The following is a 60,948-nucleotide window of genomic DNA, read 5'->3' on the forward strand; positions in this document are numbered from 1 at the left end:
TCTGAGATGTCATAGCTTTTAGGTAGGGTAAAGTGTATGTATGGATAGTTTCATTCAAGGCCTTAATCAGCCCATTTAAGAGTCATGTGACATTAAAAAAAAGGAGCAGGCCAAAAAGAACATAACAACAGAATTTTTATCTCAAGGATAGACAATCCTTATCTGAGTGAACCCAAACATTCCTTTAATACGAAGGTGATTATGTCATACTTCTGCAGTATTTCACAGAAGATATTAACAGGGCTCAGATGTTTAAGCTTCTAACTGGTCTTCAGTATGTGTGCGATGAATCGAATCAGTGTATGTTTACATGTTTCTATGTATTTCTCTTTTTATGATTAATAGAAGGTTAGCATTATGGTTTTGTTGTCATGAAGATTGGATCAACCTTTGCAATAAAAAACAGAAATTCTTGGATTTTGCAGTTTGGAGGATTCTGTCAGCAACATAATTTTGCTGTATCACTTCATGAGTTTCATTACCTTCATTTTAGGTGCCCTAAAATGGATTTTTACATCTTTTCCACATATGTGGTGCATAATGTCCTTTACATACTGTTTCTAAACCTATGACCTCAAACCTCTCTGAACACATATAATCCATCAAATGATAACTGTACATCTTTAAGTATTGTATTTGTACAGTATTTAAGCTCTTTACTTTGAAGATGGAACATAATCAAAAGGACACAAAACTTTAAAGACTATAAAGAGATGCAAATTCCATACATGAAATTTTTGTCTTCAGTGAGGCTGGTGAGTTCTTGGGTAGAAAGGCTACTCGTGACTCTTTGGAATTTAAGAATGAGAAACTATTTGCTCAGTGCAGTATAATGTAATAATATGGCTTTTGTGGTGCTGGTAAGTAAATTGGTACAAACATAGATACTAAAAAGTATTGTTGCACTTAGCATAATCTTAACATGCACTGTCTCAGTACTGTCTTGGTGCTAATTGCAACACGTAAACACGGTCTACAGTAGGCTGGATTACATCGACAAAGACTACTAGTTTATGCTGGATTTTTTTTCAGACGTTAGCTTATCATAAAGCCTTATACTTGTCATGTAAATCTGTGACTACTGTATAAAAATTTATGATGGACTTCAGCTGTATGCGTGTGTTTTTATTTGGAAAAGTAAATAAATTTTAAAAGTGTTTACTGGCCTAACCAAAGGACGACTTTGAAGTGTTTTTTGTTTATTTGTAATAAAAATGTGATAGACCAAAGCTATGTGGTAATGCTTAAAATAAGTGGAATAGCATCTCTGAAGTATAACATGGCTGTACAAATGTAGAAAAGGCGATTTTGAACTCCTCACTTTGCAAAAGGGTTTTGGTTGTAGACTAACACTGCAACACTGCACTCTTGTGGAAATGTGCAAAATAGTGCATCAGCTATCGATCGATCGATCGATCGAGAGAGAGAGATTCTTGGCCAAGCAAGCAATATTATGCTGGCCATGAAATATGTTGGTTATTTGTTAATCATTCTGGGTTCCAACACTGTGAGCATCAGAATTACTGGATTCATTGGGTGACATGAACAGACACTGAGAGAGCTATCTTCTCACAAAGAACTAGAAGCTATAATGAAAAATGTGTCACTGGGTCCTTATGTTGCTTACAATTGAAGTGTATCAAGAATAATAGCAACATTTTGCCAAATTGTGTAACAAATCCAATATCTAATGCAAGGATATGATCATATCTTAAACATTAGCACATTTCCAGACATGAAGATGATAAAACATCACGTAAAAAAAGGTTTGAACAATAAAACTGAAAAAAAAAAGCTTTTTGGACCTATTTTGGACACATAAGTAGTACATAGAAACTTTACATGCCATTTCTAAATCTCTGACCTCAAATCTCTCAGATTGACACAAACATGTATAATCCACTGTACACCTTCACATACACTGTACATCAGATGATAACTGTACATCTTCCTTTGAATTTCAGTATGTACTGCCACAGCATTTCATTCATCATGTTTTGCTAATGCACATCTGAGAGTGTCCAAACAATATGTCAATATGAGCATAAAGATAAATGTTAAATCCACTGTCACACAGGTTCGCGCTTCCAAAGAAAAGTGTGAGGAACAGGGCAAAATACTCTGTGTGTAGATATAGTTGAAACACAGTTATGTAATCCAGTCAGGTATCCTATTGTCCCAAATCAACTAATCATTCCATCTAGCTATCTATTGTCTGTCTATTTTTGGCAGTCTTTCCTTTTAAGAGCTAAAATGTTAGTTTATCTACCACATTGAGACTATTAAATAAACATTTCATATCACATTTAGAAAACTGGTTCTTTATTAAGGCACAAAAAAAAGTTATTTCCTGTTTTTCTAATTGCATAATGTTTTTGTACCACAAAGATATGTGATTACTGGTTACAAATGGAAACATATATACTGAGAACTCAGTATTACCCAGTGATGATAACTAGACCCTCTCCTTGATTAAAATGTGATGATTGTGCTAGGCAACTACTTTTTATTAAAAATACTTAAAAATAAAAAAATGAATAAAGCTGCACTTCTTTATTTCAGTCTTCAAAGATTTGTCACACTAACAAAAACAACTGCGGCCGGCTCACCTGACGAAGCCTTAGAGCGAAAGCTTGTTAATCAGTTTTGACCTTGCAAGTTGTTTTTGTAATGTGAAAAAATAAATATTTGAAGACTGCAATCTATGCGTGCTGGCTTTCTCGTTTTTACTATATTTATTCATTAAACATGCCTCATATCTCAAAAAAGATTTTTTTTAAATTTCATCTCGGAATATGTCTTATTTGTTGTTGTTTTGTGTGAGATAAAATTACCCTATACTATTGTAGCATGTTTAGAGACAATGTCTCGCAGCCAATCCATTTTGGCGAATGTTAATTCATATTCACATTTTACAGAGCCGGACCAATAACCTGCCAGTAGGCGTTGCAATGTTCCTACTTTGTAAATCATCGTTTGTGTAGGCGTGAACCGTAACCAGATCACGCTAGAATGGCGGCCGCCGCTTGCGGTCCGCAGGACGGCAGCAGTAATAACACAACCAAGGCGCATAAAGAACATCCACGGAAAAGTAGGGATTCACGTCGGAGAAAGGCAGCACTGTTGTTTTTGAACAATATCTCTTTAGACGGACGGCCGGTGTACGCTCTCAGCAATGGAATCCCTGGCCTCAGAGAAACCGGGCACCAGTGTCCTGAGGTTGGACCTCCGGTGGTTGGCAGCTACAGAGCCTTCACCCAACTGTCCCCTTCCTTCATCGGTGGGACTATTCCTTCACTGGGGACTGGTACCTGCCCACTGGCCCCGGTACCCACCGGATTAGCGGGGCACGGTCAAGGGTCGAATGAAGTGCTCTCGGAGGGGGGAAGAATGGATCCTTTGTCGTGCCAAGGATTTTCCCTCTCTCCGACCTCTGGACCCCAGAGTCCTAATTTAATCCCCAGTAAACCGGTCGTCGTGTGCTCTGGTTGTAACGCCGCGCCACTGGATCTCCGTCAAAGGTACATTTTGCTCGCAAACGTCGCGTCGGTATGTCGGTTAACACACTTCACACAGGCGGATTTATAACGGAGCCTTTTCGTGGCAGAAATTGAGTGAGTAAGGTTTCATGTCGACATGACATGTTCTGTGTGCGTGGCGAAATGAGTCTGCTCACAGCAGTGTGACACATACATGAACATTTTCGCTGAGGTTAATACTTAATGTTTCAGACTTCCTGACAGATTAGGTATTCTTAGGTGCAAGTGAGCTGTTCGTCAGATGGACTAGTTGTCTGAAGGTTTCAGGTGTAATTTCTAATTTATCCACTGAGTCTGTACTAACTTTAGATAAACGTAGTACATGTACACTGTTGTCATTTTAGTAAATGTGGGCTGCGTTTAACAGTGTAATTCTCGACTTCCGGGTTTATGGGTTTCGTTTTCATTTTTGGAGGATTACAGCGTATTGTTTTTACTAAAAGGGGTTTTTCTGCGTTAAAACATTTATTTTAAAATGTAACAAACTATATAACAGGCTAACGCCACAATGCAACTGGATGTGTTCTGACAGTAGGGAAGACCTCATGCTAGCACAGCAGTAATGAATTATTAAAAGAGCAGGTGATTTTTAAGAGCCTTGTATCTCACATCCTGGAGAAAGGTCTGGTTGCCAATCAGAGTTGCATAAAACAGTTTAAGTCTGGACTCATCCTCTCTATCTGTACTTCACTGAGATTATCATGTGCTTATGTAAGGTCTAAGAGAAGCTGTTGGTCTAGGTTTGTAATGACAACTAATCTGTGGAAGTGTGCTGACTTTTGATTACTTTTATCTGTTTATGGAATGGGTAACAAAAAAAAAACAACACAAAACCAAAAACTCATCTCGTCCAATGTTTGTATTTTCCCCCATTGACTCAGTCTGTGACATGGCTGTAGCTTGATGGTGCCCTTAGTCTCTGGCTTAGTTTTCCTATCATAAAGATAACTTCCACTGAGACAGAAAAACACCCCTGTAAATCCCTCTGGACAAGAAAATCTGCTAAATGCTGTAAAAGTAACTAACTGACAGGGCCAGAGTCTGACACAGACTAGTGATTTCCCTGCTTTTCTGCGCATGTATTCTAAGTGGTAATTAACTTAATGTTATCAGGTATGTTTGAACAAGGAAAACAGAATTCTTTCAGAACTGGAAATGAATCCCCTTAGATTATTGTCATGCTGGTCGAGGAAAAACATCCCAAGTCAGCATATACATTTTTAGATTATTTTAGAATACATAGTTGTTCTGTGAGAAACTAGGTGGCACCTTTTAATTTTAAGATCAAGAATTTTAAGTAACATTATATTCCACCCATTTGTTCACTGTATGCTGTACCCTTGCTGTTTCGTTGTAGAACACCTAACCAGTCAGGGTCTCCGGGACGCAGGGTGTCCAAGAAGGTGCACTTCATCAAGAACATGAGGCAGTATGACACTCGAGGCAGCCGGTGAGTCAGCAAGGCAAGGCAGCAGTTGGCAAGGGGGAAGAACTGGCCCAAAAGGACTGCATGCGTTTGCACATGACATGCACTATTTGAGTGGCTGTCACAAAGGAACCTGTATTGTCATCATCAGTAGACACTTAGAGTTGAGCAATAAATGGCATGTGGGCAACTACAGCACATTGTCAACCACAGAAGGACGTGAGTTAAGGAGTGGTCATAATCACTTCAGTAAGATTACATATAATGCAGCCGTAGCCAGGTTTGTTTGTGGTGACCTTATCTAAAGTGACTCCCAATGCACAGTTCTAAGTCAAATGATGCAGTGCAGGATTAGGCAGACTCTCCATAACCTTCTCTGATGTAATAACTGTGACATAAGTGACTATCTGACTGATAATACACTTGGGCATCTGCTTGTTTGGGGAACTTGAACAGTGAAGTAAGCCAGTTTTGAAATGAGCTCACGTGGCAGTGTCATTTCTCAAAATAGAACCCCACCCATGCAATGAAATGATTCTCAAGTGTGTGTTGATCTCATGCTGACCCACTCCAGTGTTCCCTTTTCTCACAGAGTTTATACTCGTTCTGCCATTCTGCCTCTGTTACCTTTTCAACCTCCTGTCATTTGGTCCCCTTGTGCTCTCTCTTCTCTTACCTTCTATTTGTTATTCTCATATCATTTCCTGGTGTCTTAATATTGTCAGATCCTTTAATCTACACTTTCTATTTTGTTTCTTTATTCTTTAAAAGAATTTAAAACGACTAAAGACTGTTTATAACTCCACTGTCACTAAGTAACACGGGGTGCATCGCCAAACGTGGGCTTGCTTTGAGTGTCTCTCATTTCATCAGCCCCATGACATCAGCAGAGTGCGATGTGCGCCCTTCATGTTCATCCAGCTCGGTCTGCCACAAGCTGCTGTCCCACTAGCTCTGCTATTGTTCAAACTCCTTAGCAACGTGAGAGAGAAGCACATATGCCACGCAACGTCTGTAACTAGAAACTTTGACTGCTGAGATTCCGTGCCTGTTGTTTTAACCTGTGCTCATAGCTGTGATCTTAAAGGTGGTCACAATTTGTACAGTTGGTACTGATATTTTATTAGAAAGCTGGGAATTGTTGCTGAATGAGGGTACTTGCATAACACTTACATAACTGCCAGTTCTCCCTCCAAAAGGTTTTGGTTTTGTAATATGAATGTTTTTAGATGGCATTGATGTTAAAGGGATTTAGATATATTATAATACAAGTGTGTGTGTGTTACTTGGTACTGATATTTGTTCTGCATGTACTGTCTGTTCTGCTATGTCTCTGTTTTCAGGATTGTTCTTATCTGTTCCAAGCGGTCTCTCTCTGCTGCTTTCTCTGTCTTGCCCTATGGAGAGAGCTTTCACATCAGGTATTGTGCTCCACAGAACATGTTTTATTACCATGTGATGAAAACGGACACCAAGAATGAACACATCAATATCCCCTGCCAGGCTAGTTTTAATTCTGAAAGTTTTTTAGAGCTTAGGATCTTAGGAAATTCATTTTTGATAGAGGAAATCCCCAACTAGGGAAATCTGCTCTTGTGACATTTTTTAACGGTGTAAATAACACACCAAACATTTATTTAAAATGGATCACTGGCTACATTAAGTTAAAATAACTTAATTTTTTATCACAAGTCATTAATAAGTGTCTTATTGCACCTCTAAATGTAGTGTACCTTCCAAATTATCCACACCAGGTCTCTGTTCAGTTTTTCTAGATCAGTCTGTTTGCAAATAGCAGCTTGAGGCATGTGTTGGTAAACAAGTCTGAGTTTGTCACCTGCAAGACACCAGCCTGAACAGCTGGTGCAGTAACAGGACTTACTCTTACCTCAAGCATCCAGCAACAGTGGCTTATTTAGCAAGCAGCTATATCAGCTTCCAGACAGCAGTGGGCACACACAGTTGGCCACCGTACACGTTTATGAAGTAGAAATGACTGATTAGATGTTCCTGTAACCCAGTGATTCAAAATTGGAGGCCCAGAGACAGAGGCACTCATCAGGGGGCACAGCTGATACAGTTCCTGTACTGGAGGGTGTGGAGTTAGGGGATTTTGGAAAGGTAAGAGGGGAGTTGTTGATGGATAATGTGTCTTATTTATGCCTCCAGTGTTCTATGTTTCCAGTAAACCCAAGCCTGTATCACGAAGCACATTAAACATAGCCGGGGTTGACTAAGTCACAACTTCAAAAAACCCATCAAATGTAACCGTGGTGAGGGTTGACGACTTTGTCAACTTTCTGTTAACCCAGATAAGAAGGATAATGGTCTGGGGCTATTTGTCAGGGTTGGCCTCTTTGGGCTGTGCCTCTTAGTTCCAGGCAACCATAATATTAGAAAGACATATTAGACAATTACATGCTTTCAACTTTCTGGCAACAGTTATGGGAAGGCCCTTTCCTGTTTAAGCATGACTGTGCTCCTCTGCGGTGAGGTCAATAAAAACAGTTTAATAAGTTTGTTGTTAATTCCAGTGACCTCAATCCTACTGAATACCTTTGGGATGAATTGGAACATCGATTGTGAGTCAGGAGTTGTTGTCCAACATCAGTGCCTGAAATCATAAATGCTCTTTTAACAGCATGGGCACAAACTCTCACAATCCCACCTCAAAAACCTATTGAAAGCCCTCCCAGAAGAGTGGTGAGTGTTATAGCCATAAAGGGATAGAGGTGGACACTCTAAATGAAAGCCTGTAGCTTTCAAATGGGATGTCCAACAAGCTCCTATAGGTGTGGTGATCACATGTGTGTACACTTATGGCCATATTGTATAGCTCTCTACGCAGTAATCCTGCTTCGTGATACAGACCCTTGGTTTCTGTTGTTTATTAATATGACACATGTGTTTTGAGAGAGTGGTTATTGATGGTATGCTGTTTTTCCTGCCTTCTGACACAAGCTATTGCATTTATACCCATGGTGTGTGCCTGTGCGTCTGCTGCAGACAGTATCCTATGCCAGATTCCTTCAACCTACCAATGCCCTGATCAGGCAAAAGAGCAGCACGCCCCTGGAAGCGAACGCAGTACAGACGCCTGTGGTCCGAAACTGGATGAGTGGCCCAAAGAGTTTCACCACCCCACGTCTTAACAGCAGTGTTGGCCAAGAGGCTGGTGTGTTAATAGTGTTTTGATATGGGGGGTCACAACCGTATCCAAATGAAACCATCCCAATGACTTGGCCCCTCTCTGCACTGCAGTATATCTGATACAGTTTTATTTTATGCCAACTCTTAACAGGGGCGGATGAGTTGTCAGAGTATGACCCCAACCTACTAAGTGACCCGAAGTGGCCTTGTGGAAAACACAAGAGGGTCTTAATCTTTGCATCCTATGTGGTGAGCTTCCTAATCCTGGAGCACTAGTTCCAGCATATTAATTGTGTTTCATAACATATTATGTAAATGTTCCACATTTTCAAGTAATGAGTTAATATGGCCCTCTTGGTTATTTATGTCTTCCAAGTTTTTAGCAAAATGTTAGTTTATGACCTCATCAAAGATCTTAAGATGTGAACTGGAGCTAAAATGCTAGAGGCTGGTCATAATATATTGCAGTGACTCAGACAGTACAATACAGTAATAATTTCACAGATATTGTGTGAAGCTTTGTAAACCTTAATCTTGATGGCAACTGCCTGTATTTTACCCTCCCACAAACCATAAAGGAGAGCATTGTGCTCTTTAAATGTAGTAATAAATATGTCATCTCTTTCAGACCACAGTTATTGAATATGTAAAACCATCTGACCTGAAGAAAGACATGAATGAGATGTTTAAGGAAAAGTTTCCCCACATTAAGTTGACCTTGAGCAAGATTAGAAGGTATAGTTGTTTATTTAAAAATTTTGTCAATATAGATCACCAGATATATCTATTGTGTCCATTGTAAATGTTTGCAGAATAATACAGACTAAATGACATTAAATGACATGAAATTTCTTGTAAATTCAGAGGATTTGCAATGTAAAACTTGGCACATCTCCTTTATCTTGGCTTTAACACGAACCTGTCTCTCAGTTTGAAAAGGGAGATGCGTGCAGTGAGCGAGGACTGTGGCCTACAGCCAGTTACCATAGCGATGGCATATGTGTACTTTGAGAAGCTGGTGCTGCAGGGTCGACTGAATAAGACCAACAGAAAACTTGTGTCTGCAGTCTGTGTACTGTTGGCTGCCAAGATCAGCAGTGATTTGAAGAAGTTGGAAGTCAAGCAACTGATTGATGTAAGTGGTATTTGTCCCAGCTGACAGCAAGACAAGTTAATACTGGCCCCTTCTTATGTCAGTCAGACATAATTCCTGCCAGCTTTATTTACTTGTCTTGCACACTAAACAAAATAAGTTACAACATACTTTTATTTACATGTTCTCTTTTAGCCCATCTGATTAGTTTCCCCGAACCCGTTCGATGGCCCTCAGGTGCAACTGTATTGTAGCAGTGATCTGATCTCACACTGCTATAACTACAATTCTCCTGTAATACCTTGTAATTAACACCTGTGTTTAATAAACGAACAGAATGTAACAGAAGCAAATAATGATGTCATTATACGCATGTAGTGATGGGTATACTATTAATAATTCTGAGCCCTTTGTATCAGTATTGTTACTAGAGACAAGATATACTTGATATACTTGTCTCTTAGTAGGTAAACAAAAAGGAATATTCATTCTAGAGGAGTATTCATTCAGCTACAGTATATCTGTTTTGGCTGTATGTCTATCTGTATTTAGCAGTGTATTTGTTTATTTGTTTTCTATTTGGTCTGTATAGTCATATCCTCCCTTTCTCTTTTGCTCACATTTGCTCCACCCCCATGGCTTCACTCTCCCTTCGTCTGTGACTGTCACTGTGTCATGCCGCTCTGTTCTTGAGCAGAAGCTAGAGGAGCGCTTTCGAATAAGTCGGCGGGAGCTGATTCCTCTGGAGTTCCCCGCGCTGGTTGCGTTGGAGATGACCCTTTACCTGCCAGACAGCAAGGTCATGCCCCACTATCGCAGGCTGGTGCAGCAGGTCTAGGAGCACAAAGAAGACCTTCCAGCAGTGCTCCTGAACCCAAGAGGCACTGTCCGACATCAGTGCTCACTACATACCGAGGGGCTTTTAGCTGTGTTCAGCAGTCCTGTTGGTCTAGAGTTCAAAACCACTTTTCGAGCTTCCTTATAACAACTCTCGCAACTCATAAATGTCTTGAAATTGTATTCTTAAAACTGAAATTGTTTTTAATTTGTTGATTAGATTGAAGGTGGTCAAACAATTGTAATAACGTGTTTAATTGTTGACAAATAGTACAGCTCATCAAATTGATCAGAATTCTATTTTTGAATTTTTTTATTTTTTATTTTTTTTTTAAATCCTGATTTTTACATTTTTCCTAATGTACCATTATGTTTATCAACATTGCTCCATATTTATTCATCGGTATATATAGATACAGTTTCTAGCTACAGGCATTATACATGAAGAATGATGTCTGTCTTTTTTAATGAGGGCAGGTGTGGGTGTTCTTTTCAGTTCAGGGCCTTACGGTAGGTTGTCTCTGCCATTCTGAAGTGCTCTATGTTAGAGATGATGTTTACCTGGCACATTATTTGTGCCATCCTGTTCCATGTGCTCCTCTTTCCTGTCACCACTTTCATTCAGCTGACTATAGATTGTAATTTTAGTGCACAAGGAGTCTGAGGAGCAAAATTAGTTTATGTATTTCTATCTCTCAAAATGTTCTGTAGGTTGAGTTTTGAGTGCCAATTCTTCAGGCTAGCCAGCAACAATTTGTCTGATCCAAGACAATTTAATTTGAATCACTGTATTGCACAAAGAAATCTTAAAAGCTGTTTGTGAGAAACTTTCATTATTTATTTCTTGAAGCTGTGAGTATTTGTTGCTAAAATGTTTTGGCTAGGGTACTAGTGCTACTGCACGTACCACTGAATAATAAGGTTGGGTGGTTAGTCAGACCAAATGCTGGATCCAGATTTACTACACTGAGGATTGTCCAGTACCAGTGAAACCAGTGACCTTCAGTGAGCCATCACCTGTCTTATGTGTTGTAAAGCGGTGTTTCTATCTTGTTCCTTGTACTGTATGCTGCACATGCATGTTTTTGTTTGGTTTGTTGTCTTTAAACAACCTCTCATTCAGAGTAAAACGCTGTAAATTAACAGCACAATGGTAGCTTAGCTGGCACCACAATACTGTGGATGGTTATGGTGTTGGGTTTCCTTTCATACGCATTCATCTTTGAAACTACAGCCATTGTAGAATATGAACTTACATGAAGTAACCTGTGTCTTATTACTTTGAGATTGCTTTAGTATTTTGAGATTACACAGCCAGCCTGTGGTCCTACACAATTTTTTCCTCAGGGAGTGTGAATGGTTTTGTTAGCACTCTTTGATGTGGTCTTTTATTTGAAAGAAAAGCATTTTCAGTATTAAGTTTAATATTGTTCTATTGTTAGTAAACTCACTTAATAGCTATTTATTTTCAATATAAACCTCAGACTATTCTCACTGTAGTGCAGCATGAAGTGCCTTATTACTTTGATCATTTTGCTGACATGATTTGCACCTTCACATCAGTGTCTAACAGACCGTTCGTTTGACAACAGCTTTAGACACTTCACAGTCCAACATCTTATATTCTATTGGCTGTCTCAGATCTGAGACTGTATAGACACAAGCAAATTTGATAGATGCAGCAGAATGAGAATAAGCAAACTACTTTTATTGTGAGCATATAGCTGTCTTGTGTACGAAACCTCTTTCCCCCCCCCACCCCCAAGAGATTCATTTCTGAAATGGTATGAAGTGATAGCTTAGACTGTGTATAAGCACAAAATGTAACGTATTGTGCAGTATGGACATGAGGTTTTGTAACTTTTCTTTTGCATAGAGATTCTTTTATAAATATATTTTTTTCTGTTGACCTTGTGTGGGTAGAAAGTCATTTCATGCACTGAACAATCATAATTTAGTTGCCTGTTCTCCACCTAATGCAGTATTCAACACATGCACATCAAAGAAAATGTTCTGTGCCATACTTTTGCAGGCATTTTTATTTGGACTAAGATCTGAATATGTATGAACAGAATTACCAGACTGGTTTAGCTATCACAAACATGGTTGCAGAGTTCTAAGTAACAAAAGAAAACCAAGTAAAACACATACACACTTAGGTGAGAGGTGATGAGCTAATCAAGACTCATATCCTCATCATCGTCATCCTTCTTGTCTTTAGGATCTTTCTCTTCCTGTGATTTTTCACCCTCCATAGCCTTGGCAAACGCTTCCACATCTGAAAAACAACAGCAATGTAAAGGTCTGCTTTAAAGTGCATAGATATGGATGTGCATACGGGGTGGGGGGGATATGAAGTTTACTTACCTCCTCTGTTGGCTGCATCCACAGCCTCTGTGGGTAAGCCAAACTGATTCATCAAGGGTCCTAACTGTCCTGACGCTAGAGCGCTGCTGAACAAACTCATAGCCTTTGAAGAAAAAGAAATCAGGTGTTAGCATTGTTCAACTGGTGTATTAGTGGAAACAATAAAATGGTCAATGTCCTATACCTATAACCTCAAAACAGTTCTTATTGTGGGCATACACATCCTAATGTGTATGTAATGATTTGTACTGTCAAATAGTGACAGCAGGCTGCTTTAAAATGACAAGAAATGTCTCAAAAGCTTCAGCACCTGTAGTCATAGCTTGCTTTTCTCAGCCAAAGCACAATTACAAGTCTTTCCTATTAAAACTCTGGTGCTACATTGAAAATGAACCCTACATATAGCCTAGCAACCAGACAAGAATCTGGGGCACTGTCTACATAGTATCACCAGACTTTTTACTTTGTAACTGAAATGAAGTAAACGTAAATGATCTCTGCCCTTATCCTTCACCTGTGGATGTGAAGAATTTATAGACTTGTGTTTCCTATAGCAGATTCTCACCAGTTATTAAGGGTAGTGCTTACCAGCACACCCCTCAGGGATGCCCAGTGTGTGCATGCTTGGGTTTCATCCCAGCTCCCAACACTACTGTACCAGGATTCAGCAAGTTTTGTTAGCTCGGTTGAGGTGGGTTTTGAGGTAGGCGGAGTAAAATGTGAACTGTCTGGGGGTCCCCGAGCAGCTTGTTAGGAAAAAAACTGGTCTAAAGCAATGGGAGGCAGACCTGCTGAAACTGTGGTGAGGAGAGGGTGTTGTGGAGTTCATCTGTGCTTTGCGGGAGGGACTCTCCAGACGGGAGGAAAGGAATCAGTCTCTGTTGCACCTCTGCATTCGCCAGGATTGGAGCCATGATTTCCGGTGTTAAAACACTGGCAAGATCAACTGCTCAAAGAAAAGGAAGTACAAGATGTGTACTCAAAGAAAAGAGGTGTACAGCAAACTAATCTCTCCATTTATTAGTTTACTTTAAATATTAAATATCTGATGTAGCCCTCACCTCCTTGCCCGGTTGCAGGAACATTCATGGTTGCCAAGATACTTTGTAGGTCACTAAGTTGGATAGGCTGAGTGGGGCTGGTAGGCCCAGCAGAGAGGGTGGGTCCAGCAGGGGTGGTGGGTGTGGCAGTGGGCGAGGCTGCTGTAGTGGCAGAGGGGGTAGTGGGTGTGGTTGGTACCTGGGAGGAGCCGAGGCGTGTAGCTGCTGATGTGGAGGAGGGCGTGACAGCTGTGGACTGACTACGAGAGCTTATGGAGAAGAGAAAATAAAAGTTTAAATTTCTGCTTGGAAAGAAATTTGGAAATGTCATCAATTATTATTACATCAATTATTTACCTGAGATATCATGTGAATATAATTCACATAATACATAGGATATTGGATATAGTTTCATCACAAGTGCACAGAAATACAGCAGAGACCAGTTCCTCTGGTTTTCAACTAGCAATCTGCAACGCTTGCTTACATTTGTGTAAAACCAGTCTAAGGATCAACTAAGAAATTGCTTAACACAGATTTAGAAAAAGATTACAAATTCCAAATACTTACACCCTTTTACAAGGGTGAGTGGCCACTTTATTAGGTACACCTATCTAGTATTGAGCAGGACCACTTTCAGAACAGCCAGTTTCTTGCTCCACTGTACAATGCATTATGAGTAAACAATCAATAATAAAACCATCATTGCCGCAAGGTAGGAAGCATCCGTGAGTTCTTTTTTCTTTTCTTTTTTTTAAACTCTACCGCCAGTTTTTTTCAAACTTCAATTGAACATTTTTAGAGATACCCTCCTGCAAACCACTGTTGTAAAGACCCGTTATTTGAGTATTTGTGGCCAATCTGTTAATTTGAATGGGTCGGGCTATTCGCTTCCCATTTGATTAACAAGGTCATTTTACTCCCACAGAACTGCCAATGAGCAGCTCTTCCTGACATACTGGAAACACTATTTCAGACACAAACAATCACAGCTTAGTCAGATCTGAGTTCTACCTTAAAAAACAAAGAAAAACAAAACAAAAAACAAACAAAAAAAAAGATCCAAATGCCTTTTATAGAGTTTTTGCTTTGTGATTCTCTTTTTGGCGGAGCAGGCTATGTGGGCGTACCAAAAAGAGCTGCTACTGAGGAGATTACTTAGATTCACAAAATATCCACATCTCATTAGTCATTTATACCTGGAGGATGAGCTGCTGGTTGCTGGAACACCACTTCCCAGCAGGCTGGCCAGCCCTGGTCCAGCTAGAGCCCCAAGACCCCCTGTAGAGGACACAGAGAAAGACAAATGTAAACCCCAGAAAAAAAACAAAAAACAAATAGAGAGGTTTATTTGCCATGATGGAAGTTGGTGTGCACACCAAGGAAATACTTCCTGACTTTAATTCCTGTTAAGATTCATGTACAAGAAATACTCATGCACTGTATTGCCAAAGGTATGTGGACACCTGACAATCACATCTATGAGCTTCCAGTATCAAGATGGAACAAGAAAGGGCCATCCCCAAACTATTACCACAAAGTTCGGAGCATAAAATTGTGTAACTGTGTAAATGCTGCAGCATTAACATTACCCTTCACTGGAAATAAGACGCCTAGCCCAAGCCTTGAATAAAAGCCCCAGACCATTATCCCTAATCCACCAAAATGTGTTGTTGGCTTTATGTTTCCTGGTATCTGCCAAAACCAGATCCATCATCAGTCCAGAAAACAGGTTTCAGTGTTCCAAAGTCCAGTGGCCGCATGCTTAACATCACTCCAGCAAACGCGTGCCATTGTACCTAGTGAACTTAGGCTTGTGGATAGTTGCTTGGCCAAAGAAACCCAATTCATTAATCTACAAACGCACAGTTCTTGTACTGATGTTACTTCCAGAGGCAGTTTTGAACTTTGCAGTGAGTGAAGTAAAAAGATATAGGTGATTATGTGATGCACACTTTAGCATTCAGTGACCTCACTATGTGCATTTGCTTGATCTGCAACTTTATGCCTGAGCTATTGTTGCTCCTAGATGCTTCCATTTTACAATAAGAGCACTCATAATTGACCAACATAGATCTAGCAAAACAGAAATTTTCATTGACTTGTGGAAAGGTGGCATTGGATGACAGTGTCACATTGAAAGTCACTGAGCTCCTCAAGTACGACCTATTCTACTGCCCATGTTTGTCTACAGAGAGAGCATTGCTAATGTGCTTGAATTTATACATCTGTTAACAATGGGTGTGTCAGAACTTAATAATTAGGAAAGGTGTCTACATTCTTAAGGCTTGTCCAAGTCTATATAGTCTTCTGTGAACAGGTGGACATATGTATAATAAAGGCAATTGCTCACCAAGTCCAGCTGGTCCAATAAGCTGCAACAGTTGATTATGACTCATATTACCCAGAAGACTCTGCAGGCCACCCTCACCTATTGGGAAGCAAACAAGGTTTAACTCACCCATTACAGATAGTGACTACACAGACAGTACACATAGAGCTGTGTAAAGATTTCATAAGTTTGTGTGATTGATTCTGAATGAATACCTCCAAGAGCAGAAAGCTCATGACTGCTGCCACTTCCACCCCCAAGGGCACCAGGCATGGGGGGATTGTTCAGGTACTCATTCACTTTCCTGCAGTACTCTTCATCTTTATCCGTTTTAGGTTCCTACATAAATATATGTGGGGGTGGGGAGGGGTCACAATCTTGCCTTTATTCATTTTTGACCACCTCATAAAAGTCAAGACTAAAACCAAAGCAGCTCTAAAGGCATGGAGTACAAACCTGCATCCAAAAAAAGAGCCTCTTGGAACCCGCCTTAAATTTGAGCACATACACACGACCTGTTGTACACTGATGAACCCTCTTGAACTCGCAGTCATCCGGGAAAATAATCAAGTCCTTTAAATTAAACAAACAAACGTTCTTGTACTTATTAAGACAAAAACAATCAAAGTGCACAACTGGAGCTTTATAGGCTTACATTTTGGAATAAGTCAGTAAGACCAATGAAAATACTAGTATAAGGAATATATATTCTGTCTAGGCACACATCCTGTCAAAATGGCTAGTGAAGACAAGATATAGCTATTATCTCTGTAAATAGATAGCCACTGGATAGACACCAGATAGTAACTGCTGTCCAGTGTTGCAGCATACTACAGAGCTTTATACTAACATCATCCACATTTCCAGTTGTCCTGTCCTTCCAGCAGAAGTGTATGAGAGAGTCATCAGTCTGCTGAATGTAGACTTGACCTTTACGTTTGTCAGGGGTCACAGTGCTTCCTTTCAGGGTCATCTTCCCCGCACGGAATTCCACTAGGTATTTGCTTGACGAACCACGTGACCCAGACACCAAGCTTGGAAATAAGGCCCCAGAAGACATCTGCGGAAAGATGGTAGAAAGATTACTCAATGGCCATTTTTAAAATGTGAGTAAGAAGTGAAAGAATGAGATAAACTAAGCAAACTGAACCGTTAAAAAATAAAAACACCAATAAAACAACTGATGTTCAGAGCCAGTAGGCAGAACTTAGCACTGAACTTCAGTTTTAAAACAAAATCCATTAAGAGCTAGTTTTTCTGCAAATATTCTTTTAATCACACTACCACACCCAACAAAAAAGATAACCTAATCAGTAAAACTAGTGTGTTCTGAGCTAGGGCTAAACACCTCAACAGCCTTAGATGAGCATGCACAGGTGACAGTAAGGGTATACTTCAGTCCTTTAAGGCCACCAGCACAGCGGTTTCCCCAATTGATTAAGTAATTACCAAACTGTCACATATTTGGTGTCATAGAGGGAAGGACCAGTAACGTGGTCCTCCAGGACCTTACATTTACACCAAAAGATCTAGAAAACTCTTCATTTCCAGTTACTAGACTCAATTATCCTAAAATCTCAGTTTTCAGTATTATATTTTCCTTGCACTAACATTGCTGGTCTAACCCAGCCATTAATTATCAAGCTCTACATATGTAGAGACTGTTGGAGGGTACTGTATCCTGATGGCCATGAAAACTACTGCCCTAGCACATATGGGAATATTTCAGAGAGCTGGATTTCTCACTTTACTCGCTATCTCCATCTATGTAACCTACGCCAGTTTCTAAGGCTGTCCAATCGTAGAAGAGGTAACGATCAATCTTATTAGACAATCTTTACTGCAGACAAGAGTTATATGGCTGGCTAACAAAGAGCTTTGTGAAATATCGACCAGGCTTCTCAAAACTCTACCAACACAAAGATAATCGTTAGGTAAGATAAATATTAAAGTATTAGGTTAGATAGGTTAATACTGCCATTCTTTTAGGAATCAGGCCCCATATCAGTTATCCCAGCTCTTCGTGAGAACCCCAGGTTTTAAATAGATATAACTTTCGACTATAACAAATAACATTTCTAGGTTTGCTAACTAGCTAGGTATATATGTCTTTTAAAGACTCGTTTCTATGGAAACCATGGGACGATACACGTGTCCTAAAATTAATTCGTTAAGAATATAGAACGCTCGTTGTACAGTTAAGACAGCTATCTTAGCTAACGCTAGCTAACAAACCTCGTCGAAGTGCCTTCTTTAGCTAGCTAGGTTAGTCACTGTTAAAACACGCAAACATTCAATATTTAATATTAGTATATTAGTCACTGTTAAAACACGCAAACATTCAACATTTTATGGGGTAATCAGGATAACCCACTAAACGTCCGCAGTTCGCTAGCTAGCATAAGTGCAGTAACATTAACTGGCGTAGCTGGCTTTTCAATCAGATAAGATAACGCGAATGTGCTACCCTAGTTAGGCTGCTAAAATCACTAGCGTTAGCTAACCAGCCTTGATGAGAAATATAACACGTTGTACGATAACATAACCGTATATTTTCTATCTTAGAAAGCGTACTACCTATTAAACCACCCAGCTAGCCGATACGTTTAGGTGAGTAGCAAGCTGGGAAAAGGCTAACCAGTTGTCCTAGCTAGCTAGGATAACGTCTCTGGCACAAGAGTACTCTTAAAACTGTTAATTTCCAAAAACCATATTTACTTTCATGGCATTACAAACACACATAGCAGGCGAAATGATGATGTATTAAATCTAAACAGATTATAGATAAGAACTTACATTTATTTAGCTAGATTCAAAATCTACCTCAAAAAATGCAGAATCGAGGAACGACAAACCGCACAAACACTAAAGAGGCGTTACTTTTATTCGATAGGCTTAGTCGCCTTTCTCTCATTGCTGTGGTTGGCTACTACACATGTCAATCAAAAGACATACAAGGGTGGTTGTCCAAACTTGCACTGTCACGATGTGAGAATTAATAATGGTGGAAGTTGTTAAAGCAAAAATATACAGTGATATTCGTTTTTTTATGTTTTATTGTACTAGCCATCTTATATATGATGTTGAATGAACAGATTTACACTTGAGTTGAACAGCATAAGGGTATTATGACTGACAATTTACATAATCTATACAAAAATAGTAAAAAGTTTAAGTGCAACTATATAAAACCAACATAGCCTATATGGCCTGTCCTAGTACTGTCTGTGATGCAGTGTGTTTCAGATATTAACGACCAATTCCATACCTAATATTCTCACTCTCATGCACACACCATATCTACAATGTCTGCTTTAAATAGCTGCACTTTGCGGAACCTGGCACACGTTCCCCGACATTTACTTGTATCACAGCCAGTAGATACAAATAAAGTTGACACTTTCTGAATTTTATATTATTTCAGTTGCTTTATGACTGTTTTCCTCAGATTGGCCATTTTTGGATTAAAAAAGCTAAGTCATTTCTTTCCAGAGTTATCACAACTCTGTTACTTAAAGTATATGACACTACAATATTAAGTGATGCAATATGAACATACTGTCTACTTCCTTCAGATTAAGTTGATTATGGGATGACTTGAAATAAACTATTGCAACAAGAAACACATTGCTATAACACTCACATATTACTTGTTCTACATGCTTTTCCTCCTATTTCAGATCTGATAACCATGTTACTGTTCTAGTCACATACAGTTGCCCACAGCGGCCCACACATTAGCCAAACTTCAGGGTAAAAAATTAAGCACAGAAGGTGCAGCGCAAAAAGAGCCAAACAAACGTTTCAAAAGCTAAAGCAAATAGTCCAGTGTGGTTCAGTCTTCACCGCAAAGGGACAGTGGGTTTAAACCCGAGAGCAATAAATTGACATCAACCAGGACTTTAATTACACAGTGTGATGTTAGTTAGGCAGCTCTAAATTACTAGCCCTTTGTAGACAAGTTTGGACTCCAGTGGAATAGACCAACATGCTTTCCCCAGTTGCATAAGGCAAACAAAAGTATTTTAAATGAGAAAACATTCATTGATACATATCCCAAAGATACACTTTAGAGACACTCTGATGTATGATTGCATAGAGTCATTAATTTATGTGTATGTGTTCTGTGCAAGAATGAATTGGGACAGGAGCACAGCATGACAGCATTTGAGATAAATATAGCATTACTTTCAAGATCAATATAGATCATTTTGTCACCAACTAGTTCATTTCGCAATACAACATTCCTGTTTACCTTCTTTTTGAATCTTTCGGGAGGACACATTTTACTAATGTACATTAAAAATAAATTTTAGTGACGAAATGTGTTCCATCTAGGCTCTGCCAGAAGAGCAGAAGAGAACTTTATGTGCACATATTTTTATACATGTTAAGGTGACACATTCATTAGTGTTGAAAACAAAAGATATTAGCACCCATCTCCATTAAGTTAAACCTTTTGTGCATAAGTGTGTGCAACTGGGTTATGATGCACACTTGCAGTCCTGATGAGTTCTATGGCTTTAGTTTCCACAAAAAAAAAAAAAATTGTCATTTTGGCAACCACAATCAACTCAAAACATCAATGTAAGGTTAGTACAGACTTCTTAGCTGTTAACCAGAGGTGTTAATTAGTTTAAAAACTCTTTGTTTACAAAGTAAACATTGTCATAAGCAGCTTTTTTTATCTAGTCAAAAAACCCAACAGATCTGCAATATTGCTGAACATGTGTGTGAGAAATGAGCATGCAATGTAAAATCCTCTATCAATGGAGACAAATAAAATTGTCCTGGAAGAACCCACTGGGACTTAATTTGTCTGGATTCAGAAGGGTGCTCTGGAAATGCCAAGCCCTCATCTAATGAAGGTACTAAATCAACCTCAAATGCAATGACTTGCCTGAAATCACTACGTCACATTTCTGGATAAAGTATTTAATATAGTAGTACTGATAAAATAGTTGCACTATTCTGAGCATAAATATTAAAGGGGCCTCTTAACATGCTCTAATTAGCATAATGGTTCAATAGCCATACAAAATGCTCCATCCTTGTTATTGTAGCACTTCCTCTACTAACAACTTGTACCCATGAGACACCTGAGTAACTAGCATGATATACAATAAATGTGGATAAAGATTTGTGCATAAGCCATCATAATTACCTTACATCTAGTGAGGTTTACTCTGCATGTTTTACTATAAATCTAACTAATGTGGGAGAAAAAAATGAAAAACAAAACACATACATTTAAGGCATTTCCTACCTTTACACATAAATAAATTCAGTCATATTGAATGCTGAGCTTCAGATTCCAGTATAAAGATTTCATTGCAGGGGCGGGCAGGGAAGGCTGTTATTCAATCCAGTAAACCATCTATATGTAACATTTGTTGTATGATAAAAACCAAACAAACAAACAAATGAAACCCCCCCCCCCCCCCCCCAAAATAAAGGTTTCTTGTGGCAAGATGGTGATAGAGACAAGAGGTATATCAAAATCCTTGCCCCTCTCCCCAGCCAATTAGTAGATGTCAGGGAGGTGAGAGTACTTTCTGTCAAAGTATCCACCTGTGTAAATCCAGTCTGCAGTTCTCGTATAAGAATTCGGACCTTGCTGGAACCACCTAGAAAAGTGAAGGGCCAAAATATAACGAGCATGTTTCATCCAATAATCACGTGTACAGGGTTCGGCTAGGTTGCTGAAATATGCCGGTATTAAAGTTACACTAATTTACAGGTATTGGTGAAAATCCTGTCAAGCAAGCACTGTCAATAATGTCTGATGTGTTATGTAAGAAAAATCACCTTCAGGAATGGGGCGCTATTTTGAATATGCACCAAATACTACTGTGTGCTAATGTGCGCTCATAACTTTCCTAAAGAATGTGTTATTTCCTCATCATTATATGAGGGTACGAAAGCCATGTATCCCAACAAGACAGCAGCTGTTTTACCTGTTTTAAGGTTATGTCTGGAGTTATAACACCTTTTATTTTTAATTTTTTTACCAAGTGGCTTGTTTTATATTTATTTTAGCATTTTTATTAGTATTTTATTCTATTTATAAGACACTTTGAGTTTCCACTGTTTGAGTTTGTTTTGTTAGTTGTCAATCTTAGTCAGTAAAATAACTTAAATTAAGCAGACTCGGTTGAATAATTTTTGAGCATATACAATAATACCGATCACTCTTTTACCCCTTTAAGAAGAGTTTTCTGACAGTGTCTAGTGGCATAATTACAATAAGCTAGGCATTACCTGGTGGACCACTCCTCCTCGTCTTTGGCACGTTCCCTACGTGCCGCCCTTTGCTTCTCCTCTAGCCTTTCCTTCTCTTGACATGCGGTGTCTGAAATATATAGGAATAACATGGTAAATACAAGTAAAAACAAACAGGATCTCATGCCAAGGATGTATGTGTGTGAGTGGAGTTGTCCTATTTTTACCTATGTCCCCGTTTTCCATGGCTCTGATGTCTGGGCGCAGCCGACAGTCTGTAGGTGCTATGACTCCTTCCATGCCTGGCTCCAGCTCATTGAGCGTCATGGCAAAGCTGGTGAAATTATACATCTGGGTAGGGACACAGAGACGTGCAAGATATAAACACTGTAGATCTTTACCAATCCAGTCTGTACAACAAAAACATTAAAACAACAGTAGAGTGAAGTCCAATACCGGTTATTTCTGAAAAGCGGAGGGATAGTGGCGTAGTGTCTGAGGTCCGTGTTTTACCTGTGCTGAGTGTGTGGGTCGTGGGGCTATCCTCCACAGTAAAGTACTGCCTGGGATCATAGTGACTGTGTCCTCGACATCTGGCATTTCGTCCGCATCATCCGTACCACGGCCAGCGTTCTGCTCCTTAATGCAAACACACACTGCACATAATCACCTATGTTAGCCTTAGTACATACCAAAAGACACAAATAAATGCAAAGTCGTGGGACAAAAATGTTTTTAAGATGCATGCATTCAAAATATGCTGAAAATTATTTAGCCTCAGATCCTATTCAGCAACTTTTTAGCACTTTTTAACACATTAAGGAATGATTGTGCCTGCATGGTATACAAAACAGAAAAGCTCTTCTGGGTCTGCAAGATGGCTTTCCTTTACCGAAAATCTCAATCCTTGTTCCTGATGCATAACTCTCACTGAAAAGATGTCGGGAGCTAACCTCTGTACAGATAACTAAATATCCGTGGACGTCTAAGCTTAGAAAGCACAAAAATACTTTAACTCTAACACCGTTGGAACGATAAGTGTACTGTAACATATGATTTTGTATTAAGGAAATTAAGAAGTCTCTTTACCTGTTTGTGTTTCTTGGAATCTCCACTTTTCTTCTCAGCCCTCTTGTTTGCATCATAGACCTTTGGCTCTATAGTGTACAAGCACTCAGTCCACTTCCCATAAATAACACACCGCTTCTTCTTACTGCATTGTAATACATGTAAAATCTCAAGCAAAAGCCACAATTACACATGACCAAAAATGATCAAATGTAACCAAAATAATGAGCAAGGAACACCGTATAATACTGTTATTACATATCTGCATGCACTATGTTAAAAATGATGATGTAGTCCAAAGACAACGCAACAGCAGTTTTAAAGCTGGTTGATGTACGACTTGGCTGCAAGAGCTTCTGCTTGACATTCGATACCAGTGACTGCTCACCTCTTGTCCTGGATATGTCCTTCTACTCGATGCAGTTCTTTGCCAAACATGCCACATGGCTTAAAATTCAGCACACACTTTTCCTGAGTGCTAATACAAACAGATTTTTAAGGCAAGAAGGACAACACAATTGAATATTTGCTCACAGAAGCTACAAGTCAAAGAGAGACAATCTTGTTATCAAGGCCATATAAATACATATTTGTCTATCTGAATAACACTAATGCACAGCAAAAAAACCTACTGCCTTTAAGAAAGAACAGTATGCTCATTTGCCTGCCACTGGAACAAACAGGTTCACTTACCTGTGGTTGACTATCTCTACTGTTCCATACTGCTCAATCCACAGTTTGCCCAAGATGACGTTGTGCACACAACACATAGGGTTAGTCCAAGTGTATGCCTCTCTGTGCCTGTCGGAGGACAATTCATATTTAAACATATATGCACTGTAGAAACCTTGGCCACAATCTTACCTATTTACACAAGATGTGGGCATTTCAAAATTACTGAGGAATGTTTGCACCAAATACAGGTATCCTTTCTCATAAACACTCACTTGGACAACTCCAGTGTCATGGTGCCTTTGGGTTCAGCCTCTACACTCTTGCCCCAGAACTTCAGTTTGGGATAGATGGAGCCATGGAACTTAAAGTCCTGGCAGAGTGATTCAGCATAGAATGCACTAATCGGTGGGTGGTGGCTGACCTGCTCTGATATCAGCCGGTAACCCTCATCTTCCCTAAACAAAGAAATTCCCATTGTAACCACAAGAATGAAATGCAAATTCAAGTACTTAAATGCTAGACGACTTAAGATATATTTGGACTTCTCTTTGCCATGATGAGCTGGTGGGTCAAGGACTAGCGTAATGAGTGTAGTGCATTGATTTACCTTATCAGCTCATAGGTCTCTCCTAGTAAGGGGTTAAAAGGTTTTCCAGTTCTGTCCCACTGTGACGCAACAGCTGACACAGCAAACGCGGCAACAAGCTAAGAAACAAAACCCAAGGGCTCAGCATAGACTGTTTCTTATTCATTTCACAGAGGTTCCAAAAGGGCCACGAAACAAAGCAGAAGCAGTCTTTACCTGCATACGTTCTATTGAATCAGACAGTGTGCAAGCTTGGTGGATGAGGTATGTGTGTTCCATGTATTCTGTGATTCTCTGAAGGAAACTCAGTGGCTCATTAAAAACTATAGGCATCGTTATCTTGGACAACTCCTGCACAGCCAAGGGTGTATTCATTCACAGTTGGGGGAGAAAAATAAGGGTGGGGGTTAGCAGATGTTTAACAAGAATTTCACTTCAATCATAAATTACTCACGATGTTATGCTGGATGGGGCATATTACTGACTACATCTGTGTTGAATAAAACTACATCATCCACCACATCATTCGACTACACTATATTTTCGCAAGTGCATTCTGCCTACCATGCCGATGCATTTCCTCAAGAAGCCCCAAATGCTAAAGTCATTTCTAGAGAACATGGGGAAAGGGAGCGTTTTTCTGCAAATAAAGAAGCAGACATGTCTACATAAACAAACAGAGACATGACCGAAAACTACTACATGGCGTTTTTCACGCATGTTATTCTCCTGGCTTGTTTTTGAATCACATAACGCTTGGACCATACCTTCGCCCCCACACCCCATTCTCTGATGGCACACGGCCATTTGAGGTCTGCTTGGCCTCATACACAGGGGCGTCCTTAAAGCTAACCTCACAGGAGTCATCTGATTCCAAACCTGACCAATAGGGGAAAGAGAACAAGAGAGTCAGGAACAAGTTTGTTTTTACATGTAAATATAATTCCTAGGATAAGAGGGGTCTGCTTGCCAAATTTACACATATATATGTATATGTACAACTGCAGTTAAATTAGTCCTCCCACCTGTTTCTGCATCATAGAACTCCTCTTCGCTGTTCATGATGGGTGGTTACTAATGATGATGTCAGTCAGAGAGCATCGTTCCTCCAATCCAGGAGTTTGTATGAATCCTATAAAAAAAAAAAAAAAAGCAACAGTCAGGGAATGAGGGAATGTGCTAAAAAAGAAATATCAGTGAAGTGTACAAATGAAAGACCCATCAAAGGGGAAGTAAACCAACAGCTTGGAGCTATAAAAAAAAAGTCACCTGATTAAGACATTTAACGTCAACTATGCGCAGACTTTATGTGAGGTGTTCTGTGTAGTGTTCTTGCTGATAAATGCTACAGAAGATAAAAGGTCTGCCACAATAACACTCATTGTTTAAAATGCAGCATGTTGCTAATAAGGGTACGCACAAAGCAATAAATACAAACAATTACTCTCTTAGATGTTTCCATGCAAAAACAAATGCATAACCTCCCTCTTCCACAAAGGGAAAATCCACATCAACATGCTGTGATCTGAAAAAAGCTACACTTGTCAGAAAGGTTAAGAGTAAGCAGCTGATCCCATCCTTTAACAGCCAGTCACAGTTCTCACCACAAACAGAGCCAGAGAGTCAACATCCACCAAACAACCGATTGATCTTAGTCCATTTTTACATTGTAATACAGTGTGAACAAATGAAATTGAGAGATGGGGACAGTTTGTCACAGCCCTAATACAAAAACATCCAGACATCCAAGTTCTGCACTGCAAATTTTGTGTGCTGAATTAAACACCCTCAATAAGCTTTTTTTTTTAAAAGACCATGCAATCAACTGATAAGGGTCAAGTAAGGCTGAGAGTCAACAAAAGTTGATCTAGAGCAATCTAAAATTCAAATGGAGTACATCAAGAACCAGTCCTAAAAAGGTGCACTGTCAAACTAGGCTAGCTACCTGCTTTTCAGAACTATCCTCTTTCATAACTCTTCACCTGAGGACATTCACGTACAGGATCACATTTATTGTGCTCTTGGTGTTTTGCCACAAAGTATCTTGTGGGAGGGAAACGACAGGGTCGAAACTCAGTTAACACATGGCCATACAACAATGAATGACATCTGAATTAAAGAAGCAACATGACAAACATTGCGGATGATATTTTACAACTTCAATGATGACACAGACTATATAAGCATCTTCTTGTGGTCTCCCAGAATTATATTTTGGTTTTTAGCAGTCGTGATCAATTGTGGATGTTCACATCTGTACATTGACATAAAAGAACATGTAATGACAATATACTCACTCTTTATATCCAGCATGAGCTTAGACAAACAAAATAAAAGCTGAAAGGGATAGAATATGATATACGGGTATGGCAACAATAAAAATGGAGAATAGGACTCTGTGCGGACAGAAAGCTAATACTAGTGCTATATATGGTGACTGACAACAGTCCGCTGTGAATGCAAATAACTCAGTAGCTGCACAAGTCATAGCAGATAATTCACTTTGGGTTCAGTATAGAGAAAATCAATGAGTGTTCGTAGTGAATGGCCAGATGGCGATCTGCTAAACATCTGGCTGACAATTAGGCTAGTATTCACTCTCAATGTCATCTCGTAAAGACGTTAGTTAGTAATAAAGCCGAGGGTAGGCAGAGACATCACAGCTTCCAGATCCTCCTTCCATGCTGTACAGGTGCAATTCGCCGTCACATTATTCTGCCCGTGGGACATTAAGACCAAGCATTTATCTAAAATGTGCTTTAGCTAGTTTGCTACCACAGCTCACTGTAGAAAGCACTTTTAATACACAGCATTTAGCTAGCTGGATGGCTATGCATCGACCGACAAAATGTCCCTAACGTTACCTGTCACCCCAAACTGTTTAACCTATCCATATAAAAGTTTGCTCCATTTCCAGTGTCTTCATTTATGTCCCATGACAAAAAAAGATAACTTGTAAAAACTCACTTTAGGTATACTCTACACAACGCCAGGCTACACGTTCAAATTACACTGTTACAAAACAGAATAACACTGCTTTAGTGCAGCAGCCAAACCAGCTAGCTGCATCGCAGATTCTACCGAATAAACCTAAATAAACCTTATCCGACTTACTTAGGTCGGTTGACTAATCAGCTGTTAAGTCTTCTCGGCTTGACTTAATTTTTTGCCCTACAGAGGAACAACGTACGTTAGCTGTTAGCTAGGTAGCTAACAAGCTAAGCTAACAGGCTAACCGAGTGTCGTACGGCGATAGAGAGCCAGTCCTCAATGGCATACACGGGCGTCTTTTAAAACCGTGACAAAATATTTTAAAACCAGGTACAAAATAATAATAAATGCACACGTAATGTTTTACATCACCTAATATTCCACTTCCTATTATCCTACGGTTGAACAGACTACGAGCGTCCTGTCCGGGAGACTGACATCGGGGCGGGTGTATTTGGCGAGGGCTACGTAATTGATGGGTCGGGCCACCCGTGGATTTTCAGGAGCGCTGCGCACATTTCCAAGGGACGGGCCAACTTCTGAAAGACAGAGGGAAAACCTACGGTCCAGGTCCTGAAAGACAGAGGGAAAACCTACAGCCCAGGTCCTGAAAGACAGAGAGAAAACCTACGGCCCAGGTCCTGAAAGACAGAGGGAAAACTTACAGCCCAGGTCCTGAAAGACAGAGAGAAAACCTACGGCCCAGGTCCTGAAAGACAGGGGGAAAACCTATCGGAAGGGCTTGGGAGGTCCGTCCCAATAGGCGTTGCATGAAAGGGGAAGGTACTAAAAAGGTATGGAAGGGTGTTATTTATAAGCACGGTAATAAATATCTGCCTTGGCAGCTGCACTCTCGCCTTGCGTGCAGCTACTCCCGAAGGACTTTTAAGTTTTATTAGTTTATGTGTGATAAATAATGATTGCGACGTCGACTATAAGCTATGTGTGCCTGTTAGAAGCATCTAGGTTATGGAAGGTCCCCACAGGGTTTGAGGCACATAAGCAAACGGTTAGTGTGTAATCGTATTTTATATTTTTTATGTACTACCATCTGCTCGAAGTGCTAACATAAAAATTATTGTAGTCCTTGATAGTTATGTGTCATATTCTGTTTAAAAAGGCACCTGATATTTTACGGAATGTAATATTTACACACGTCACCCGTCACTGTGGAAATGACATTCCATTTAATGTTAATGAAATATAATGCCATTAAATTACAGTTTTGTATATACTAATAATGCATTGAGTCACTACAGATCCCCCATAGCTCCATGTCCATAAACTCTTTAGACCTTTTTATTATTAGTGGATAGAGAGAAAAATATTGGTTCAGTAAAACAGCAAATATACCTAAATGTATTCTCAAATCATTTTAACGTTTTTTTTTTCCTCAAAAATATTTTAATACTGAGTCTTCATAACAATTTTACAACACGTGATTAAAGTTTTACTGGTCACCACAAGATGGCAGGACAAGACGTTTTTTGATACTGTGCTATAGGTGAAACCAACTACTCGCTGGTGGATTTAATTTTAACTGCCCGTTTTTCTCTGTCCTTGACAGATGATGATCACTGTAACACTCTGGGGTCTCCTAAGTCTTTAAATATAACCATGTATATAAATATAAACCAAGTACTTAAATGCTAAGTACTAAGTACTTAAATAAATATAAACAGTGCATCATTACCAAAGATTCAAGCCACTTAAAGGCAGCACTATACACACGAACTTATAAAGCAAACTCCCTGTGTTTCTCGAGTGAGAGTGCACGCACTAGCTTCATCGCATGAAGTGTGCCAACTAGGATTTAATTAGAATTAGAATTAGAATTAGAATTAGAATTAGAATTAGAATTGGTATGAACTTTATTGTCCAGCCAAAACAACATAATCATCTGTGGTTTCACAAAGAAAAGGTGTACACACATGCGCATACATATGGGGTCTAGACACAAACTACAGAAGTTAGCAGCTTGATTTGCTAATATGTTATTGCATTGGCACAAAAGAACCCTTATAAATATTTTTTATTTGGGAGGGTACGTTTTATAGATTCTCCCAGAGGGGAGCAATTCAAACTCAGAACGAGGGGGCTACTTTGGGTCATTAACAATATAATGGCTTATAAGTAAAGCTTTATTATAAAGATTCTTCAGTTACTTTTGTTGGCAGCCTACCAATGTCCCCGCCATGACCCTGGTCAATTTGTTTGTATTTACTGATGTCATGTGCCCAGATCATACGGAGATCTTAAACAAATGAAACAAAGAATCACAGATACTTTTTTATCAAGCTGATATACATTTTTTCCAAAGTCCAAAGAGGTATGTTTCCTGGGCAAATACCGAAGACCTCATTTTCTTTCTAACAAACCTTTGAATCTGCACAATATAAAGCTAACACGCGTTAAACCTGAAATGTCTGACTGTGTGGAGGCGTATGTGTGCGCGCAAGCGCCAGGGGCGGAGGGGGCGCAGGGGGCGCGCATGTATGAATTCAAAGCCAGCTTTAGGCACACAGACTGGTGAAGCTGGTCGCAGTTAAATCTTCCAAAGCTTCTTTGATCAACAAGGGAAAGCACCCTAACCGGCAAAAATAAACCCATGTGCAGGTAGTATCACGGGCCGTGTCTTACTCACAGATACAGTCGTGTGCGGTGTATGGATAATAAATGAATTGGTTGACGTCTAACCTCTATCTTGAAATTATTTTGTAGGGGATTTTTTTGTTTGTTTGTTTTCAATTTTCATAGTGTGGTTTGCATGACGAAACAAAAGTTGAGAAAAGGCCTCCGTTTTATGCTCACCTATCCAAGAGCCCACGGAACCGACAAGATATTTACAGGCACGCGCACTCAAGACGGACGCGTCGGTACCGGGCTGCACGTGACGTCACGTCAAAGTCTCGTCAGCGCTCAAAAAATATATATATGAATGAAATGTCATCACAAACAAGACATAACGATGCTCATTCAAAAGCAGGTTGCAAACGTGGTTCGACTAGTACGGCCGCCACCTGTCACACGGTAAGTGGTGGAAAGGAGACAAAACCAGACAGAGGAACGCGCACTGGAAATCCAGTTCGGTCAGCCTCTGGCTCTCAAAAGCACCGTAGTAAAGTGTCTGCTCCAAGGAAACTTTCCGACGCCGATAGCATACCTATTGGTTGTACTGGTGTTACACTGTCGTCCACGGACAGCAGTTCGGAGACATCCGACTGCACATTGAAAGAGAATAAAATATCTAACATTGCCCAGAGCATCGACATCGAAATGAGGAAAGAAGGGATCGACAGGGAAAGGAAAAGAGACTCGAGAGAAAAACTACCCGATTTTGCTGTTAAATGCAACAATTTACTTTCATCAGTGGACCATACCACCGTGTCACCGGGGCTTGGTTTTGAAGATAGAAGTATCTCCACTGGAGACGAGCGGTCTTTGGTCTCCTTTGACAGGCGCTTGAACGCCGGCGCACCTGAGACATTCTCGGATCTCACCGGGGACATCGCTGACGGTCTGCACAAAGATCTTTTGCGAGAGATCGACGACTTACGGTCAGAAAATGAATATTTAAAGGTAAGAATATTTCATCGTGTGTTCAATGAATGTTCAGCTTCTTAAAGTTTAAAGCTCTAGTAACCTAACGTGTTAATTTTCACACGTATTTACGTTATCCACAGCTAAAAACTGGTTTAGTATTTACTCTCCTTAAAGATTAAGAATTTCGCTGATTACCTTTTGTCCAATGCTGTAACTCATGTGCAACTAAAGGACGTAAAACGATATAACGTGAATCCAAGCTGTTTCAAGAGAAGAAAGGTGACACTCAAGCAGTTCGATATGCTGTCTGTCCTGGAACACAACTCGGGTTAAACATGTCAATACGCTGTGATTAAAGTCTGGTCCTGAAACAGTTACAGAGGTGCTAGAAGGCAAACATTGATGTCGTGATACCAGCAGATTCACACATTCCGTCAGAGGTCTTTGCAAAAGCACATAAATCTACAGTTTTATAAAAACCAGGCACAGGTATCAACATTTAGAACATTTAGAATTTTGTGTAAATCCGATTTTCTGTCAGTTACTGCTGAAAAACAAAATAACTTATTTTAAATGATGTAGAGCTTCTCCCACCTCTTACACTTTGTGATAAGTCTGTGGACATTCAATTGTTTTGTGCCGTATTTATGAACACCACCAGTTTCACGTACAATGTTGATTGACCAGCACTGTTGTCTGCAGGATGAGGCAGAGGAGCTGCGCTCCGAGATGCTGGAGATGAGGGACATGTACATGGAGGAAGACATGTACCAGCTGCAGGAGCTCAGACAACAGCTGGACCAGGTCAACAAGACCTGCCGCATCTTGCAGTACCGGCTCCGCAAGGCCGAGAGGCGGAGCCTGCGCGTGGCCCAGACCGGCCAGGTGGACGGGGAGCTCATCCGTACTCTGGAGCATGATATTCAGGTTAGTACCCTTTTAAATAGTTATTTTTAAAAATCACACCCCCTGAAGGCTGGGCACTAGAGATTTTACACTTTCCTTTAGCAACCAGTCAGGTAAGATTACAAAATTACATTATCAAATGTAGAGAGTTGTTACGCAATCCAGGACCAAATTTGGATGCAGAGTCTAGGTTTGAATTTATTTGGCCTACAACATGCTATTTTTGATGACAATATGGATTTATTAATGAAAAAGTGAATGTGTGCGATCTTCAATGGTATAGTTTCTGTGTGCATGTTTCTCTCTGAGTAATATATATAAACACAGGAGTCATGTTTATTCACATTTATGGGAAAGAGCAAGCATTCTTTTTCAATGTATCAGTGTGAAATTACAGTGTGAACTTAAGTCCCACCTCTGATTTTCCTCCTTGTCACTGGCGATTTAATGAGTGACTCTTCCTCTCACAGTGTTGTGTGTAATGAAAAACACTGTGATGGATTCCATTCATCCATCTCTCATCCATTTGGGATGTGTGCTAAGATTTTGCATCTGTGGACCGACTAAGTGTTACTCTGTAAGACAACTTATGAATCAACATTCTGTGATTCAGCCATTGTGTTTGTGAAATCATGAGGCTTTCTGGTCCTAAAGCATTAAAACCTTTACTCAAGACTGTGACAAGGGCAACAGTCTCCGAGCAAAGAATAGAGTAGGCATTTGAGTTCACAGAGATGTTCTTGAGGTTCTTTGATTGTACTTTTAGCAAGAGACTCATTTCTGCTCCAACTCTCATTTACGGTAAAACGGAGGGAAAAATCCTGTATGCTGTGCTTGCCAGCTGCTGGTTTTGGGCAGACCAGTTACAACAAAAACATTTTTTGGTTTAAACTCATCAGCCAATCAGGGGAAGGGAGTTGTGCAGGAATGTTATAGCCATTAAAAACCGATCAACTCAGCAGGAGCAAACCACATCATTGTATGCTTCCCTTGAGGTCTGCCACATGTTGTGCACAAATTCCATTTAATCTTACCTTGTTTGTCCTTGTTAAGCTTAAACCCAAGACTTTATAAGCCTATTTTCTTTTGAAAAGTAAATGGAATTGTGAACTATGCTAGTAAATTAGTTTTGCAATTGCACAAATTTTAATTTGTTTGTGCTTTTGTGAATAAGTGTGTGTGTGTATGTGTGTGTGTGGCCAACAGCTTCACTGGGGGAAGTCTCCCAGCAGCTGTCAGTGTTCACTGTGGTCATGCCCATAAGCAGTCTATTTTTGAGGCATGTGGAGGAAATGAATACTCTCAGCCTTTTTTACACAAACTGGGACAGTATATATGTGTGTGTGTATATGTATGTGTTCCTTATTAAAAATCCTCCAAGGCCCTTTCTACTCAACCATTACCAAGGTGATTTTGGAAGCTTGAACCACCTCGCTTACTCTTTCCTTCCACATATTTTAATCTTTCTCTAAATATAGTGAAAATCTGTGTAATACAGTACTGTTCTCTGGATAGAAGTAGGAACAGGCCAACCACTCTACTTAATTCTGCTCTTAATATTCTGTCCGTATGCCCACAACCAGTAAAAGAAAAGAGAGAGCATTGTGCTGAAAATCATAGTCACATACACTTTCAAATCATATCCTGGATAATGCCATTGGAGATTTCGCACCTTTATCCTCATAGCACTCATTTATTTTTTACAGTATTACACTGCTGCATAAATAAATAATACAGTCCTGTTTTGAAATAAATCCCCCTCAGGTCATATTTTACTGGCCCATGAAAGTAAAGAACATTTGAGCAGCCTGTGCTTAGGGGTTGTTTGCATTACGCATTGAACTGATTCTACAAGAGTGCTGCGCTTTCAGGTTGCGAAAAGTGTGTCCCTTCGCCTACATGGTGAGCTGGAAGTAATGCAGAAGAAGAGCACTCAGCTGGAGGGGGAGAACGAGTGTCTACGTGAGCGTCTCCAGGACCTGGAGGTGGCCAAGCAGGTCCTGCAGACAGAGCTGGACAAATCCAGAGAGGTACTGAACAGTTTCTCTATACAGATCTGATTTGGAAAGCATTTTACACAGATCACTGGCTTTGCCCTCTACAATTTGTGCACTCATGTTCTTCAGCAACCCAACATTCTCTTCCCAGGGGGTTAAGGTGCCCTTGACCCAGGCTTTGGGTGTGATGGGCGTGACCAACAGCTGACACTTTGGCCAGGCAGAGGAATCAAGGGACAGCTGTTATTCCCTTTGTGGGTGCAGGGAAAGAGTTTGATGATGAGAGAGAGAAAGAGAGGGAGAGAGAGGAAAGGACAGAAAATAGGGAGTCAGGGAGAGGGTGACTGAGCCATGCAACAACTATAAATACATCTACAGAGGAAGGTCCTGATCTATCCACTACTGGTTGTATGGTAGTTAGCATGTGCCAATGTGGATTATGTTTAGAAGTTGGCTACAGTGTATAGACACTGAAAAATGTAAAGCAATCTGAATTCCTCCTCATCACCTTAACACTATAGTTTCTTCTAAAAAGAACTAGCTACACAACAGAGATTAGCTTGGTTAATTCCTAACTTCCTGATTGGCTGAAGAGGCTTTCTTTAGGACAGTGTTGCTTTGCAGCATGGTTGAGTTTAATCCAGGATTCAGTGATTAGTACCATCTTAGCTCAGGCTGCTCATCTCAAACAGCTGCTACACCACTCTGATCCTTGGCAGCAGGGCAAATTGCTGACAAACAGATTATCTGTGCCTAAATCTGAGACATAATCAATAAAAACTACCTGCAAAATGAAAACATGTCTATAGTCCATTCAAAATGTATTGAGAAGATTCAGTACCAGCCCATAAATGAACATTTGATTTGGTTTGTGGTCTGCCACTACAATGGCTGCAACTAAACTGGTGCTTGCTGGATTTATTTATTTTGTAAATGAAAAACGTTACTGAATGCATTAAGAAGACAAGATGATAGTTGTTGTACTTTGTAAAATAAGTATAATCCATAGTATAATCTGAGTTGAGTTTAGGTCACTGATGGTATTTTTATAATATCCACTGGGAATGTCACGTCTGAGGCCATTGCAGCCCCTGAAGCCTGGATAGTTGCCACAGAAGTAGTCAGAGAGACTGACGCTAGCTAACATTCTTCTCATATTTAGAGCAGCACACATGTTTGAACTGTAGTAATGGATCCTGGGCTGAGAGCTGTCCGTATGAGTCTGTATATCACATGCACAATGTGCCTGTATTCTATGAACTAATGTAGTGGTGTGTGGAATGAACTAAAATGTGTAGGAGGGAAAAGAAAGCAAATTAAAAAGAATGAGTTGGTCAGTAAATGAGCAGTTCATTTCAAATACACCACTGGTGCTTCCACAGAATCTTCTTAGGAGAAGAAGTTTGAGATCAACCGGCAGCAAGAGTGAAAAGAAACTCTCTCCACTGGTAAATGCCAATAATGTCATGCTTGTTTGTTTTCAGTGTCATTTGTTTGCATTGAACTATATTTGATTGGATCAATTCATAATTTTCCTTTTGCTAGGATGATGGTGCTGATCTGAAATGCCAGCTCCATTTTGCTAAAGAAGAGTCGGCCCTCATGTGCAAGAAGCTGACTAAGACAGCAATGGAGTGTGAGAGCATGCGGGAGGAGCTGGCCAGGTACAGACTGCTTTATGGTGATGTGGACGCATCCCAGGCTGCAGCAGGCTCTACTAACTCTGCCCACACCCGTGAAGCAGAGGTCAAAGTTCACCTGCGACTAGTAGAAGAAGAGGCCACGCTGCTGAGCCGCCGAATTGTGGAGCTGGAAGTGGAGAACCGGGGTCTGCGAGCAGAGATGAGCGAACTGAGGGAGAGAGCTGGCGGAAGCCAAGAGGACGAAGATGAGCTGATGGGGGCGGCAGGGCAGTGTTTGGCTGTCTCTGTCTGCATGGAGAAAGGAGAGGAGGTTGGAGGAGGAAACCGTGAACATCGTGACTTTGAAAAGAGAAATGGAGGTCACAAAAACTCGGAGGGTGAAGGATCGGAGGGTTGTCCGCTAGGCCAGATACATAGAGAGGAGCCGATAGAAGGGAAGAGGGAAACGCTTGAAAGTCGGGTGAGGTCTGCTGAGATTCCAGAGTGTGGAAGTAAGGTCCCATATGTGGAGAAGTGCAATCTCAGTCTAAAGGACCAAGAAACCCTCGTTGCAATCCGTGACCAGGCTACTCTTGTTAGATCGACAGTTGAGTTCCTAACAGCCCCAGCAAAAAATGGCCTCTCACCATCCTCTACTTATAGCTCACCTTACCTCAGCAAGGTTGATAACCAGTGTGAGTTCCTGACCTCTGGACTGGAGGGGCTCCAAGAGCAGTTACATGCCCTTGTTGTAAATATGGAGTCTCTGGTGAAGTCAACACTCACTGACCATGACTCAAATAGCATGAGTTCAGGTAAAGTTGAAGATGCAAATATGGATCCTGTGCTGCAGACTGACAAACACGCAGCACAGCAAACTCCCACTGAGGAAGAGGTCCGTGTTTTAAACTGCACCTGGGAACAAAACTGCAACCAGGACAGCCTTGTGCTGATAACAGTGCAGCTGCGCTGCTTTCTCCAGCAGTGGCGTGAGGGGAAGAGACCTGCAGAATGCAAGAGCCTGTTTGAGGTAATGCTGTAGCCACTCAGAAACATATTTTCCTTCGTGTGCTATGTTAAAGAGGGATTTGTGAGCTCAGAATAGTGATGGATATGAGAATTAGAACACGGTTCATTGCTGAGGATCCATTTGTGATTTTTGTAATGTAATACTTTTTGTAAGTTGTAATGATTGTCTGTTGTTTTAAGATGGACTTCCAGAAGGATCTTTATTGTCAAATGGAAGCAGAATTACACAGATCCAAGAAAATCTGCAAAACTCATGAAAAATGCCACAGACAGGTATGAATGAGAATGGGACCACCGTTACCACGCCATATAGATAAGTTTGGTGGGAGTGGTGAAATGTGTGTTTTCACTGTAGTGCAAAGATGTAAATAACAATTTCAATCAAGCTCCCTAATGCGCAGATACTTGAAGCCATGTGATGCATGTACTGATACATGAAGTAAAGCTTTTGATACACCATCTAACCCTGCTCCCATTCAACTCATAAATCCAGGTTTGCAGGGTTCTCCTCTCAGATCTGAGGGCAGTGCTGCACGACCTGGGCTGTGAGCTGCAGGAGGAGTACCTGACTAGCCAGCATATTTCACAGCAGTTTGCCCAAGCTAAAGCAGCATCAACAGTGGAGTGTATGGAGCCCAAATGCCTTATAGGCAGGGTGAGGGATCAGGTCGTTGATTCTGTTATAACTGGGAAAAGAAATACACATCCAGAATCTTGTAGGCTTTGATCTTTCGCTTTCAAATTGCAGTTGAATTCAGTCTGGCATTACTCCACTGGGAGCCTTTTCTCCATCTAACAATCAGTGATTTCTGCTTAGCATTATTGTAATCAGCCACAGTGCACAAACCCAAGTCATGGAAAATAAAGAAGAAATTATAACAGTGGTTGAAGCTCTTGAAAATCATGGTTGTTACACACTCAAAATTGCAGGCTCTTGAGGGAATGCCAAACTCAATAAGTGGAAAAAACCTTTACGGGTTTAAGCGGTAAAATTTTGCAGGATTCAAGTGCCAGGCTGTTTTTATCTTTTTGTAAGTTGAGGTTTGAATGTAACATCCTACTGGCTTTCGTGATCAAAACTCTACTCACTTCCAGACTGTCTTGTTTGTGTACACAGCTGGTGAGTACATCTGAATGTGCAGGAGCGAAGGGTTCTCCCGACCTAAAGATGGCATCACAAAAGGACCACATTGAGAAGCTTCAGCACCATTTAGTCGAGTCTTATGCTGCTGTATTGGATATGTCGCAACAGCTGATGGTGTGTGAGCGAAACTGGAGGTGTGAGAGGCAGGAGTTTCTAAAACACCTCAATCAGGCCTGTCAGGATTGGCACGAGCCAAACAATGCTAAAGAGGTAAGAGATGTTCTCGGATTGGTATATCCGTACACCATTTCTCACCTATATTTAGATATCACACAAGTCATCATATAATAATATATCAATTATAAATTAAATATTTATACAATACTTACAGTTTACTATCTTGTAATTAATTACCTTTTTGATGTCGTTGCTGACCCTGTAAAATTTTAATCATATTTTTGAGCCCACCTTCCTCATCATTCACAGAGTGTTACATTTGAAATCAAAAGAACTATTACTGAACAATTGGTATTTGATACTTACATATCTAAAGCCAGTGAATATTATGTGTAAAGCACCATAGTACACGGTGATTAACCTTCTTTCAAACTGTGGCTCAGGCAAAATGGGGTTAGTGAGCAGAAACTACCCTGTGAGTGTGTGAGGGTAGAATTTAGGCTAATAACCTGTTGGGACTATGGAATGTTAGGGTAAACTCAAATATCAGCTGAAAACAGGACATCTGCTTCAGAGAGGGTTTAGTAAGGGGACACACAAACAGCAGCAAAAGAGAGACTAGGATCTGAGCGGAAGAGTAAAGGCACAAAAGGTGCTATGAAGTTCACTGAGGATAGATCACATGACGAGGTATTTTTAAAGGTATGACAAATTTCCAGGTACATAAAAAGTATTCCAAACTCTGATAGCATGTTGGGAATGACAGCAAATCTTAAAATACATTGCTACTAAAAAATAAGCACTCTTGACACACAAATCCTGAAGAATTTGACTAACTATCTGTTTTAATTAACTTTCAGCCATATGGACTTAGGACTAAGAGGTCAGTTTCACCGTCATATTCCGCATACAAACATTATAACTCAATCATCATCATCAAATTAGACAGATAAGTTTGACTAAAATGTTGCATCTTTCATCATGTCAGAAATTCTTCCTCCACAGAGTGGATCCTAAAGCTGGTCAATCAACACATACACCCAACAAGAACTGGTTATACCTCACTCAAGAAGCAGCTCTTATAGACAGAGAAGGTCCCTGTAAGACCTGGGATTGTCTCATCATGTCTCCCAGCTTTCCTGGTCTGAGCCTCAAAAAGGAGGCAGCTCAAAAAAGCCACACAGCTCCCGAGAGAACTAGCCTAAGGATTTACTACAGCCCGCCATCGGCGCACAGAGTCCACCTTTACGTGGATAAGTGTGAGAAGCCCGCAGAGGACCTACAACGCTGCTGCAATTCTCCACACAAACACACAAATGGACATTCCACTTCTCTCTATGATAGCTGGCAGGGTACTCTAGCTTTTGAGTGCCAAAATGCGACAGAGTGCGACCTTGGCACTGTCATTAGGTCCAACTCTTCTTCTGGTTTCCAGTCCTTTGGTAGTTCATTTTCATCTTGCTTGCCCTTCAGTGGATTAGAAGTCTCAGCCAACCTGAGTGATGACATGAAGGAAATAGCAGCCAATGTGCTTCAGTCTTCCTTCCCCAAGCCTCTAGATAGAAGGAGAGGGAGGGGCTCAGGAAACCATATTTTGGAGGTAGTCAGCACAGGAACCCAGACTCATGCCCTGCCACAAGTTAATAGTGTGGCACTCCAAACTGAGGACCCCCAAAGTGTGTGTACAGGGAAACAGTGGTCACCAAGAGTCACTTCATTCATGTCTGGTCACCACCAACAGATTCCACCTTCCATGGAGAAGATTCCGGGGCTGTCCTCCTCCCAATCTTTAACCAATTTTTCTAGGCTGGAGGTCACTAAGGATCATAGCTTGTGGCCTCTGCCCCAGTGTAGCTCTGGTTCCTCAGCCTGGGCTCACTCAAGTGCCACCAGATCCAGCTCAGCATCGGGGGGAGGCAGTGAAAAGCCTGCTGGACGCAAGGCCACGGGCATCCACAAATATGGACTGGTTCAGGAGCTTTTTCGCAGTGTGTGTGGTCGTGGTGAGAAACCCAAGCCTGGCAGGGAGAAAGCACCAGTGGTACGCAGGGATCATGTTGGCCAAGTAAAACTGAAGAAAACAGAAGGGCCTCCCTCTCGTATTCCCACTGTGCAGCTGTTCAGGAGTGACAGTGTCACCAAAATCGTTAATCGCAGATTTATAAAACAGGGTCATAAAGATGAACTAGGGCCTGGCCAGACACAATCCCAGAGTCAGTTCCAGTGTCAGAGCAGTAAAACACCCCTGAGAAAGGACAAGGGCCGTGGCCAAGTAACTCTGGAGGTAAGTAGCATAAAAGTGTGGAAAGAGTCATATAAACTGTAAGCTATCCGACTGAGTGTGAGGAAAAATGTAATGTTTGGTATCTAATCTACTTTGCTAAAAAAAACAAATGGTAAATGTTGTAGTTCAGAAAAACAGCATAAATCCTTATCAAGGAAATGTTAAATTTTCAGTAGCTGTTTGAACATTTTTCTGTGATGTAGATTTAATGCTTAATTTCTCCGGTTTGACATTCAGTCTTTTCCCATGAAGGATCGCTCCTGTGACTGCAGGTCTCGAACTCTATCTTCCTGCTTTGCTCGAGCATCACACCCCAACCTTCACCATGCCCGTAACCATTGCAGACTCCGCCCTCACGAACACCCCATGGCAGCTGGTGGGAAAGAGGATCTGCCTTCTCAGTGAGCGGTGCAGTCACCATGAACCACTGATACCACTGCACAGCTGATGGGATTCTTTGAAGAGCTGGTGATGTACTTGGCATGGGTACTTTCATAAATGACTGAATTGGATGGAGTGGCAATAAGGAACAAATGCATAATGACGATCTTGTAGACATGGTTGACTGACACTTTCCCACTGCTTTCAGCACTTGATTCGTAGCCATTAAAATATAAAGAAAATTGTTTTGGATTAATTTATGTGACAAATGTGTTTAGGTGTAGTGTTTCAGAGAGCGAGGTTGCTTTATGTGGTCTAATATATGGTGTATCTATGTGGAAGTAATTTATGATGTGTTCTCTTTGGATTTTTGTACTGTTTATTTATATTATTTACTGATAGACTGTTAGATTCCTTAAAGGTCAACCATATAAAGGCCATATAATAAGGTGTAAATAAATCCATCATATATCACATTGGTTTCTTATTGTCTCTTGAACACTTCAAACTTGTCACGAGGGGCTATCAAAAGTGTTTCAGAGTTACATATATAATTATTTCAAACTATCCAGAACAATCAAAGATTATTATACTTTAACTACCAGATGATACTCTTAAACTCTTAAGCATGCCCCCTACAGACCAATGTAATGACATACCAGTCGCATAAGAATGACGCGAATTGAGACGACGTACTATCAATAAAATATCAATAATTTAGTATAGTGAACTAGTAACATTATTGATTATTCCCAATTATGGGAATCACTTTTTAAAAATTCAGTTAGTACTTATCAAGCAATCAAAGGATCTATTTGTTTGAAACAGAACAGCGGAAATGTGTCAAAAGCGTGCGCCCCTGTCCTAGTTTTAGGAGCAACAGGTTTGGTTAGCTCGTTAAGTTGTCCATCAGTTGAGCATTTGCGATATTATATCAGTAATTGGTCATCTGAATACATTTGATATTTCACTACAAGACGGAAACAACAAACATGTAGCTAACAATGCTGAATACATCTCTGGGCTTCGTTTATATTTTGTTAGCTAGCTAGCTAGCAGGCTAATTGAGTGTTTACAGTATTTCCCTGAAGATTAAGCAACAGAAACAAAACAACTTTGCTGAATATACCCGCATCGGCCACTTTATCTGGTACGTAACACAGACATCACGATGTCTTGCACATTAGAAAGGATGTTGTCCGACGCTCGGACTTTGCTGGAGAGACTGAAAGATCATGACACGGCAGCCGAGGGCTTGATCGAACAGTCCAACCTTCTTAGCCAGAGGGTTCATGGCATGAAGGAGGTTGGAAACGCTCTCCCTGATAAGGTACGTCCGCATTAGAAAAATATCGGTTTATTTCCAAATGTCAGAGCAAATAGCTTTTCGTCTTGGCTCGCTGACAGTGTAATACTTGCATTTCGTCTTGTTCGCTGTATAACCCATTGACTTTCCCTTAGTACACGGAGGAAAGCCCGGGCTATCAGGAGGTTTCTAAATATAAACCCCACGTTCTACTGACCCAAGAGAACACTCAAATCAAGGAACTTCAACAAGAGAACAGAGGCAGGGTTCCTAATTTTCTTATATAAGTATTCCTGGAACACTGTGTGGCAGGCTTCAACATGCCGAATGATTAATCCGTGCTGTTTCCTTCCACTGCTCCACAGAACTATGCGTTTCTTTAGAGGAACACCAGTATGCTCTGGAGCTGATTATGGGTCGATATCGCAAACAAATGCTTCACCTGATGATGCGGAAGAAGGAGCTAGACACCAAGCCTGTGCTCACCTTGCATGAGGACCAATCCAAGGTGCATACCCTCATTCTTCTAATTTACAGCATTTACATTTACAGCATTTAGCAGACGCTCTTAGCCAGAGCAACTTACAAAAGGTGTTTGAGTGTGTAAAAAGTGATATGTTTGTAAAGCGTCCTTGAGTTTGAGAAAGGCGCTATATAAATGTATCTAATAATAAAAGTGCTTTGTCATTTACTCAGAATACATCCTAGACAGTAGAGTAGGCTCGAGTTCATTATACCGTTGAACTAAAATACTGTAGAAATACAGGGATCACTGCTGAGGCCTAGAACTACAAAATACATAAGTGCTATCTTACATAAAACAATAAGTAGTAGAGTTTTTAGTCAGTATCAGTGTAATAAACAATACCCTACAATAAGTACTAATTTCAGTTAGTCAAAATAGGCGCAGGGTCAGTGGTCATTTAAATGTTCAATGAATAGATGGGTCTTCAGTCTGCATTTGAAGAGTGCAAGGGACTCTGCTGTCCGCACAACAAGCAGAAGTTCATTCCACCATCTAGGAGCCAGGACAGAGAATATACAAGCATGCAGTCTGTTTTGCAAAGTCACCCTCAACATGCCTGTCATTTGCTCAGGAGGTACAGAGCCAGCTGGAGCGAATTTGTGAGATGGGACAGGTGATGCGTCGGGCAGTGTGTGTGGATGACCAACACTATTGTTCTGTTAAAGAGAGACTGGCTCAGCTTGAGGTAATGGTTTTAGTCTATATCTGACTAAATGCTTGCATTGAATATCTGGTTTTGCAATGTAATTACAAACACTATTTTGTCACTCTTGTAGCATTGTTGTACCATTATGCTAGTTGATGTGAGCTACTGGCCACATGGTTTCTCCTACAAAACTTGATGAATTTTTTTATTACTTCAGATTGAAAACAAGGAGCTGCATTCTCTTTTGACCATCAGTAAGAATTCACTGAAACTACAAAAAGAAGAGGCCAGCCAACCAGACACAGAGCATAAGACTAATGCCTCTGACAGGGAGTGATGATGGCCAGTGACATCAATTGTCATTCTTTGTGGCTATGGTTCAGTGCAAATTCTGTTGTACCATCTCAGGTCAAGTGTTAACCAACATCTAAGTTATGGTGACTAAGTCATAGTATTGCTGATCCATCCCAGTTCAACCTGTTGTTCATTGTTGCACTATTCTGCAGTATAGAAATAGAGGTGGATTTATCTGTTCTCAGGAAGTACAGTTTAAGTAGTAGGCATTTAAAGTAGATGACTCATGGCAAACTAAAGTACTTAATATTTAAAATTTACAGTGTTTTAAAAAATGTTTAGATCTGCAGAAAATGTTGATATATATATAAAATACACACACACACGGAAACACTGGTGATGATGCTGAGTAAAAATAATGTCGATGTTACTTTCTTGTTAGTGAATTTTTTATAAAGATTATAAACTGAAAATACAGATGAATCTCCATACTCATTGGCTGTGACAGCTGTAACCCCAATGTTTTCATAACCATGAAGTGAAATCTACATTATACTCATTTAAGAAATGTCCAGAAGGTAGACAATGTGAGAGAAGCCACTATATAAGGAGATACAGATTGGTGAATGGTGAATCACTCTCTAAAATACTTTTTAGTCAAGGATTAATCTGGTTGTGGGCAATGGGCCCACAGTCGTTAGTGGTTGATGGCAGGCTTGATATGTATAACCGCACTGGCCAAATTTAACAAATTGTACAGTACTGTTAATACTGACCATGATAAAGTCACTGTAATATCGTTTACAGCTTGTTGCTTTAATAGAATAAGTGGCTCAGTTAGTTGAAGAAAATAATTCTTAAAAATCTTAGTGACACACCACGCAGCATTCCAAAGAACAATACATTTTCAATCAGTATTTTTTAGATGTAGTTTATAAAATGATATGAAATTAATTAATTACAATTGTTTTATTTGGCCTTACCATGTGTACATCAAAATTATTTCATAAAAACTTTTTTTAAGTCATTTTGATTACTTAAAAATTGTACTATGGCATTCTCTTTGAATGACCTGATGTAGCTCTTAATTCATTAAAAAATCCCCTATCTTTCCTACATTGTTCAGGTCAAATTTCTGTTATGTCATCCATAAATTAAAGAACAAATATTTAACTTAAGGTAATGCACATGGTGCTGTTTTTGCAGACTTTGGGAAAGCCAAGCCCTTTTCTATTTAGAATGAAGAGAACCCACCTGTTGTTTAATTTGGTCTGAGACAGTGTGTAATATGCCTGCAAAGCTCCCACACAGTTCAGAAACATGCTCATAGGGTTGAGTGAATTCTACTAATATGTTCAGATTCACATCAGCAAATATCAGAAGTAGATCAAGTGCATCTCATTTAAAATGACATTTATCAGTCTGAGTAAAAATAATGGCTGCCCCATCTGCGGCGGAGTCCCGAAATTGTCGCGTCTCTCATCACCACATTAAAGAGCTTTAAACGCCTCTCCAGCAGGGGGCAGCAGCGCCGATTCATGTAGAGCTGACTGCAAAGTAGCTAGCCAGCGTTAGGTAGGGCAGCTTAGCCGCCTAATGCAAAGTCAACTCGATTCAACCTCTTAACAGCATCTGTTTCACTATGTCTGAACAAGAACTACGGCAGAAATGGGACCGTTGCCTTGCAGACTGTGCTGTCAAAGTTGGTAAGATTTCTATGTCATCGGGAAACCGCAAATTAAGAATGCAGTTACATTTATAGTAGCTTAGCTAGCTAGCTTAGCGTGTAAAGCCCATGTAAACTTAATGGAGCTCACCAACGCAGCTAACTTAGCTTAGCTTATCTTAGCTAACGTGAGACAATTTGGTTTTCGATTTAAGGTTACTTTCACTGTTTTAATTACCTTAAGGGACAGTTTCGTATCGTGTTTGGGTTACTTTTTAGAACAGATAGCTTGTTAGAACCTTTATATGGAGGTGAGACACCAGATGCCTGGGTTAGCTAACTAGTTTCTCTAGGTTAACTCTTGAAAAAGCTAGTTAGGTTACCTAGCGTTATTGAAGGAGCACACGTTAGTCTTCGCCTGATATACATGAGATTTAAATGCCCTCTGTGCGAAGGGAGTCGCTATTTCACATCCAACTTTTTATCGACATCTGTAGCCTGGTGGCTATGCTTCTGACTAGTCATTTGTTCCTGTAGGGGCTGGTCTTGGTTTGGGTATTGTCTTCTCGGTTGTATTCTTTAAACGTGAGTATTTTCAGTTACAGCCAAAAGTTTCTCATTAGCTAATTAAGATGAAGCTTATTATTTAAACTGTACTTGCAGGTAGAACACTGCCAGTTGCGTTTGGCACAGGAGCAGGCTTGGGCATGGCTTACTCGAACTGCCAGAATGACTTGAGGTCACCATATCTACTATACAGTAGTGACACTAAGGTCAGTTAGCTAAATCATTTTAGTCAAACCAAGCTCTTGATATTGTTGAACACAAAATACAATGCTACAGTTTGTTTTTTCATCAATTTGTCACTTTGGTCCCAAAGAAATCTCAGATGAGCCCCGTTAATTCGGTTAACTTTATTTTGGGGGTGTTTTAGGGTGCTAGCCCTATGATATGTTGGGACAACACAGGAAGTGACCATTTTTTTGTTTTCATCTCTTTCAGAAGCAGTAGTGCTGTATCAGTGAAGGATTCCATCTCTGGCTTTTGTTGCCCATTGAAATCTGACAAGCTTTCTGCAGTCTTCACACTCTATCGTTTCTGTGTGCTTGAAAAAGACATTCTGTCCGTATTTAGTCACGTTGTTGTTAAATGTTGAATGTACAGAATGATGTACCATGGAAGGAAAACAATTATAAAAGGCTATTTTGGCTTCAACAAATGATTTGCAGTGTCATTTAGTTTTAATATTATATTTTCAGAAAATTATATGTGGTTTTTGTGAAGAATATCATTCTTTTGTGAAGAATATCACAAATGCACCAGAGGACTTTACTGTTATACTTCCCTGACAGTGTGACAACACAACAATACAGTATCGAGCGATTGCATTTGCTCATTGTCACAAAATGTTAATATTATCTTGAGCATGGTTATGTCTGGAGAAATGTTTGGCACTGTAACAAGTCACACGTTCCCTCTGTGCTCCGGAGCGAACACCAACATATGAAGCACCTCTTTGTTATAAAAGAATGATCTTTTGCACATAATTGCATTTTTGTGTGGCCTGTTTCTCAAAAGGGCTAAGTGGGATAGAGAGCTTTGATTAAACCAAACCATTAAAAAAACAAAATAAATATGCATAATGGAAATGTGTATCGAGGTTTTGAGTTTCTTAGTAATTTAATGTTATGGGTTGGAGAATATCACTGAACACCAAAAAGGTTATTGTGTTCTTATAAAAGTTGAGTTTTGAATGCCTGGAGAGGTTTGTTTTCTGCAGTTCATTTCACGCTATCAGCAATGCAATTTTATCGTCTAATATTGCTTAATTGTTTCCAGGTTATTGACTTTACTCAAAACTGTTGTTTAAAAGTAAATGAGCAATCAAAGGAATCTATAATCCTTTTGGGTGAAAGAATTTTGTAATAAAAAAATACATTTGATCATGGAGAAAAACATTTTCTTGGCTGAAGAGTTCACTTGTTTAAAAAAAAAAAAAAGCAAAAATCTGTTTGGTCTGATTGTTTCTAAATGACTGTTTTGTTAAAGAAATATCTGTATTCCTGGCACCTCTCCATTAATTCAAAAATTAGCATTGGCTGTGAGTGTGCATAAGCAGCATTAAGAGTACGAAGCTCAGACGCGTTCTGTCTCTGGCAGCAGCGTGCTGAGCTTGGAGGCACTCTGGAGTGGAGGACACAGGGATTAGGAGGAATGAGGAGCCGAGAGGAAAAGCAGCCTCGCACCAACACCTGTAGAGCACTTGTGGGCACAGTGTTACCTACAAGTGCCAGTGCACAACGTGCGAGAACGTTAAACTGACAGCACGATGGGTACGTTTCCCAAACCCGCCACCAGACCTCAGAACGTTTTGTTTTAATGATGCCCTAGGTACTACAGATGAGAAGACCTCATTCGTCTGCTCTCAGAGCGCAGTTCTCGCATACACACACACTAACTCACACTGAAGCCCACCTCTCAGTTGCCCTCCCCCAATGAGTGTCATCATTACACACAGCACACTGACAGGCACAGAATTGCTCACACTGGTACTAAGCTCGGAAGAAGCCAGACACAGAAAGGAAGATATGCAATTTTACCACTTAGCTTTTTTCTGAGCTGAATGGACCATCTGAATACCATAATGTTTGATTGACAGCAACTGATCTTATGAAAACACTAACCTTGCCAAAGGGAAGATGGAAGGGATTACTTCAGTGGGGAATATCTCTTTGCTCACCTGAGGTGCTCACACTCAACCTGCAATGAGATCTGAAGATCCCGTTTTAACTCCTTGACAGATGACCTGGAGATATTCTTTCCCCATTTTGATCTCCATGTGCCTGAAAAATCCCGGATGTGTGCTCGCTTCGCTGAGACCAGAGGCCGAAGGCATTTTATCTCACACCTCCCACAATGAGCGACTCCACTTTGCCCTTGGCAGGATCAACATCAGCTGTGGATCCTCACCGTAACAGGAGCTTCAGTGACAGCTTCTATACCAGTGACGTGTGGAGTATCAGTGGCAGTGGGCCATGGCTGCTAGCTGTCATGTTGTCCCTCATCATTCTGATGACAGCTTGTGGGAATATCCTGTTGATAGCTCTGGTGTTTGCCCACCGATCCCTACGGTGCACCTCCAACTGCTTCCTAGTGTCCCTTTTCCTGTCAGACTTGATGGTGGCTCTGGTTGTCATGCCCCCTGCCATGCTGAATGTGCTATGTGGAACCTGGGTGCTGTCCCCTGGCTTCTGTTCTGTCTGGCTCTGCTTCGACGTGATGTGCTGTAGTGCCTCCATCCTCAACTTGTGCGTGATCAGCCTGGACCGCTATCTCCTCATCATATCTCCCTTGCGTTACAAGCAGCGCATGACCCCACCCCGTGCCTTGCTGCTTGTGGGCGGGGCCTGGAGCTTGGCAGCTCTAACTTCTTTCCTGCCAATAGAGATGGACTGGCACAGCCTGGGCCGTCTACAGGACCACTCAGGGCACAGCTCGGCCAACGGCACAACCCCAGGGCTGAGCTCTTATTACCCACCTTCATACTTCCAGATCTCCAACTCAGGCAGCTTGTCGTTGCAGTGTCGCCTGCGGGTCACCCTCCCCTTTGCCTTGGTGGCCACTTTCCTTACCTTCTTCTTGCCTTCCACAGCCATCTGTTTTACCTACTGCCGCATCCTCCTGGCTGCAAGGCGGCAGGCACGGCAAGTGGAAGCCCTCACACATCCTCTGTACCCGCACCATTCACCTGGAGAACCGCTCCATCCTCCTTCACTTGCACATGTAGCTCAGGATGGAGAGGACTACAGCCACCAGGAACCTCCAGCGCTGCGACATGCTCCGGTGAGAACATAAAGGAGACGGCTGAGAAAGGGAGAGCAGGCGGAGAATGCTAGAGCTAGGGATAGCAACAGTTAAATTGAGGCAAATTGAGAAAAATGAAAATGGAAAAGTAATGCTGAAAAGTGTCAATGTGTATGCATGTGCATGAGGGAGAGAGAGCGAGCAAGGAGTGCAGTGTGCACTCACATGCTCATCCTGTAGTTAGCATCGCCTTTCTGCTCTGATCTACTGAATTTTCCAGGCTGTAATAAGCAGCACTGGATTTTTCAAAACGAAGTCACCCATGTCCTTCATATAATAAAAAAGGGATGGATGTAGGAGAGAGATTTTTTTAAATAAAGGCCACGAAAAACATCTTATAGTATTAATGAAAAACACTGAGTGGGAGTATGCAGGCATAGGTGTGAATGTAGAAGGCAACGATACATGTACAGGACAATACAAACAAGCAGGGGAAAGGTGAAGCCCTTGGAAATGTGGAAGATGTTAAGCTATTTGGTAGAAAGGACATTGATGAGGTATTGCTGGTCTGAGAGAGTGGATTGTGAATAACTAGTGCTGTCCCAAGGGAATGTGTTGCAAATCCAACTTTGGCGAGGTCTCTCTTAACATGTGCCCCTCCGTCTCCCAGCTGTCGGGGAACAGTGAGCGGCGTCTGGCGCACAGGCAGGGGAAGAGAGCGCTAAAAGCGAGTTTGACACTGGGAGTCCTGCTGGGGCTGTTCTTTAGTGCCTGGCTGCCTTTCTTCATCACCAATATGGCACAAGTAAGTGTCCCTAACTCGTTACAATCTGGGAATAGTGGGGAGGGGTCACTAGAAAAGGTCTTGACATTTGATATAAATATTAGATGTTTTTGAATCTGCTTCAAGTTATGAACAGTTCCCAACTTCCCCATTGTCTCTGGCAAAGATCACTTCAAAGACATGCAGCGGTTGCAATCATGGTAACTGTACACATTGGCTACAGAATCAGTGCCGGTGCATGTGACATTTGAAGGACTGACAAATAGAAAGTTGTTTAATTTTGTAATGATACCCATCCTGCTTTCAGTAATTCAGTCATCTCACGCCCCATCTGTGTCCCTCGCTCTTCTCCCACGGAAAACAGCACAGACACGGAGAGCTTCTGGGTGCGTCTGTCTGTTTCCCTCCTTCACACTCAATATGGTGTGTGAACGGCTCTCTCTCTCTCTCCCTCCACCCCCTCTTCTGGTAAAACTAGATGTCCATGACCTTTTCCCACTCTTCCAACCTGCTGTTTATTGACCTCCTACGTTATCTAATGCTGGTTGTTGCTGCTTGTTTCATTTGCCCAGGCGGTGTGCGAGTGCATTCCACCCTCGCTCTTTGATGCCATCACTTGGCTTGGCTACTGCAACAGCACCATGAACCCCATTATCTACCCCCTGTTCATGCGGGACTTCAAGAGAGCGCTGGGACGCCTGTTGCCCTGCTGCTCTTCCTCTCACGCCCCTCGGCGCCCGTCCCCTCCGCTCTCCCTCTCCCTACGCAACTCTGGAGAGCCCCAGTTGCCCACAGAGCCACCCTCCCTGGCCTCCGAGCCACCGCAGCTGCCCGCCACGGCGACTGACGCTGTAAACCTGCTGGACGCAGAGCATGCAGAGATGGACCTGCCACTGCTCCTACCCAACCAGGTCAACACGTTGGACTGAAGTGGTGCTGCCGCACCGTGACGTGGAACGAACCGATGTTTTTTTTAAAATATATTCCCTGAAAAGAGTTTAGCATAGTTTACACATGAAATATGTTAAGACGGGGGGGGGGGGACAACGTTTTTAAGATATTCTATTGAGGCTGTGTGCTCATATCGCCCATGCCAAAAGCGTGTGGGGGTGGTGCCGAGACAACCAAACCAAGACTGTATCACACCACAGAGACACAGAATTACAAGCATTTAACGAATTGCAGAGCATGCGACATCTCTCACTTCTAGCATTACCATAATAACCATAACAACATAAGGAAGAGGAGACAAGAGTGAAAGGAATATCACCAATATCCACCACAATGTCAAGTGTCAGCCTGTGAAGCTGTATTGAGTTAATTAAGAGTCAACACTTGGTTTCAGGAGGTGAGAAAATCTGAGCACAATTCCAACAAAGCCCTTTGCCATAAAATAAAATGTCTTTTGACAATATGACGCAATCTAAAATATTTTAACACTGACAGGTTTAAACATATCAGCAAGATTCCAGTTTTATCCCTGATGCATCATCCCAGTCCTGTAGTACCAACCTACAGTTTAATGTTTTCATTGCACTGGTGCAAGTCATGAAATGCCTCATGATGATGAGTTGAATTGGTTGTTTTAGAGATTGAAACCTCTGTGCTGTATAGTGTAGTAATACTCCAGCACAAGTGCTGGAAATTACTGGCCGAACATACATTGTCATCTGAATCTGTATATTTTGTCACTGAGTGTTCAGTGACTAGGGTATGAAGAGAGTATGTATGTCATGTTGCAGATGGTTTGCCATTGGCTCTCTGCTCCTGTGTGTTGCATTCAGTTCATGTTGGGTGGTTTGTGTGTTCAGTAGTCCAATGTGTGGTGTTCCAATCCCAAGGGACGTGCTCAGTGTCTGTGCTGCCTTCAGCTCTGTCCTTCCCTTGGTACTGAGAGTCAGTGCTTTTTCTGGAAGAGCTGCTGTCCTTTCGAACTGGGTTGGAGTCACTCAGAGAGTCCAGTAAATCAGATATATCTGGAATGTCCCACCCATCCTCGTTCTCTGTCCCGGCGCTGCATTCCTTTCCTTCAGTGTTTCTAAAGTCTTCTTTTGTGCTGAACTCCTCAGTTTCCTTTGAGTCCGTGATGGAGTTTTCCACTTTTTGTCCACTCTCTTTGGCGGACTGCATCTCTGGCGAGTCCACTTTTCCCCGAGCTAAAACCACTGACTGAGGATGCCCACATATTGTTCCAGCTCCCTCTTTGGTAGGAACACCGACAGCTACGAGGATAGTGTCCATCTGATGAACATAGTCCAAGTGACCTTTCACCTGGGAAAGAAATATCTTTAGTGTTTTACCAATGTGGGGATGGTACAAACAGTAGGCTTATGCATAACATTCTTGCATAATAATCTCTTATTCTCGCATGCTTTTGAGTACATTTATGTTCCTCATCACAGTATTTATTCAATTTCAGTTTAAATGGTAAACTATTGGTCTTTATCTGTTGGTTAGATTGATTCCTGCTTAACGTTTCTGCTTGTACACACAAATAACATTAAAATCTACAAAACTGCCTGCAGATGATATAAAAATTTTTGTTCCTCTGTCCCTGGTCAAGGTTCTTATGCAATAACTGGAACTCAGTGTCCAATGAACGAAGACTGCACTTCCTATCACATTGTCCTATATTTACTCTTAATCACAGATTCCTGTTTCATGCGCAAACAAATAGGAAGCCCTGGGAGACCTCTACACTGCTTGGCCTTGCTGAAGTTACTGAAGAAACTTGTTCACCATGTTATTTTGTTTAACTAAAAATAAACTGTATATCAAATTTTTAACTTAAATGTAATTTTCTGTAAATTAAGTTGGTATAAATCACATCCTTATACAATTGTAATTATCACAATTATGGCTGACGTTTTGACAAAGGTTAAGTTTTAAGTATGGAATTAGTTTAGTCTAGTATGTATGTCTACTACAAATTCCAAAACATCTATAACACATCCAGTTGTACAGGTTTCAAACATCTGAACATACTGGGTGCACTGGGAACATTCTGAGGCCAGAGAGTCAGCTTCAAACTTTATATTAAGTTGGAGGCATTTATTTATTTTCAAAACCATTTTTGAATTATGTGTATTAGGAAGAACATACTTTCATCCTATGGGCCAGGGGAATGTTCTGTATGTAGGCACTCACCACAGATGACAAATCTACATTAATTATCCGGTGAGATTTTGAGCTGATTGGTTGCAGTCCGGCCACAGACAGCTGAACAGCTGAACTTCTATATAGGAATCCAAGAAGCCAATCTCCTCTAACAGAAAAATATAATTATTTTCCCCAGAATGTTCATCATATGTTAAGTACACATGCCACATGTCTCCTGACCTGCAATATCCGTTGATGATCTTCCCAGCAACAACCCTGGAGATGCGCTCCCACGTTTTCTCGGATCCGTCCACGGGTGCTCCTAGCAAAACGACATCCTCTATGACACCCTCACTACCTGGCCAATAAGGAGACATGACAAGTCTTTCAATGTGCAGGATGAGATGAGGCTCAGTTTCAGCCCACACGCTGCAAATTAAATCGTCTTCACCTTTTACCTATTCCTTCATTGGAGACAAAGGACAGTCTGGAGCAGCCCTGCTGCACAATTCTACAATATCCGCCTCCCCAAGTGTGTAATAAAAAGTTACCTTGATCGTTGGCAAGCTCTTCTAGGCAGAAGTAGATGACCCGTGCTCCAAGGCTGAAGCCAATCAGACTAACGGGCCGCTTTCCCTTTATTCAGGCAGAGAAAGAGAACAGAGGTGTTTAACAAGGATCTCATTAGTGCTTCTGCTTTGGAGCGCAGTCACCAAAGGCTCACTCTTTCCATCGGCCCGCTTGGATGGAGAAGTTATTAAGAGGAGGGAGAAGGAACTTCTTCCGTTTAACTTTTCCATCTGCTGCCTCACCTACCTGCTGTCTGCTGCGGAGGACCTGGGCCAGGTGCTTGCCCACCTCAGCTGAACGGCTCAGACATACCCCCCACGGGTTGTCGATCACGCTTGCAACTGCCAGCAGGGACGCCGGCCAGGTCAGAGCTGTAACAATGCCTGCAAGTGAGCGAGAGCAGAAGTGCTCAGCCAGGAAAATACTGGACCATGAATCATGCACTCTAAGGGTTCACACATTCCAAGACTAAATTTGATGATCTAAGGTGAAGCTTTAAATTAATTATTGCTTTGAACTGCAGTAAGGGGATTCATTCATCTTCCAAGTTCCAACTGTTCTTACACCTAGGAACAACATCAAATAACATCAAATTGTAGTTACATTTGGAATAATATCAAATAAGTCAGGCTGTACAGTAATGATGGAAAACCATTACAGTTTAACTACTGGAGACACTTTTAATTGCAATGTATTGACAAAGGAGCACCTCAAAACTTCCTGTAATTTAGAATAAAATATATTAAAATCTAAAAGGAGCAAATACATGAAACAATTGCTGATTACAGTGCAACCAAACTAATAAAGATATTAAACTGGCCCGAAGAAAGTGACATTGTTAGAAGACGCACCTGAAAGCACAGTGTATTTGAGAGCCTCCTGTGCCACGATGCTAACTAGACCATCCCACAGGGAGTCAAGGACAGAGCCCAGGTCCCGCAGATAGCGTGATTCCCATTTCAGACAGTACTGCTCCCCGCATGCACCCAGACTGCTCCACGGAGCCTGGAAGGAACCTGCATGAACAAAGAAGTAACAGGTTAAGCTGTACAAAAGGTCTACAGTCATTTCTGCACATTTAGGACCATGAGCTGCCAAAGTATTACAATGTCAAACAGGTGTCCTGCTTCTAGCTGCTAACACAAATACATTATAAACATGTATAACTGAATTGTTTCAATGGGCACTAACTGTATTTTCCACTGCTCAGCCATCCTGTTACAGCCACAGTCAGGTGGAGGTGCTTCCCAGGGCTCATAGGAAGGAACTCAAACTCTTCGATCGCACCCACCCGCTTATTCATCTTATAGCCTGATGAAGAAAGAGAAACCAGCATGGGAACATAAAAAATGGCAAAGTCAGAGAGAAAATTCCAACACAATTTAAAAAATACAGACACATGAGCACATCTCATCCATGTATGTACTGTGGTCTCCCCTATATATATATATATATATATATATATATATATATATATATATATATATATATATAGATAGATAGATAGATAGATAGATAGATAGATAGATAGATAGATAGATAGATAGATAGATAGATAGATAGATAGATAGATAGATAGATAGATAGATAGATAGATAGATAGATAGATAGAATAAAATAAGTCTGCACACTGACTCCATTTTTTGTGTGCTGAATATTTTGACCTTGACATTTGCCTGATGAACAACTGGTAGGTAGCAAAAAATAAAACTGGAGGATTATGAAGTCAGTGTGTGAAGTAAATTTTTTCCTGAAAATCTTTCGACCTGAACTACCACAGCATGAAAAAAGGTAATTAGGCACTGTGCTTGTAATTTAGGATTATGGCCAACTTACCGGCTAAGCCAGCTCCCGCAGCACCAAAAAGAGAAGCCATAATGGCGATGCCAGCGGCTGATCCCAGAACAGCAGCCCCTCCCGCACCCAACACTGCCCCAGCTCCTGCCGCTACCAGGGGAGCGGCCAGACCCCCCGTCACGCCTTGCACACACAGACACACAGAGACATGAAGTCTCCTTTCATGTTCATCACCACAGAACCAAAGGACAATGAAGACTCACTAGAAACATGGAGCTGTCTATGTGTCTGTGGGGAAATAGCGGTGTATGCAGTGTGTGTTGGCTGTTAATTACTGAGACAGAGCAGTACTGTATTGCTACCAGAGAAATATAAATAATAGACAAACCGATTACTGTGCCCCCACCAACCGTGGCGAGGCCTATCAGCAAATAACGGCGTAGTTTGCGTCCCCTCTCCTTTTTACGTCTTCTTGATGACTCCTCCCTGTGGGGAAAAAGAGGGTGTGTAATAGAGGAAGTGGACACCAGGAGTTCTCACTCTTTAGAGCCTTGTAACTGGACCCAGTCTTGATAAGAAAGCCAAACAGCTGACAATCAAAACTAACAGGTTTTGTTCATGAGTTTGTACTTACTGTTGTAATAAATCCTAATCGAAAGCAATGTGACACAGAAGTAGAAAACACAGACTTTAAATCTGAGTTACTCATTAAGACAAATCATGGGTTAGAAATGGATTGCTCATAAAAATCCTTAACAATGCTGCAATATTTTACCTAGACTTGATTCTGACTTGTGCTTTTATCATTTGCTAGGGGTCTCAAATGATCCTATAAACACAATATACAAGAATACACTTTTGTTGAAAAATGAATAGGCCAGTTTCCTATACCCAGATTACTTATAAGCCTAGTCTAAAAAGAATTTCAAAGATGCTTCATCCATTGGCATTGCAATATAGTCCAAGGTGAGTCATAATCTGTGTCTGGGTAACAGACCCAGCACAAATAAATTACTTTGGTATGCCAGCTACACATTTAATGTATGGGATAAACTGCCTGCCAGTTAATGCAAGCAGATCATTTGTCTCTTACTCGCTCTCCTCTCCTCCCTCGCTCAACCGCTCTCCCAGTGTCTCCTCAAAGTCCTCCAGCTGCTGAGGGCACACACGTAGCAGGCAGCTGACGTGTCGAATAAGGACACGGGCCCTGGCATCATACTGGCCTAGAGCATGGGAGCAGGAGGGGGACTTCATTACTATACAAAAACGCCAACCTTTAGCGACAGGTTTTAAATAAGGCCAGTGCATAGGAAGAATGTGAAAAACAAACCCTCACCATCTTTGACAGAGAAGGAAAGAAGGTCCTGAAAAAGAAGGAGGAAAAAAACCTCATCATAGTGCCAGTGGCAGGAGAATTAAAAAATACCCCATTACTGTAGGCTGGTAAACTGTGTTTAATGACCCATTACAGACTGTTCAGTTATGTTCCTTCTCACATACCTGTATGACACGTAACACTCCTGTGCTGAGCAAGGGCTCTGCTTGCAGGATGGACAGGAAGGTGTCACTACCTTCACACCCAAGACCTGCCAGAAAGGCTTGCATGACTGGCATGACAGAGTCATCAAGACCCAACCACTGCACTATACCTTCCAGGTACTGTTCCCGAAACGTCCTGTGAGAAAGCAATGATGATGCATGGTGGGAAAGGATGTTCTGCAAATTTGAAATAAACCCAGTAAAGGGGAAAAAGACAATAACAACAGTAATGCATGTTTCGACCCATTCGTATCCCACTACCTTTGTTCAGATCCTGGAAAGAGCTGGCCGAGAGACACGCCACACAAGGCAGCGTATGCGAATCGTCCTGGCTCTGTTAGCTGCTTGCCAATAGGCACGCCTGGTACAGCCTGACCGTGTAGCTTGGAGACCTCCGCTCCTGGTACTATAAAGAGCAATTATACGTAAAAAATTAAAGTAGCATAGTGTAGCATGTGGAAAGAACTGACAAGTCCAACAAAAACGATAGTTTTCTCTTTATATAACGAAGCTGTAAAGAAGTTACAGTTGCATCATTTATTAGGGTAGTGAATACTAATAAATGATCTATTAGTAGATATACTAGTAGAACTAGCATAAAAGGTTGTGAAAAGTGTGCGACAGTCCACGTTAGTCTGGAGTATGTGCATTATGGACACGTTAGTGTGCATAGTAAGTTATCTAACCAACCAGCAATATGGCAATCCGCGGGCCGTGAGGTAGTTTTTCATCTTAATATAAGGTTTCTAATAACTACATGATACCTGACAATATATCTTAACGTAGTTAACCTAGCTAGCTAGCTTTTAGTTAAGTTAACATCTGCTTACAACCTCGATTGTGCTCGCAAGATTAACTAGTTAGCAGTGTAGCTATCTTAGCGAAATAGCTTGTCTGGAAAAGTTAGCTAGCGTAGCAAACTAGCTAGCTAATGAGTTATATATCGGGCTATATAAACATTAATGTCTATTTAGTTAGCCTAATTTGTGCCATGTTACCTGGAGTTATACCTGAAGCAACTCGCTCTGGTGGGTTCATGTTTTCAGTGGCAGGCAGTTTTATTCCATAACTTGAAGCGGACTGGCGACTGAACTACTTCAGTCCGTTGAAAGTTCAGTGGTTTTCACACGTCGCAGATCCTTCCCTCTGTAATTCCGTAGTGTAGCCCACAGGCTAATGTAACCTTAAGTTACCGTGAGACACGGGATTTCTTTGTTAAATTGGAAGGAAATAATAAAAATTATACCATATATGTAAAATATGTAGCTAGCTCCATACGTCATCTAAATTTGCTTTCTCGACTAATGTCTGACATATGGGAGAATCCATAGATTGGAAAAAGGCCCGAAACAACATGCGCATACCAGGAATTGCCAGTAGGGGGCGTCACTGTATAATGTGAGTGACACCCGACGGCTCAACATCTCGCAACAGTTGTCCTCTGACTATCTGTCTGGTGTGTTAGTGATGGTGTGTGGTCGTGACAGCAGTGGTCCTGTGAATTCATTGCTGGCTGGGATGTTTGGAATATGTGCGGGGAATGTGCTGTACAATATGAAATGGGACAACAGCTGTGTTTTCGAAGACTTGCCGAAGCCGAGCTTCATTCGCATTATGTATAAAAGAGTTGTTTTTATTGATGTTAATGACTTTCACAAGTTGCAAAAAATTGAGAAGATGAAAATTAGAGGGTTGAAGAGGTAATAGTCAAATAATTAAATGGTTGACAGCCTGTAAATTCAGAAGTGCTTCTAGGATTTTTTTAGGGTAATGTTCTTGTTATTGCCAATAGATTTTGTTGCCATATTATTTTGATTATTAAATTAAGATAAATAGTTGGTCTGAGTGTCATAGCTTAAGCTAGATGCTTGCTAATAACCCTTAGTTTAGAAGGCCTATTTCTTATCAATCACCATGAATTGTCAAGGACTGTTATTGTTACAGAGTGTCTAGCTGTAACGGAGCATTGCTGTCAGATTCAGATTTGTTTCTGTAGGTCAGTGACATTACTTTTTGAACTCTGAAACTGCTTTATAGGAAAGTAGTAAATAAAGTTAGTATAGCTATAAAGTTAGTATAGTTTCTTCAAACAAATCATGTGTGACTGTGCCTAAAACCTACAGAGAACATGCTGCTTATGGTGGTATCACTCTGGGTCATCACATAGCCTGAAAGTGTTGTTTCCCCATAAAAATTCTTGGAACTGAGGATTATCCTTTAACCAACTTTTAAAGAACTATGACCTAACTTATGCTGTGTTTAAATATTTTAGGAGGGTGAGGGAAATGTTTGTGAGGATTGTCTGTTTTCCTAATTGCTGTTGTCTATGTTATTATTGTCTAGGTGTTTGCTGCTCTGTGTAATCCAAAGACATTACAGTTCTCCACTCCAGCTTGTGTTTGTCACATACGATGGATTTTGAATTCCACTGCATTTCTATTTAAATGAGAGGCACCAAATGTCACATATCTCACTTAGTGCATACAGGCTGAAGTTTCAGTTAGCACTTAAGCGAGGGTGCAGAATGTTGCTTCAGTTCAGTGAGCCATGTAGTGTCCTTGCTTTTACACAGAATTGACACGTTTGTTTTAAGATTTTAATGCTTTACATTGGGAAATGTTATTTATGTATTGTTTAGATTTAAATATAAAAATATTATTTATATAACTTTAAAAATGAACTTTATTTAATTCCTTTTTAAATAAATTGTTGTTGCTGTTGTTGTTGTTGTTGTTTTACTTTTTTATAGCAAGAACTCTCCTAAGGTGATAGATCTCAGAATGCAATAAGCTTTATGATTTAAATTCTGTCTGTTTAAAGCTCTTTGAATCTCCACTGTGTATGCAAAGTGATACAAATAAACATTTCTTGCCTTGCCTTATAAATTAACTCTCACTCTTAAAATGAGGAGGAAAAATAGAAAAGAACATAGCTCAAAGTACATTATTTATTACATATTTATCTCCATGTGTGAGTATGAGTTTAGAATTTATTGTACCAATTTTAGCACTTTTAATCACTAGGCTTTCTGGATAAGTCTATTATCTTCACACATTCCTTCACAGAGCATTTCTCAAGGTATGATAAATTAGTTGAGAAACTAAAACAGATAGCAATTTTTAAGTCTTATCATAAATCTTCAATAGTATTAAGTTTAGGACTCCTATACAAATACAGTCTTGTTTAGAACATAGGTCTATAATCTACACTAGATTTGTAAGATATATCAATATGATATATTTTACCAATATACATACATCTAAGTATATATCTCTTTCTATTTATAGGTTAAATATAAATGTGTAAATAGTACAACTAGTGCAATTGTAATTTTGGCTGATCTAACTTCCATTATATGAAACTGGAAATTCAAATGTACTTTACAAGAAACATTTTTTTCTTTGATTTTCTTTCCATTCTATTTCCCTGCACCTGAGGCTGTTAAAATGGGAGAGAGCCTTGTGATATCCTCCTCCTCTCTCCAGTCTTAATTCTGTGTTTGACTGATCTCTAGGGCATGCCCTATTATTGTGTGTTTAACTGAAGAAAAAAATCCAGTCCTCACAAAAATGTTCTAGATAGGTCTGCTCAGACAGAGTGGGTGAGACATTGCCTCAGGGTCTTGATTGCTGAAAGACAACGCCTCTCTTTTCACTGTCTTTGCTTTTCAGTCAGCCTTACCGAATGGGGGGAAAGCAGCTTACTAACACTGGCACAGAAAATGAGGGCGAAGAGACGGACGGGAAATGAGAAAGACTGAAGTGGAGGGAGGCACAGGAGGAATAAAATGTGGCTGCTGATGTCAAAGATGCTGTAAGACGACGAGCTGTTATCACAAGACCTGGTGAGAGAAAGAAAGTATACAGCAGGCATGCGCACTTGCATAACCGTAACCACCTTAGCTACTGTTGTTCGGACATTCTACATACGCACCAGATCCATCAATCTGAGATGTTTTTCTAAGTACGTCCGCACCTGAATCTGTTGAAACACATCCTCGCTACAAGGGGACATCCTCAAAGAATTTGGCATACTATCAAAGGCAGTGTAAAAAATAAAACACCCTTCTCACATCCTCCTATTCTGCTTTTTCCTCTGTTCCCAGCCCTCCAACCAACGTGCATTCCCCAACATCCAATTCTCTGACTTCCTTTTCTCCTCTCTCCACAGATGAAATTCTTCAACTCCTGACTTCCAGCAATCCGACTACATGTCCACTGGATCCAATTCCTTCTGCTCTGTTCCAGACAATCACAATAGATCTGCTTCCTTTCATCTCTGTCATCATCAACAACTCCTTATCTTCTGGATACGTGCCTACTATATTCAAAACCGCTAGAGTGGTACCAATCCTCAAGAAGGCCACACTTGACAGCTCCAGCGTTACCAACTACAGACCGGTATCACTTCTCTCTTTCCTCTCAAAAGCCCTTGAACGAGCAGTTTATAATCAATTGTCTCTTGTTCTCACCCAGAATCAGCTGCATAATCCCAATCAGTCTGGCTACAAACCGGCACATTCTACAGAAACGGCCCTCATAGCGGTGACTGGAAAAACTTCATGCTGC

General features: G+C 40.8%; 9 protein-coding genes and 1 long non-coding RNA gene across 15 annotated transcripts in view; 7 read left to right on the top strand and 3 right to left on the bottom strand.

Moving 5' to 3' along the window:
- Nucleotides 1-1,161, top strand: part of zgc:198371 (uncharacterized protein LOC497072 homolog) — a 14,611-nt gene extending 13,450 nt beyond the window's left edge. The window contains exon 3 of the mRNA XM_027017449.2: nucleotides 1-1,161. This exon is cut by the window's left edge and continues 1,525 nt beyond it. The gene's annotated coding sequence lies outside the window, so the exon portion shown is untranslated.
- Nucleotides 1,162-3,012: 1,851 nt separating this feature from the next.
- On the top strand, nucleotides 3,013-11,954 carry cables2a (Cdk5 and Abl enzyme substrate 2a). The gene is made up of 9 exons (XM_035522627.1): nucleotides 3,013-3,521; nucleotides 4,897-4,989; nucleotides 6,309-6,386; nucleotides 6,987-7,086; nucleotides 7,972-8,140; nucleotides 8,267-8,364; nucleotides 8,744-8,850; nucleotides 9,046-9,250; nucleotides 9,906-11,954. The coding sequence occupies exons 1-9, from the start codon at nucleotides 3,013-3,015 to the stop codon at nucleotides 10,044-10,046; spliced, it is 1,500 nt and encodes a 499-aa protein (XP_035378520.1). The 3' UTR covers nucleotides 10,047-11,954.
- A 100-nt stretch (nucleotides 11,955-12,054) lies between these two features.
- Nucleotides 12,055-18,685, bottom strand: LOC113581970 (proteasomal ubiquitin receptor ADRM1-like). Of its 2 annotated transcripts, none has more exons than XM_027017470.2 (10): nucleotides 18,581-18,685; nucleotides 16,635-16,844; nucleotides 16,241-16,357; nucleotides 16,000-16,123; nucleotides 15,806-15,883; nucleotides 14,652-14,733; nucleotides 13,474-13,721; nucleotides 13,201-13,358; nucleotides 12,413-12,515; nucleotides 12,055-12,323 (listed from the first exon to the last, which is right to left on the bottom strand). In XM_027017470.2, exons 2-10 carry the CDS (start codon nucleotides 16,842-16,844, stop codon nucleotides 12,220-12,222), a joined length of 1,224 nt encoding a protein of 407 aa, XP_026873271.1. In that variant the 5' UTR covers nucleotides 18,581-18,685; the 3' UTR covers nucleotides 12,055-12,219. The 2 variants fall into 2 exon arrangements, with proteins under 2 accessions (XP_026873271.1, XP_026873272.1); XM_027017471.2 differs by having other exon boundaries at nucleotides 18,608-18,669.
- A 2,550-nt stretch (nucleotides 18,686-21,235) lies between these two features.
- On the bottom strand, nucleotides 21,236-27,903 carry osbpl2a (oxysterol binding protein-like 2a). 4 transcript variants are annotated; one of them, XM_027017469.2, is made up of 15 exons: nucleotides 26,633-26,795; nucleotides 26,281-26,378; nucleotides 25,361-25,467; nucleotides 25,103-25,214; nucleotides 24,900-24,975; nucleotides 24,552-24,686; nucleotides 24,357-24,454; nucleotides 24,022-24,204; nucleotides 23,768-23,875; nucleotides 23,463-23,552; nucleotides 23,096-23,219; nucleotides 22,520-22,645; nucleotides 22,234-22,357; nucleotides 22,046-22,136; nucleotides 21,236-21,411 (listed from the first exon to the last, which is right to left on the bottom strand). In XM_027017469.2, the coding sequence occupies exons 3-15, from the start codon at nucleotides 25,395-25,397 to the stop codon at nucleotides 21,309-21,311; spliced, it is 1,407 nt and encodes a 468-aa protein (XP_026873270.2). In that variant the 5' UTR covers nucleotides 25,398-25,467; nucleotides 26,281-26,378; nucleotides 26,633-26,795; the 3' UTR covers nucleotides 21,236-21,308. The 4 variants fall into 4 exon arrangements, with proteins under 4 accessions (XP_026873270.2, XP_026873265.2, XP_026873266.2 ...); XM_027017464.2 differs by lacking the exons at nucleotides 26,281-26,378; nucleotides 26,633-26,795 and adding an exon at nucleotides 27,699-27,903; XM_027017465.2 differs by lacking the exons at nucleotides 26,281-26,378; nucleotides 26,633-26,795 and adding an exon at nucleotides 27,694-27,884.
- A 2,391-nt stretch (nucleotides 27,904-30,294) lies between these two features.
- Nucleotides 30,295-40,733, top strand: si:ch211-197l9.2 (protein SOGA1). The gene is made up of 12 exons (XM_035522647.1): nucleotides 30,295-30,356; nucleotides 30,464-30,905; nucleotides 31,572-31,796; nucleotides 33,647-33,805; nucleotides 35,155-35,220; nucleotides 35,318-36,424; nucleotides 36,604-36,696; nucleotides 36,917-37,078; nucleotides 37,541-37,777; nucleotides 38,545-38,567; nucleotides 38,690-39,968; nucleotides 40,221-40,733. The coding sequence occupies exons 1-12, from the start codon at nucleotides 30,295-30,297 to the stop codon at nucleotides 40,371-40,373; spliced, it is 4,008 nt and encodes a 1,335-aa protein (XP_035378540.1). The 3' UTR covers nucleotides 40,374-40,733.
- Nucleotides 40,734-41,187: 454 nt separating this feature from the next.
- Nucleotides 41,188-43,925, top strand: sike1 (suppressor of IKBKE 1). The gene is made up of 5 exons (XM_027014503.2): nucleotides 41,188-41,679; nucleotides 41,811-41,916; nucleotides 42,021-42,163; nucleotides 42,753-42,866; nucleotides 43,045-43,925. Exons 1-5 carry the CDS (start codon nucleotides 41,521-41,523, stop codon nucleotides 43,162-43,164), a joined length of 642 nt encoding a protein of 213 aa, XP_026870304.2. The 5' UTR covers nucleotides 41,188-41,520; the 3' UTR covers nucleotides 43,165-43,925.
- A 743-nt stretch (nucleotides 43,926-44,668) lies between these two features.
- micos10 (mitochondrial contact site and cristae organizing system subunit 10) lies at nucleotides 44,669-46,549 on the top strand. The gene is made up of 4 exons (XM_027014533.2): nucleotides 44,669-44,827; nucleotides 45,325-45,372; nucleotides 45,451-45,560; nucleotides 45,790-46,549. Exons 1-4 carry the CDS (start codon nucleotides 44,764-44,766, stop codon nucleotides 45,796-45,798), a joined length of 231 nt encoding a protein of 76 aa, XP_026870334.2. The 5' UTR covers nucleotides 44,669-44,763; the 3' UTR covers nucleotides 45,799-46,549.
- A 1,154-nt stretch (nucleotides 46,550-47,703) lies between these two features.
- Nucleotides 47,704-50,381, top strand: htr6 (5-hydroxytryptamine (serotonin) receptor 6). The gene is made up of 3 exons (XM_027014550.2): nucleotides 47,704-48,630; nucleotides 49,262-49,396; nucleotides 49,948-50,381. Exons 1-3 carry the CDS (start codon nucleotides 47,704-47,706, stop codon nucleotides 50,302-50,304), a joined length of 1,419 nt encoding a protein of 472 aa, XP_026870351.2. The 3' UTR covers nucleotides 50,305-50,381.
- A 150-nt stretch (nucleotides 50,382-50,531) lies between these two features.
- On the bottom strand, nucleotides 50,532-57,726 carry tmco4 (transmembrane and coiled-coil domains 4). 2 transcript variants are annotated; one of them, XM_035522675.1, is made up of 14 exons: nucleotides 57,379-57,726; nucleotides 56,642-56,786; nucleotides 56,342-56,516; nucleotides 56,178-56,205; nucleotides 55,935-56,064; nucleotides 55,230-55,327; nucleotides 54,881-55,024; nucleotides 54,236-54,355; nucleotides 53,896-54,060; nucleotides 53,291-53,427; nucleotides 53,026-53,110; nucleotides 52,715-52,796; nucleotides 52,523-52,640; nucleotides 50,532-51,646 (listed from the first exon to the last, which is right to left on the bottom strand). In XM_035522675.1, the coding sequence occupies exons 1-14, from the start codon at nucleotides 57,416-57,418 to the stop codon at nucleotides 51,161-51,163; spliced, it is 1,953 nt and encodes a 650-aa protein (XP_035378568.1). In that variant the 5' UTR covers nucleotides 57,419-57,726; the 3' UTR covers nucleotides 50,532-51,160. The 2 variants fall into 2 exon arrangements, with proteins under 2 accessions (XP_035378568.1, XP_035378567.1); XM_035522674.1 differs by having other exon boundaries at nucleotides 52,715-52,832.
- Nucleotides 57,033-60,593, top strand: LOC113580154. The gene is made up of 3 exons (XR_003410944.1): nucleotides 57,033-57,099; nucleotides 60,052-60,224; nucleotides 60,551-60,593. It is a non-coding gene; the product is annotated as an uncharacterized LOC113580154 (long non-coding RNA).
- Nucleotides 60,594-60,948: the final 355 nt, after the last annotated feature.

Source organism: Electrophorus electricus, chromosome 24 (genome assembly GCF_013358815.1).
Source record: "Electrophorus electricus isolate fEleEle1 chromosome 24, fEleEle1.pri, whole genome shotgun sequence".
NCBI classification, from domain to species: domain Eukaryota; kingdom Metazoa; phylum Chordata; class Actinopteri; order Gymnotiformes; family Gymnotidae; genus Electrophorus; species Electrophorus electricus.

Coding starts and splice junctions, on each gene's coding strand:
- LOC113581970 (XM_027017470.2), bottom strand. CDS start 16,844: ATGTCTTCTGGGGCCTTATTTCCAAGCTTGGTGTCTGGGTCACGTGGT. Junction 13,722..14,651: donor ACCAGCAGCTCATCCTCCAG/GTATAAATGACT, acceptor CTTCTCCATAAG/CTCTCGTAGTCAGTCCACAG. Junction 13,359..13,473: donor TCCTGCAACCGGGCAAGGAG/GTGAGGGCTACA, acceptor TTCTTTGAGCAG/TTGATCTTGCCAGTGTTTTA.
- cables2a (XM_035522627.1), top strand. CDS start 3,013: ATGGCGGCCGCCGCTTGCGGTCCGCAGGACGGCAGCAGTAATAACACA. Junction 8,141..8,266: donor CAGTGTTGGCCAAGAGGCTG/GTGTGTTAATAG, acceptor AACTCTTAACAG/GGGCGGATGAGTTGTCAGAG. Junction 8,365..8,743: donor TAATCTTTGCATCCTATGTG/GTGAGCTTCCTA, acceptor CATCTCTTTCAG/ACCACAGTTATTGAATATGT.
- osbpl2a (XM_027017464.2), bottom strand. CDS start 25,397: ATGAACAGCGAAGAGGAGTTCTATGATGCAGAAACAG. Junction 24,205..24,356: donor GAGACCTATGAGCTGATAAG/GTAAATCAATGC, acceptor TTCTTTGTTTAG/GGAAGATGAGGGTTACCGGC. Junction 22,358..22,519: donor GACCCACACACTCAGCACAG/GTAAAACACGGA, acceptor GTCCCTACCCAG/ATGTATAATTTCACCAGCTT.
- htr6 (XM_027014550.2), top strand. CDS start 47,704: ATGAGCGACTCCACTTTGCCCTTGGCAGGATCAACATCAGCTGTGGAT. Junction 48,631..49,261: donor CAGCGCTGCGACATGCTCCG/GTGAGAACATAA, acceptor TCCGTCTCCCAG/CTGTCGGGGAACAGTGAGCG. Junction 49,397..49,947: donor TCATCACCAATATGGCACAA/GTAAGTGTCCCT, acceptor TCATTTGCCCAG/GCGGTGTGCGAGTGCATTCC.
- si:ch211-197l9.2 (XM_035522647.1), top strand. CDS start 30,295: ATGCTCATTCAAAAGCAGGTTGCAAACGTGGTTCGACTAGTACGGCCG. Junction 31,797..33,646: donor CTCTGGAGCATGATATTCAG/GTTAGTACCCTT, acceptor CTGCGCTTTCAG/GTTGCGAAAAGTGTGTCCCT. Junction 33,806..35,154: donor AGCTGGACAAATCCAGAGAG/GTACTGAACAGT, acceptor GTGCTTCCACAG/AATCTTCTTAGGAGAAGAAG.
- tmco4 (XM_035522674.1), bottom strand. CDS start 57,418: ATGAACCCACCAGAGCGAGTTGCTTCAGGTATAACTCCAG. Junction 55,025..55,229: donor TGGTGGGGGCACAGTAATCG/GTTTGTCTATTA, acceptor TGTGTGTGCAAG/GCGTGACGGGGGGTCTGGCC. Junction 52,833..53,025: donor AGAGCTTGCCAACGATCAAG/GTAACTTTTTAT, acceptor CTTATTGGCCAG/GTAGTGAGGGTGTCATAGAG.
- micos10 (XM_027014533.2), top strand. CDS start 44,764: ATGTCTGAACAAGAACTACGGCAGAAATGGGACCGTTGCCTTGCAGAC. Junction 44,828..45,324: donor AGACTGTGCTGTCAAAGTTG/GTAAGATTTCTA, acceptor TTGTTCCTGTAG/GGGCTGGTCTTGGTTTGGGT. Junction 45,373..45,450: donor CTCGGTTGTATTCTTTAAAC/GTGAGTATTTTC, acceptor CTGTACTTGCAG/GTAGAACACTGCCAGTTGCG.
- sike1 (XM_027014503.2), top strand. CDS start 41,521: ATGTCTTGCACATTAGAAAGGATGTTGTCCGACGCTCGGACTTTGCTG. Junction 41,917..42,020: donor ACTTCAACAAGAGAACAGAG/GCAGGGTTCCTA, acceptor ACTGCTCCACAG/AACTATGCGTTTCTTTAGAG. Junction 42,164..42,752: donor TGCATGAGGACCAATCCAAG/GTGCATACCCTC, acceptor TCATTTGCTCAG/GAGGTACAGAGCCAGCTGGA.